This window comes from Coregonus clupeaformis, chromosome 2, assembly GCF_020615455.1.
Source record: "Coregonus clupeaformis isolate EN_2021a chromosome 2, ASM2061545v1, whole genome shotgun sequence".
Lineage (NCBI taxonomy): Eukaryota > Metazoa > Chordata > Actinopteri > Salmoniformes > Salmonidae > Coregonus > Coregonus clupeaformis.
Window position 1 is genome coordinate 40,400,396 of NC_059193.1, and position 65,607 is coordinate 40,466,002.

General features: G+C 42.0%; 2 protein-coding genes across 3 annotated transcripts; both read left to right on the forward strand.

Annotated features, from left to right (window-relative positions):
• Positions 1–8,312: 8,312 nt before the first annotated feature.
• On the forward strand, positions 8,313–35,272 carry xpnpep2 (X-prolyl aminopeptidase (aminopeptidase P) 2, membrane-bound). 2 transcript variants are annotated; one of them, XM_041842043.1, is made up of 21 exons: positions 8,313–8,487; positions 9,087–9,148; positions 9,670–9,780; positions 9,880–9,943; positions 11,443–11,547; positions 15,259–15,345; positions 17,299–17,442; positions 20,030–20,131; positions 20,232–20,313; positions 20,439–20,655; positions 20,837–20,926; positions 22,060–22,169; positions 22,268–22,345; positions 22,450–22,521; positions 22,701–22,761; positions 24,826–24,895; positions 25,333–25,437; positions 25,693–25,752; positions 25,910–25,986; positions 26,601–26,690; positions 33,902–35,272. In XM_041842043.1, the coding sequence occupies exons 1-21, from the start codon at positions 8,439–8,441 to the stop codon at positions 34,100–34,102; spliced, it is 2,037 nt and encodes a 678-aa protein (XP_041697977.1). In that variant the 5' UTR covers positions 8,313–8,438; the 3' UTR covers positions 34,103–35,272. The 2 variants fall into 2 exon arrangements, with proteins under 2 accessions (XP_041697977.1, XP_041697986.1); XM_041842052.1 differs by having other exon boundaries at positions 8,314–8,487; positions 20,439–20,640.
• A 4,009-nt stretch (positions 35,273–39,281) lies between these two features.
• Positions 39,282–54,907, forward strand: sash3 (SAM and SH3 domain containing 3). The gene is made up of 8 exons (XM_041842063.2): positions 39,282–39,471; positions 41,867–41,956; positions 45,845–45,982; positions 47,703–47,841; positions 48,199–48,356; positions 52,308–52,526; positions 52,808–52,952; positions 53,757–54,907. Exons 1-8 carry the CDS (start codon positions 39,415–39,417, stop codon positions 53,999–54,001), a joined length of 1,191 nt encoding a protein of 396 aa, XP_041697997.2. The 5' UTR covers positions 39,282–39,414; the 3' UTR covers positions 54,002–54,907.
• Positions 54,908–65,607: the final 10,700 nt, after the last annotated feature.

The window sequence follows — 65,607 nt, forward strand, 5'->3', positions numbered from 1 at the left end:
ACTGGAACAACCATTTCAGTAACGGGTGCAATAAGTCCAACTAACAGATTAGATTAGTTTAGGAAAAAGTATGTTATTTAGCTTTGTGTAGCATAAGATTAATCAATCAAAACACAAAATAATGAAACAAACAATTCTAAAAATCTAACTGCAATAGAGCATGCTGAGAAATATGATAATGATGGGTACGGGTTTTTCCAGCTAGACCATGCTGGTCAGACCAGCTTGACCAGCTAGACAGGCATGGACCAGCTTGGTCACCAGAATACCAGCATCACCAGCATACCAGCATGAGCTGGTCACCAGCACCACCAGCTTGCCCAGCTAGTCGGCCAACATAACCAGCTAGACCATGCTGGTCAGACCATTTTGACCAGCTAGACCATGCTGGTTGGGCAGAATAGACCAACTTGAAATTGATGCTGGTCTATGCATAAGAGGAGTTGTATTGCCTCTCTCTCTCTCTCTCCCTCTCTCTCTCTCTCTGCATCTGTATTTCTCTCTCTGTATCTGATTATCTTTCACATACTGACACACACACACACACACACACACACACACACACACTCATCACTCTCTCTTTCCCTCTACCCATGTTAAATGCTATATTTCAGAGGTTTACGATGGTCGTTGATTCCTGTAGGTCAGAAAGAGAAGCAGGGGCGCTCCATGGCGTCTACTGTCTGTGACTCTGTCTCTGATTTATATTCCGTTGACAGGACCCAAACAGCCACTGTTGCTTAAAATAAAAAAATTGTCACATTTAAAATATAAATCCCACAGAGATAGAGGAATTTTTACCACAACAACAATTACATCCCAACATCTCTATACCAAGACAGTGTGTATTGGTTAGGACACCCAGGGTGGAGGACTGTGGAGAGACTAAGGTCCAGGCTAAACAACTCAATGTCTGTCCCCTCAGCCTTCCTGCATCCCCTTACAACCCCCATGCCTCCGAAGTCTGGAGTATGTGCAAGTTAGACTGTAGGCCTATCTCCTCGTTATAGCTAGTGTTGAAAGCTACAAGCAAAGATATGGTACCAGCATTGTTGGCGATTACAGATTTATTGCCCTGTTTTGTTTTCAGTGTCTCCTCCATAGACATTTGCCAGTTTCCTTTAGGCTGAGCTGGTTTCAATGGCGTTAGAATGAAACTGAATCCCTGGCATTGCTAGCAAGTGGCCATGCTGGGTCTTACAGTACACTAGGTGCCTGTGGCATCTCAGTCCCTTGCCCTCCCCTGTGCCTGCACTAGCTAGCTATTCCGACTCACCCACTTAACACAGGGAGCCGTTGCCAGGGCTACCATTTATTAATAGCAGGTAGGTAGGTTGATAGGTAGGTTGATAGGTAGCACCCCCTACTGTTTTTAGGTAAAGGCAGGTCATTTCAACCTGTTTCATAGATTATGTGAGTCTAACAACTGAGGCAGAGCTGACCGGTTGACCTTTTTGGAAATGCATTTTGCCCTCATTACCATTAAACTCGTTTGATCCCTTTGCATTAAATACAAATTCATTATAAAAAAATTAAATAAAGCAAGTAGGATGAAACGCGTAATTCTCACTGTGTTTCTTTCTATGTGTGAAACAAGTATGGTGCAAATGTGCCACCCTCTGGTCAGGTAATGGAATGGCTATAAGCATAACACAAATACTGCCATACATGTCCCATTCAATTGTTTATGGCTGATTATCACTGCAGGTAATAACTCTGGGAGAGGGTCAGGTAGAAGGGTTGTCTACATTACCTTGTCTTTGTATGTTTTACCTTTTTGGCTTCTATTATCATGATTAGACAGTCAACCTGGTCTCAGAGCAAAATGTATTGTATTTTACTAAAATCCATGCCACTCCATTTAGTATGATATGTTACTTTACGTTAGGTTCCATTACATTGGCCTACAGTACCACATAGTATCCTAAGTCTTGATTGCATTTGACCCGTTTAGAATGATATATTACATTCAACTGCTTTTGTATGTTATGTTATGTTCGACTGCTTTAGTATGATATGCTACTTTAGGTTAGGGATAGTCTCGCGTCGCCATACCTCAAAAATCACATCGTTGTCACACCTCCCTTGGAGGTCAGGAGAAGTTTTTTATTGCAAAAACCTCCCAGCGGCAAGATTTTGATTGGATGTTACATTTCAAGAACCCTCCCCCGTGTTTGTTATTTGCGTCACTGTTTTCTGTCCTGGTAGTTGTTGCCTATGCTAGTGTCAAGTGCTAGTTTTCAAGTTATCAAGTGGGGCCGACAGTCTGCAAGTGGGGCCGACAGTTTATTGAAATTGAAAGTGAATTAGTCCAACGTCAAACATGTTCTAAACTGCTCTGGTGACAAACACACTTTTTTCCTTGTCTCCATTCATCCACATGGCTGCTGGCTGTGCTTTGTTACCACCGAAAATATTGCCCATTATTTTGTTTTTGTAAGGATCCCAAAAATGGAGTCAATGGGAGAACCTATTCAAGTAAGCGAATTCATTTTTTAAATGTTTTTTAAAAACTATGGCTACAGTAGGCCAATTTGTAGACTAACTCAACTGAGCTGCTAGCTAGCGAGCTAGATAACTTTACACACTGTTTAGCTAAGTTAATTAAATGTAATCAGCTAGCTATCTTGATGTAATCATTGTAAATTATAAACGTGTAGATAACAGCCATGGAAGACGGTGAAATTGCAGCTCCAGCTGTCTGTATATAATATGTTTTATTGTCACATACACCAGATAGGTGCAGTGAAATGTGTTGTTTTACAGGTTCAGCCATAGTAGTACAGTGAAGGGAGCGTGTAGGCTACTGGATAGCCTAGGCAGCCAAGCTAGATCTGCACGATCGGCTGCCTAGGCTATCTACTGGACAGGGCAGGTCATTTTGTGGGAGGTTCTCCAGTTCCAGTCCCTAGATGGGAAAACTTTGAGGACAGATAGATAATCGCAACATAATATTCAGTGCTGTTTAAGTATAATGAAGCCTGTTTCTTTGTGATGTTTTCTGTCCTCAGCTATGGAAAAACTGTGAAAGCCTGTTTGCTGATGAAGAGAGAGGTCCCAATGAATGTCCCTAGAGACTAAGGGTATATCCTATATGCCATGGGTTATATGTGTAGGCCTACCTATGTTAGCAATTGTTGTATACAAAAATACAGCTAAACATCACACACAATGTATAAACCTATTACAATTGGAGCAGACCAACCCTGCTGGAGGTCTGCTGGATGTACAGGGTTCTGTTTCAGCCCGGCAATAACACACCTGATTCAACTTATCAAATCTAATGAGTTGATAATCAAGTGTGCTATTGCTGGGCTGAAATAGAAGTCTGCTCACCCAGTAGATCAGGGATCAGTGGAGCAAGGTTGGCCACCGCTGGTATGGAGGTTTTTTTGTTAATCTGAAATTATGCTTTAGTAATAATAACCTACTTGTTACTACTCAATGATCTATTGTTGTTTAGACTAAGATGTCTAATCTTTACATAGGAGTTAGCTTATTTGTACATTTTGAAGTACTAAAGTGTTGCTTCTTTGAAGTGTTTGAACTTGTTTTAATTGTTCAACTATTATTCAAATTGACTAGTGTCAATGTTGATTAATCACATATCACAATCCTGCCATAAAGATGGGAATTGGTTCTGTCTCTAATGTGTCTGTGTTTCTGTGCTGTATTCTCAAATGAACATTTCCTTTTTGTCTAGTTGTAAAATCTGTTTTATTTGATTGTCACTCTCTCTCTCTCTCTCAGTATATCAGCTATGTGAATCCATTTTGCAGCTTGTCATATGGCATGCATCTCCAATGCAGCCATAGGCCTACAGTATGATGGTATTACTGGCCTTATGGGCATCTGTCATCTGAATCAGAGAATAGTTAAACTCACACATTGTTTACATGTTGAGCTATATGTTCTCATTTTAAAATGATACCAGTAGACAATGTATACGAGGCAAACCATTCTGTACAGTCGTGGTCAAAAGTTTTGAGAATGACACAAATATAAATTTTCACAAAGTCTGCTGCCTCAGTTTTTATGATGGCAATTTGCATATACTCCAGAATGTTATGAAGAGTGATCAGATGAATTGCAATTAATTGCAAAGTCCCTCTTTGCCATGAAAATGAACCTAATCCCCAAAAAACATTTCCACTGCATTTCAGCCCTGCCACAAAAGGACCAGCTGACATCATGTCAGTGATTCTCTCGTTAACACAGGTGAGAGTGTTGACGAGGACAAGGCTGGAGATCACTCTGTCATGCTGATTGAGTTAGAATAACAGTCTGGAAGCTTTAAAAGGAGGGTGGTGCTTGAAATCATTGTTCTTCCTCTGTTAACCATGGTTACCTACAAGGAAACACGTGCCGTCATCATTGCTTTGCACAAAAAGGGCTTCACAGGCAAGGATATTGCTGCTAGTAAGATTTCACCTAAATCAACCATTTATCGGGTCATCAAGAACTTCAAGGAGAGAGGTTCAATTGTTGTGAAGAAGGCTTCAGGGCGCCCAAGAAAGTCCAGCAAGCGACAGGACCGTCTCCTAAAGTTGATTCAGCTGCGGGATCGGGGCACCACCAGTGCAGAGCTTGCTCAGGAATGGCAGCAGGCAGGTGTGAGTGCATCTGCACGCACAGTGAGGCGAAGACTTTTGGAGGATGGCCTGGTGTCAAGAAGGGCAGCAAAGAAGCCACTTCTCTCCGGGAAAAACATCAGGGACAGACTGATATTCTGCAAAAGGTACAGGGATTGGACTGCTGAGGACTGGGGTAAAGTCATTTTCTCTGATGAATCCCCTTTCCGATTGTTTGGGGCATCCGGAAAACACCTTGTCATGTCTCATCCTGAGACCATTCATGTGTGGGGTTGCTTCTCAGTCAAGGGAGTGGGCTCACTCACAATTTTGCCTAAGAACACAGCCATGAATAAAGAATGGTACCAACACATCCTCCGAGAGCAACTTCTCCCAACCATCCAAGAACAGTTTGGTGACGACCAATGCCTTTTCCAGCACGATGGAGCACCTTGCCATAAGGCAAAAGTGATAACTAAGTGGCTCGGGGAACAAAACATCAACATTTTGGGTCCATGGCCAGGAAACTCCCCAGACCTTAATCCCATTGAGAACTTGTGGTCGATCCTCAAGAGGCGGGTGGACAAACAAAAACCCACAAATTCTGACAAACTCCAAGCATTGATTATGCAAGAATGGGCTGCCATCAGTCAGGATGTGGCCCAGAAGTTAATTGACAGCATGCCAGGGCGGATTGCAGAGGTCTTGAAAAAGAAGGGTCAACACTGCAAATATTAACTCTTTGCATAAACTTAATGTAATTGTCAATAAAAGCCTTTGACACTTATGGAATGCTTGTAATTATACTTCAGTATACCATAGTAACATCTGACAAAAATATCTCATAACACTGAAGCAGCGAACTTTGTGAAGACCAATACTTGTGTCATTCTCAAAACCTTTGACCACGACTGTACATGCCTTTTAAGTGCTGACATATAAAATGGTTTAGTGCAAATCCAACCCTTACAATTTAGGTACAGTATGAAAATAAGGAGACTGTTAAGCTACAGGAGATGTGCATTACAGGTAACATTTTATGAGGTTCATTGTATTTCATTAATCTTAAGCAACCTACTGTCCATACCAAACATAACATATCATACTAAATGGAGTGGCATGTAAAATATAATACGTTTTGCTCTGAGACCAGGCTGAGACAGTAAGTAAATAGAGAGACTATAGAATGGTTGGTTGTTTAGCAACAAAAGTGACGCGTGCGCAACTCTGGGGCAAAACAGACAGGGTTGGATTAGACTGTTGAAAACATGTAAACTATATTTTGTCTCCAAATGTTTATTGAAAACATAAATACATTTGCACAATGAACACTTGTTGTCTCTCAAATACATTGTTACCGTTATTGGTTAGCTAGCTAGCGATTTTTAGCCATATTAGCATAGACATGACATCAGTCAAAACACCTCAAAACAAGACATGGTATCAATAACAAGACACAACAAGCTGAAATGAGCCACCTACGATTCCCCACTTGGCAGCTTCTTGTCATACAGAATCATACAACTCCCTCCTTCCGGCCACATCGATGCCTGCGCATTTGTTTCGAATGGCCACGATGGTGACAAACACACACACACACAAACACACACACACACACACACACACACACACACACACACACACACACAGACAGACAGAATCCCTGAGTGTAGTCTGCTCTGTTCAGATGGAAACACAAGGCTCCATATTCCCTCTTTATTTACATTTACATTTGCATCATTTAGCAGACGCTCATTATAGATTAAGAGTCATCCACTGAGTTTTGCTCTTATTAAGCCATAAAGTCTTACATCAGAGACACTGGTGGCTCCAATAGCTCTGTCTGAGAGCATTCAGATCTGATGTGTTATCAGTTCATGGAAACTGCTGGGCACGTCACAACACACATTATAACAAATTACAACACGCATTAAAAGGGCTGTATCGGCATATAGGCTAATCACTGTTATACACTGCAAATAAAGACAACCCAGCCACACATTAGAGAAAAGCATGCCAACATAACATTAAATAGGCTATAAAGTTATATTTATCATAATGTGATGAAGTAACAAGAAAAAACTTTAAGTGATTTAGGTGCTCTGCATGAAACACTTATGGAGCAAATGTGCCCCCTTCTGGTAGCTTAATGGATCACTTGTCTCTCTGTGTTGATACAATTGTCATTAGCTAAATTATTTTATATATATATATATATATATACAGGCATTTATATATATCACATTCAGTTTTCATCAGAAATTGCATGATGCTGTTGTGGGCAGGTTGATGTCTGCCTATGTTATTGTGTGTTTAATTGTTGAGCAATGGTAACACTTCTGTGCTCTCTGTGTGTTTTTATTGGCCAGTAATGATCTTTCCCAGTACACAGCAGATGTTGGCCATTGGCCAAACATTAACAGCTGCATTTCATAACTCCGCCTCCCTGCTCCGATAGAGGCTATTTTGATCAAAGGCTGAAGTGCAGCTGAGCTTCACGAGTTAATCTTTAACTTAACAGCGCTCCATTAGCAACCTCACCCACAGTGTAGACCTAGTCACTCAAAGTGGACCGTAGATATGTGGTTCTCCAGGGTCATGTTCATTAGGCACCGGCTACGGCTACATCAAGGAATACTATCTTAACGTGTCCAATAACAAGAAACTATTGATTACGTCGCAATATGTATTCAGTTGCAAAATGTTGTGTGCTACTGTTTGCTATGGTGTGTACTAATGAATACACCCCTGATTTCCATAACCTTAACAGTAGATCTTCCTTGTGGGCTTTGGAGGTGTCGCTGTTGCTAAGCAGTAATTGGCCGGGGAGCTGAGGAGTCCCCTGAATGGTTCTGTTCAGGCAATGGAATGGAACACAGTCTAATAGAGTCTCCTCTCCCCTATCATCTCCTGTCCTCTCTCCTATGCCCTCTGCTCACATCATAGGCGAGAGAGGTTGTAGAAATCGAACACTGACTAGTAGCCTATGTTTTCCACTGAGACCTAGGAGGAATTACCTGAAGTGGTCTTGTGTCTGTGAATCTGCGCACGTACTGCACACAGACGGACACACACACATACACACTCATTATGTTGTATGCACCTTCATGGCATGTGTTGGCTGTGTACTGGAGCCTATAGGTGCCTCCCATCTCAATGGCAGGAGTGAAAAACAAGATAAAATGGCTGTGTGTGTGAGAGGCATAAATCCAGGAGCCCTGTGCCGGATGACCACAGTGTTGCACTATTAAATGCAGCAAGGCTTGGGTATCTCGTGCAGAACATACCTCTATTGCAAAATAGATTTTCTTTCAAGAGACCACCTGTATTAAATATAATAAATGCCTGTGTTATCAGGTTCTTCTATTAATTCTGTTATTTCTAACCAGGAAATACAATAAAAGGGAAGCCTTTTATATGCCTCGGACTGCTTAGAGAGAAGGGCAACAAGCATTGCAGCTGAGCACCAGCAGCAAAATGACACACTGGTTTTTATGGCATGGAGCAAAGAGATTTTATGGCATGGAGAAAAGAGATCCATACCTCAGCCAAAGATCCACCCTTTAAGCTGATGTGGTTGATCTCTATCAGAAGAGGGGATAGTACATGGTGTATCATAGCGAGAGAGAGAGGGAGGAGAGAGAGAGAGAGAGAGAGAGAGAGAGAGAGAGAGAGAGAGAGAGAGAGAGAGAGAGAGAGAGAGAGAGAGAGAGAGAGAGAGAGAGAGAGACGTGGCAACACACTCACAGACACTGACACACACACCGATACACACACCTGTCTCACATACAGTACATTCACGCAGGAGCACAGGCATAGCCGTCACTCTCTCTGTGGAATCGCTGGTGGCAGACAGTTTGTGCCAAGATGCCCTTTTCTGACTGGCTCCTGGTTGGCACTCTTCTGGCACTTGGAGGTAAAAGTTTAGTTCTAACTTCATGTGATGATTGATGTATCCATATTAATAAGTGCACAGTGCATGATTTCTGTGCGAAAGGCTATGCGAGAGGCTTTTGGTTGGTAAAGGGTACATTAGAATTTGCCATCTGCTGTTTGTGTCATGCCTGTTGTATTATTCATTGGAATATCTTTGCATGGAATTTGCCTGAGAATGAATGTAATGAGAATGACACTCTATCAATGATTATGCATTCTGAAATGTTGTTTAGAAGTCAATCTTTTGATTGCTTCTATTGTCTTGTTTGAGAGTACTATCGTGTTGCACTGTGATTTTATGAAAGTTATTATACACGATTTGGCTGGCTGCTCTCTTCTTTGTCTACTTGCAGAGCTTCTACAATTTGGCATTTTCTCACCATTGCATTTAGTCCTCATTTGCCCCTGGATGAAGTTACATTGATTTTGGGGGACAAATCCCAGCGCTTACTATAATGTCTGATAAAATCAGTGACTGAACAACAACAGTACTCAACATTGATCTAGGAATGTGCTTACACAGCAGTATAATTGTCACTTTCCAAGGTCTCTTCCTCATTTGTTTTTTTCTCATTTCAGGAAGCTGGAATGTCATTCGTGCTGATGTTGGGTCTGAGAGGAACTGCTCTAAAATCCCACCGGTATGATGATCTAGGTCAGATGTAGTGCTGTTACACCATGTGTCTTTGTATACCATGTCCCTTCTGGGGACTCAAATAAATGTGTAGTGAATGAGTGTCAGGTCAGTGAATATATAATCAGGTCAGACACACAGTATGCAACCCTGCTTTTACAACTCTTAGTTTCACTCATTGGCATAATTAGCCTGGGCCCATATTTATAAAGAAACTCAAGAGTAGGCGTTCTGATTTAGAATCAGGTCCTCCCTGTCCATATAATTTGATTAATTATTATTTATTATTTTAAAAAACTAATCGTAGATCAGCACTTCTATTCTGAAACGCTTTATGAATACGGGGTAAGGAATCTACACTAAATATCGCTCAATTTCACTGTTGTTTTACTTTACTCATTCAGTCTGAGAAATCCACTCATCGTGACTCTGACAATCACGTTAATCATGCATTCATGTCAATAGGCGATTCACACAGATTTTATGGTTGGAATTCAGCCCTCTGACCCTGTCTTCTGTTTGTTCCAGTACCTGCCTTCCACCGTGGTCAACACTACCCTACGGCTGCAGGCCTTGAGGGAGGCTATGAGTTCTCTCAATGTCTCTGCCTACATCATCCCTGGGACAGACGCTCACCTGGTAGGAGTGTGTGTGTGTGTACGCATGTGTGTGTGCATGGTGACCAAGTGTGTGTGTATGTGTTGTGTGTGGTGCTGACAACATGTGTATCTCCTACAGAGTGAGTACATTGCCCCACGTGATGCACGGATGGCCTTTATGTCGGGCTTCACAGGCTCTGCAGGTAGGTATCTCTATGTCCTTTCCTCCCTTCTTTTTTCTCCCCTCCTCTCCTACTTCTCCTCCCCTCAGTTCTAAAATACCACACCCCCTTTATCTCCTCTTGTCTCAGTTTTAGTCCTTCCCATTCACCTCACCTCTACTTCTCAGTTCATCTCTCACCCCCCCTCCTCCTCCTCTCCCCTCCTCCTCCTTATCCTCTCCTACCTCCTAGTCCCACAGTCATTCCTCCCCTGTCCTCCACTTCTCCTACCCTCTCTTCCACTCCTCCATCTTCATTGCTTCTCCTTCTCACATCCATCAGCTCCCTGCCCCCTCCCCCACCCTCACAGAACCATTGATGAGTGACAGATGAGCTGTGAATCAGGGAGCTTCCATAGACCGATCAGCCTGGTCTCATAGACTAGAAGTAACATAGTAAACTCAAATCCGGGACACTGAAATTAGTATGATATGTTACATTTGGTATCGTTACATAAGACAAAAGGTTCTTAAGGCAAAAATGAAAGGAGGGTGGTGGGTCGGGGTTGATAGGTGGGTGTATAACGTGAACATCTACCAACATCTACCTAACCCTAACCCTAACCCTAACCCTAACCCAAAGGTTGTGTGTTCGAATCTCATCACGAACAACTTGAGCAAATTAGCAACTACTTACTACTTTTTAGCTACTTTGCAACTACGTAGCATGTTAGCTAACCCTTCCCCTGACCTTAACCCTTTAACCTAACTCCTAACCTTAACCCTAACCTTAACCCCTAGCCTAGCTAACATTAGCAACCTAGCTAACGTTAGCTTTAGCCACCTAGATAACATTAGCGACCTAGCTAACGTTAGCTTTAGAAACCTAGCTAACATTAGCAACAACAACTTGGAATTCGTAACATATCATATGTATTGCAAATTCGTAACATATTGTAAAAATTGCAATTCGTAACATATCATACGAATTGTAATTCGTAAAATATCAAATGAAATGGATGATGGACATCCACAAATTAATAGATACCATACTAAATGGAGGGAGACAGATTTACGTATACTATGTTAAGTCTACCCTTGAGTCCAGGTTGGACAGATTGATGGGGAGATCTATTCCTGGACTATTGCACTGACATAAACGGATGATCAATGCCATTTCTGTGCTAGAGCTCAGGCAGATGAATAGATCATTCCAAGCACAGTTAGAATTTCTCCCCTGAGAATAAGACAAGCAATTTTATAGTATTTTTTTTTTATCTGGCAGATGTTCAGATTAGTCTGAGTCTGGCAGTTTGCGATATATAAATAGAGGTCAACACCACTATTACAAAGCTGTTATGATTGTGTTATGAAAATTCCTTGAATGATTTGGTACATTTTGTGATCATTGGTACTGTTGTACGTCCCTCTGGTACGTACTTGTCATGTAAGTACTCTTAACTCTGAGATGACCACACAGCCATGCATCATTCAAACTGAACACAACTCTCCATGATGTGTAATGTAACCCTCCCTCCCCAGGCACAGCAGTGGTGACCCTGAACAAGGCGGTCCTCTGGACAGACAGTCGCTACTGGGTCCAGGCTGAACGCCAAATGGACTGCAACTGGGAGCTGGAGAGAGATGGTAAGATGATTTGATTTGATTTATTAGGATCTCTATTAGCCGATGTCAATGGCAATAGCTAGTCTTACTGGGGTCCGATATTTAACGGAAAATACATTACAGACAAAATACTTTAGAATTTACATACATTTAAAAACATTAACATGTAGATTGTGTGTGTAGTTTGTGTGCATGATACTTTATTGCAAAAAAGAGACTAGAGCTGCAGGCTGTGTTGACTAGACTAGAGCTGCAGACGGTTGACTAGACTAGAGCTGCAGACTGTGTTGTCTAGACTAGAGCTGCAGACTGTTGACTAGACTAGAGCTGCAGACTGTGTTGTCTAGACTAGAGCTGCAGACTGTTGACTAGACTAGAGCTGCAGACTGTGTTGACTAGACTAGAGCTGCAGGCTGTGTTGACTAGACTAGAGCTGCAGACTGTTGACTAGACTAGAGCTGCAGACTGTGTTGTCTAGACTAGAGCTGCAGACTGTTGACTAGACTAGAGCTGCAGACTGTGTTGTCTAGATTAGAGCTGCAGACTGTGTTGACTAGACTAGAGCTGCAGACTGTGTTGTCTAGACTAGAGCTGCAGACTGTTGACTAGACTAGAGCTGCAGACTGTTGACTAGACTAGAGCTGCAGACTGTGTTGTCTAGACTAGAGCTGCAGACTGTGTTGACTAGACTAGAGCTGCAGACTGTGTTGACTCAACTAGAGCTGCAGACTGTTGACTAGACTAGAGCTGCAGACTGTGTTGTCTAGACTAGAGCTGCAGACTGTGTTGACTAGACTAGAGCTGCAGACTGTGTTGACTCAACTAGAGCTGCAGACTGTTGACTAGACTAGAGCTGCAGACTGTGTTGTCTAGACTAGAGCTGCAGTGTGTTGACTAGACTAGAGCTGCAGACTGTTGACTAGACTAGAGCTGCAGACTGTGTTGACTAGACTAGAGCTGCAGACTGTTGACTAGACTAGAGCTGCAGACTGTGTTGTCTAGACTAGAGCTTAAGACTGTGTTGACTAGACTAGAGCTGCAGACTGTTGACTAGACTAGAGCTGCAGACTGTGTTGACTAGACTAGAGCTGCAGACTGTTGACTAGACTAGAGCTGCAGACTGTGTTGTCTAGACTAGAGCTGCAGACTGTGTTGACTAGAATAGAGCTGCAGACTGTGTTGACTAGACTAGAGCTGCAGACTGTTGACTAGACTAGAGCTGCAGACTGTGTTGTCTAGACTAGAGCTGCAGACTGTGTTGACTAGACTAGAGCTGCAGACTGTATTGACTAGACTAGAGCTGCAGACTGTTGACTAGACTAGAGCTGCAGACTGTGTTGACTAGACTAGAGCTGCAGACTGTTGACTAGACTAGAGCTGCAGACTGTGTTGTCTAGACTAGAGCTGCAGACTGTGTTGACTAGACTAGAGCTGCAGACTGTTGACTAGACTAGAGCTGCAGACTGTTGACTAGACTAGAGCTGCAGACTGTGTTGACTAGACTAGAGCTGCAGACTGTTGACTAGACTAGAGCTGCAGACTGTGTTGTCTAGACTAGAGCTGCAGACTGTTGACTAGACTAGAGCTGCAGACTGTGTTGTCTAGACTAGAGCTGCAGACTGTGTTGACTAGACTAGAGCTGCAGACTGTGTTGACTAGACTAGGGCTGCAGACTGTGTTGTCTAGACTAGAGCTGCAGACTGTTGACTAGACTAGAGCTGCAGACTGTTGACTAGACTAGAGCTGCAGACTGTTGACTAGACTAGAGCTGCAGACTGTTGACTAGACTAGAGCTGCAGACTGTGTTGTCTAGACTAGAGCTGCAGACTGTGTTGACTAGACTAGAGCTGCAGACTGTGTTGACTAGACTAGAGCTGCAGACTGTGTTGTCTAGACTAGAGCTGCAGACTGTTGACTAGACTAGAGCTGCAGACTGTGTTGTCTAGACTAGAGCTGCAGACTGTTGACTAGACTAGAGCTGCAGACTGTGTTGTCTAGACTAGAGCTGCAGACTGTGTTGACTAGACTAGAGCTGCAGACTGTGTTGCTTTCCTGTCTGCCTCCTCCTCTCATTTCAAATCCCCATCTCTATCTGAATGGAACTACGAAAGGAGAAAGGAATTACAATCATAAACACACACACAGAAAGCACACAGTGATAGGCATGCAAGCCATCAATTAATCAATCAAATGTATTTTATAAAGCCCTTTTTACATCATCAGCAGCACAAAGTTCTTTACAGAAACTGTACCCAGTCTACAACCCCAAAGAGCAAGCAATGCAGACGCAGAAGCACAGTGTCTAGGAAAAACTCCCTAGAACGCAGTAACATAGGAAGAAACCTAGAGAGAAACCAGGCTCTTCTGGCTGTACCGGGTGGAGATTTATGAGTACATACTGTATGGCCAATAAAACCAGATTTTTTTTTAAGGCATTCAAACGTTCATAGATGACCAGCTGGGTCAAATAATAACCATGGTGACTGTAGAGGGTACAACAGTTCAACACAATGTCAGTTGGCTTTTCATAAACAAACATTCAAAGTTTCAAAGTGAAAGGTGCAGCAGCAGGTAGGAAGTGAGGGGGTCGAACAGCAGGTCTGGGACAAGGTAGCACACCCGGTGTATTATCAAATATACAGTATACTGAACAAAAACATAAATGCAACATGTAAAGTGCTGGTCCCATGTTTCATGAACTGAAATAAAAGATCCCAGAAATTTTACATGCGCACAAAAAGCTTATTTCTCTAAAATTTTTGCACAAATTTGTTTACATCCCTGTTAGTGAGCATTTTATCCTTTGTCAAAATAATCCATCCACCTGACAGGTGTGGCATATCAAGAAGCTGATTTAACAGTATGGTCATTACACAGGAGCACCTTGTGCTGGGGACAATAAAAGGCCAAAATGTGCAGTTTTGTCACAACACAATGCCACAGATGTTTTGAGGGGGTGTGCAATTGGCATGCTGACTGCAGGAATGTCAACCAGAGCTGTTGCCAGATAACGTTATGTTCATTTCTCTACCATAAGTCACCTCTAACGTCGTTTTAGAGAATTTGGCAGTACGTCCAACTGACCTCACAACCGCAGACCACGTGTAACCACGCCAGCCCAGGGCCTCCACATCCGGCTTCTTCACCCGCGAGATCGTCAGAGGGGGAGGGGGTGTGCTGAGGAGTAGTTCTGTCTGTAATAAAGCCCTTTTGTGGAGAAAAACGATGATTGGCTGGGCCTGGAAAAACTCATTCTGATTGGTTATGCCCGCCCAGGCCCACCCATGGCTGCGCCCCTGCCCAGTCATGTGTAATCCATAGATTAGGGCCTAATGAATTCATTTCAGTTGACTGATTTCCTTATATGAACTGTAACTATATTTGAAATTGTTGCATGTTGTGTTTATTTTTTTGTTCAGTATATTATTATAATAGAGCTATGATAGAGGTAACCTTAAACAAACACATTGTCAATGCACCCAAATGGCCAACATTAATTTATGTAATCTGAACAAATGAAACTGTTCGGCAAGGAAGATGACTGTTGTGACAATGTTTACTCAAACAAATTTCTCCCACCAGGCACAACAACAGATACGTTTTAAATCCGCATAAAACTTTAATACATTTCACGCTAATCTCTTCATTAATTAATCGATCATACTTGATGTTCTGAAATCATTCAAAATGTGGGGAATAAATGTCTGTCCTATTGTTGCTTCTGCTCCACAGTATCCATCAGCAGTATAACTGACTGGCTGATTCGGGAGGTTTCGGACACTGACGACATCGGCTTTGACCCGTTCCTCTTCTCTATCCGTAAGGCAGCCCATAAAGATCCATGTCACACTTGACAGACTATGGCACTTTGGTTTAGCATCAATAAAGACATCAACCCAAACCGTATGGAAAATATTAATAGGCATTTTAATTATTAAGACCAACAAAACCAGTTGTTATACAGTAGTGACCATTCGCCTAATAGCGATAATTTGAAATAAGTATTAATGTACTATCTAATACAGTGCATTCGGAATGTATTCAGACCCCTTGACTTTTTCCGCATTTTGTTATGTTACAGCCTTATTCTAAAATTGATTAAATCGTTTTTTCCCCTCATCAATCTACACACAATACCCCATAATGGCAAAGCAAAAACATGTTTTTATACATTTTTGTACATTTATAAAAAAAAGAAAGAACTGAAATATGACATTTACATAAGTATTCAGACCCTTTACTCAGTACTTTGTTAAAGCACCTTTGGCAGCGATTACAGCTTCAAGTCTTCTTGGGTATGACGCTACAAGCTTGGCACACCTGTATTTGGGGAGTTTCTCCCATTCTTCTCTGCAGACTCTCTCAAGCTTTGTCAGGTTGGATGGGGAGCGTCGCTGCCCAGCTATTTTCAGATCTCTCCAGAGATGATCGATTGGGTTCAAGTCTGGGCTCTGGCTGGGCCACTCAAGAACATTCAGAGACTTGTCCCGAAGCCACTTGCGTTGTCTTGGCTGTGTGCTTAGGATCGTTGTTCTGTTGGAAAGTGAACCTTCGCCCCAGTCCGAGATCCTGAGCGCTCTGGAGCAGGCTTTCATCAAGGATCTCTCTGTACTTTGCTACGTTCATCTTTCCCTTGATCCTGACTAGTCTCCCAGTCCCTGCTGCTGAAAAACATCCCCACAGCATGATGCTGCCACCACCATGCTTCATCGTATGGATGGTGCCAGGTTTCCTCCAGACGTGAAGTTTGGCAATCAGGCCAAAGAGTTAAATCTTGGTTACATCAGACCAGAGTATCTTGTTTCTCATGGTCTGAGAGTCCTTTAGGTGCCTTTTGGCAAACTCCTAGCGAGCTGTCATGTGCCTTTTACTGAGGAGTGGCTTCCGTCTGGCCACTCTACCATAAAGGCCTGATTGGTGGAGTGCTGCAGAGATGGTTGTCCTGGAAGGTTCTCCCATCTCCACAGAGGAACTCTGGAGCTCTGTCAGAGTGACCATTGGGTTCTTGGTCACCTCCCTGACCAAGGCCCTTCTCCCCTGATTGCTCAGTTTGGCCAGGCGGCCAGCTCTAGGAAGAGTCTTGGTGGTTCCAAACTTCTTCCATTTAAGAATGATGGAGGCCACCGTGTTCTTAGGGACCTTCAATGCTGCAGAATTTTTTTTGTTACTCTTCTCCAGATCTGTGCCTTGACACAATCCTGTCTTGGAGCTCCACGGACAATTCGTTCGACCTCATGGCTTGGTTTTTCCTCTGACATGCACTGTCAACTGTGGGACCTTATATAGACAGGTGTGATCCTTTCCAAATCATGTCCAATCAATTGAATTTACCACAGGTGGACCCAATCAAGTTGTAGAAACATCTCAAAGATGATCAATGGAAACAGGATGCACCTGAGCTCAATTTCGAGTCTCATAGCAAAGGGTCTGAATACTTATTTAAATAAGGTATTTCTGTTTTATATTTTTAATACATTTGCAAACATTTCTAACAACCTGTTTTCACTTTGTCATTATGGAGTATTGTGTGTAGATTGATGAGGATTTGTATTTATTTAATCCATTTTAGAATAAGGCTGTAACGTAACAAAATGTGGAAAAAGGGAAAGGGTCTGAATACTTTCCGAATGCACTGTATATGCCACTATATATGCCAGCTAGCAGATGCTTTTATCCAAAATGACTTAAACTACAGTGAGTGCATATATGCTGTGTATGTGATCCCTTCAGGATGTACTACAGTATAATGGTTGTCTTTTCCACCCCCCATAGAAACCTATGAGTCCTACAGCTACAACCTAGTTCCAGCCAAGCTAATGCTGAAGTCCTTACCTGACAACCTGGTGGACAGAGTGTGGACAGACAGACCCCCCATCCCTCCTGATAACCTCATCCGCCTGCCCGACAGAGTCGTAGGTGTGTGTGTGTCAGTGTCTATCCATGTGTGTGAGTGTGTGCGTGTGTTGAGTGTGTGAGTGAGTGAGTAAGTTACTGTGCAGTTCCCTTAGCTCTGGGCTGATGAATAGATAAATACTTGCTAACAGCGCAGAAAGCCATAGGCTCACAAACTGTCATTAACATCCCCTTTAATTGCTTATGGCTGGCTATCACTGCAGGTAATTACTATGTGGAAAGGGGCCAATGAATGGGGTTGTACCATTAGTCTTGTCTCTGTGTGTTTCCCCAGATAATAATCACTGATACTCAGTGCTTGATTTGGGCCGGAGCTGTCCTGAACGCATACTGGCAAATCTAATTTTGGGGGAATTGCGTACCAGCTCCTCTATAAAAACAAAGTAGCCTATGACTGGCCCAGATTCACACACTGAGGCAAAACATTTTTTATCAAACCAGAATGAAGATGGGATCTTCACTGAATAGCAAGGGAGAGTGGGCATTCATTTCCTGTTTCCGCTTTGTTCAAGTTTATTTGCTGCTAGTCTGTGAATCTGTGACAGTAGGCTGTTCGAGATTGCACAGATTGAAAATGAGCCCGCCTGAATGGCATGATGCGCTGTTCCAAATTGTCAAATTATGGTTTGTAAAGTCATGAAAAGTAATGGAAATTAGTTTCATAAATGTTGTTAATGTAATTCATGAAAGCACACTTTTAAATATGATCAATCAATCAGCTGCTCAACAGGACCTCGATAAGCAGACTTGGGTGTTTCAGGGCTGTTTCAAAAACCAAACCTTCACACCCAGGAGCTCTCCAGATGGAGGGTTGACCACATGTTGACAACATGTGACTAACAGTGCAGTTCTATGTGGGGGGCTAAGTGCCTTGATCAAGTGCAACATGGCAGGAAGTGGTAGGTCTACACTGCATCAGACACAGCAGCTTTCCAGTGTCAATAATGCTTACTTTTTCATGTAGGCTATAATAATAGTCATGAAAATGTGGTTAAAAGTCTACGGAGAATTCATGGAAAATGTGTATAAACCATTAACAGTGAATAATCAGAGGTCTCTATAGCATAATGTCATTTGTGTTTTCTCTATGGTTTTACCTTTTTGGTTCCTATTATCATGATTAGACAGCAGTAGCAGTGCGTGGGTAAAATCACTGAGGAAGCCAAGCCAGAAAAAAAATAGCCATATTACAACCTATGTGTTGTGATAATTGCATTGTTTGCTCTATAACCTATTTGTTCAGATGCCTTTCGACTGTCACATACTGTATAGGCCTAAGGCTGAGACATAAAAATTCAACCACACCTTTGTTTCATCACAAAACCGGAGAGCAACCTCTGTCCAATGAAGTCCACAAAGCATATTACATGTAACAAACAATAACATGACCTACAGCATGGTCAAGCAAGTTAATGTTTCCAACATGTTTGGACTACTAAACAACTATTGATTTAGAACCACGGAGAGTAACCGCAAGTCCCAAAGAAAACAGGAGCTGCCTCCACTATTCCAGCACCATTTTAACTTCAACATTTTAACATAATCAAATCACCTGTGCTTAATCTAATGTAGTGACAACTCAAAGATACCAAAAACAATTTAGTCCAATCAACGTAAGCTAAATATGATGTGGCTGTCCATGGTTCTGATTTCTGTGTGTGTGCGTGCGTTCATGCAAGTACAAAAAACATGTTGACTCACCCTACTTGTAGAGAAACGCCAATGCCATCTTTCTCTCTTTATGTTTACGAAATGGTCTATGACTCTGTCATACAGTACACGCTTTTATTTTTATCCAGAGCGACTTACATCTAGCTACATATTGAACTTCCATCCTCTCAGGCCACATTGGCACATTGTAGGAATTTATGGTTGGATCAGAATCGCCGTTATAATCATTGGCCAGTACGGAGAATTAAGTAAAACCACAAGTCCAAATACCTATCTCCATCTATGGCTAATTTAGGAAAGGGCCAATTTTAGCTAGCCACCGGAGGACAACAACACAAAGAGATGCAACAATTCAAGTTGTTTCTGTCAATTACATATTGCTCTTGAAGTGATGTGATTGGAGTGAAGCCAAATCTAAACTGGCTTCACTTTACACTTTTTTTTGGTGCACCAGGACCATTCACAGATGAGCTCGCTCAGTTTAGCTCAATACTGATTGACTATTATTTTATACTTTTTTATCAAGGGAGGCCAAATGCTCGCTGGCTTCCCTTGCATTCAATGCTACAGGTGGCAACAATGTCATACTCTTTTTGACCTGACAGCATCAGATAGATGGCCTACACATACAGAGACAGAGGGGCGCTGTTTCACTCACTTGGATGCTTTCTCCGGTGAGATACATTCAGCCTCTTAAGAATTGAAGGAAAATTATGAAACACCAAGTGATGAAAGATAAATTATTTTAAATCTTGGTCAATTTGTTGGGGAAGCCTGGCTTCCCTTGGCATCCATGAATACACTCCACTGTTAGACCGTAAGTAAATGGAGGGATCATAAAACTAATGGCCATTATGGTGACCCAGAGTCTGTTTGTGTGTGTTTTCTCCTCTGGCGCCGACACACACCCATTTGACAGAGAGGACCTGGCAGATGAAAGTGGAACACATACGGACTCAGATGACAGAAAATCCTTACAAGCCCACAGCGGTCCTGCTCTCTGCTCTTGATGAGACTGCCTGTAAGAACGTCAAACCTGGACACTCCACATTCATATTCATTCACTTAACATTTAATCATTTGAAGTCTTCATTTCAGTCTTCTTATCTGCTCTGTTTCAGGGCTGTTTAATCTGCGTGGTAATGATGTGCCCTTCAACCCCTTCTTCTACTCCTACACACTACTGACCTTAAATGAGATCTGGTGGGTCTGAAGTCCTTTTCATCATGTAAAATATTGCTTTACAACGTTCAAACGTGCCCCTTGTGTACCATAAACGTTGTTCATGAGCCTATTGGTCTGTCGGCCTGTTTGTATCTCCCTCTCAGGTTGTTTGTACACAAGGACAGAGTGACAGAGGACTTGAAGTTATACTTGAACTCCACTTGTTACCTGGCCCACTGTGTGCAGTTGTTAGAATATGACCAAGTGCGGACAATGCTGAAGAACTACATGACCAGACTTGGTGTAAAAGTGTGGATCGGAACAGAGTACACCAACTATGCCCTGTACGAGCTCATCACTCCAGAAGTGAGGACAGGGGTGGTATATAACCTATTATTACACCCCTCAGTGACTGGGAAAGGTTCTTTCAATGTGTGGTATATTTATTTATCACGCCTCCCTACACTTTACTGTAGAAGTAGGTTGTTGTTGTGTCGCATTGCGTGTACATGAGTATGAACGGAGAGTATTAAAACCATATCTCTCTACCCCTCCATTTTAGGAGAAGCTACTGACCAGTGCCTACTCCCCGGTGCTGACCACTAAAGCAGTGAAGGACAAGACAGAGCAGCACATCCTGAGAGACGCTCATGTATGTGACACACACACCTATTTTCCCTAACTCCTAACCCTAACCTTAACCCCAAACCCCAAATCAAACCGTTAAGCCTAAAATAGCATTTTAACTAATTCAGAACTATTCTTATTTTCCTACCTTGTCAGGACATTCTGGTGACTTGTCAGGACATTATGGTCCTGATAAGGTAGGAAAACATGTACACACACACACACACAGCTGAAAACACAAGACTCCCTATTCCCTCTCTTTATTGAGTTGTGCTCTTATTAAGCCATAAAGTCTCACAACAGAGACGCCAGTGGCTCCAATAGCTGTCTGAGAGCATTCAGATCCAATGTGTTATCAGTTCATCTCAACAAGCCATACTTTTCCATATGGGGATTGTTATATTGGAGGCAAGATTGCATAAGTTTGCATTAGTGCTTTCAATACCCTTCATGGGATATCCTGTCTAAGATTTTCTGTCTTCTATCCATTACCATTAAAGTCAGTTTTTATGATTGGCACCAATAAAGCCCTTACATTTATGGTGTTATTATAAATTCCTCTATTCCTGTCGTCATGGCTGTCAGCTAATGGGGATCCGAATAAAGATACAGATCTGAGCTCGGCAGTAAGATATGACAGACTGTTGTCATGGCATTCACATTTCATATGGGCCATAATGACAAGGTGTTTGTATGGATTATGACTCTGGATGGAAGTTGTCCTTTGAATCAGATCTAGTAATCAGCTTACAAACCCTAACCTCAACCATTGCACACCCTAACCTCAAACATTACACACCATAACCTCAAACATTACACACCCTAACCTAAACCCTTACACACCCTAACCTAAACCATTACAAATCCTAACCTCCACCAGTTTGAAAATCTCAACCACTGTGGGGAAAAAACAGAAAGCTGATCTGAGATCAGGGGCCGTATTTATCAACTATCTCAGAATAGGAGTTCTGATTTAGGATCAGTATTATCTTTTAGATTGCAATTAATAAGATTACATGGACCTGATCCTAGATCAGCAGTCCTACTTTGAGACGATTGAAACATACAGCCCCAGGGTTCAGGGGTAACGTTCCTACTCCTTTGTTGCAAAAGGAGAAAACCTTGTGTGGTCTGATTGTCCTCTCTTGCTCTCCGTAGGTGAGGGATGCTGTGGCAGTCATACAGCTACTGATGTGGCTGGAAAAAGTTGTACCAGAGGGGAAAGAGACAGAGATGACAGCAGCATATTATGTCAATGAGTGTCGCAGGTGGGGAGAAGACACACACACACATGCATGTGTGCACGCACACACACTTAAGCAGACACACACACTTAATCGCTAACACTATCTTTGACACTTGACAGCAAGCAGAAGGACAGCAGGGGGCCAAGCTTTGAAACCATATCTGCCAGTGGGCCCAATGCTGCTCTGGCCCACTATAGGTATCTATAACTTTCTTTTCCACCTTGTCTCCTAATGTTTTTGCTTAGTATCTGCCTCACAGTACCACTAACTCTATTGTTTTGTCACAAACGTTGTGTTATAGCCCTTCTAATGCAACCAGCAGAAAGCTTACTGTTGATGAGATGTACCTGGTGGACTCTGGTGGCCAGTATCTGTGAGTAGAGAAGCTTTCTCACTATAGTTGAGAATGTAGTTATCACCATAGAATTACAAATAACACATTAGATTAGCAATTTAATAGGATCTCTATGGTAAACACTTGCAGTATATTTTTCAGTTATTATCCATATTGAATCAAATGTGAGCCATGACTTGTGTTCTTGAAATCCATAGAGATGGGACCACTGACATCACACGAACTGTTCACTGGGGGACCCCCACCGAGATGCAGAAGGTACAGGTGGCCCTATGGGGCTAAGTAGCTTTATACAGTTGAAGTTGGAAGTTTACATAAACTTAGGTTGTTTACAAACTATAGTTTTGGCAAGACGGTTAGGACATCTACTTTGTGCATGACACAAGTTTTCCAACAATTGTTTACAGACAGATTATTTCACTTATAATTCACTGTATCACAATTCCAGTGGGTCAGAAGTTTACATACACTAAGTTGACTGTGCCTTTAAAAAGTTTGGAAAATTCCAGAAAATGATGTCATGGCTTTAGAAGCTTCTGACAGGCTAATTGACATAATTTGAGTCAATTGGAGGTGTACCTGTGGATGTATTGCAAGTCCTACCTTCAAACTCAGAGCCTCTTTGCTTGACATCATGGGAAAATCAAAAGAAATCAGCCAAGACCTCAGAAAGAAAATTGTAGACCTCCACAAGTCCAGTTCATCCTTGGGAGCAATTTCCAAACGCCTGAAAGGAACTACATTAATCTGTACAAACAATAGTACGCAAGTATAAACACCATGGGACCACGCAGCTGTCATACCGCTCAGGAAGGAGACGCGTTCTGTCTCCTAGAGATGAACGTACTTTGGTGCGAAAAGTGCAAATCAATCCCAGAACAACAGCAAAGGACCTTGTGAAGATGCTGGAGGAAACAGGTACAAAAGTATCTATATCCACAGTAAACGAGTCCTATATCGACATAACCTGAAAGGCCGCTCAGCAAGGAAGAAGCCACTGCTCCAAAACCGCCATAAAAAAGCCAGACTACGGTTTGCAACTGCACATGGGGACAAAGATCGTACTTTTTGGAGAAATGTCCTCTGGTCTGGTGAAACAAAAATAGAACTGTTTGGCCATAATGACCATCATTATGTTTGGAGGAAAAAGGGGGTGCCTTGCAAGCTGAAGAACACCATCCCAACCGTGAAGCATAGGGGTGGCAGCATCATGCTGTGGGGGTGCTTTGCTGCAGGAGGGACTGGTGCACTTCACAAAATAGATGGCATCATGAGGAAGGAAAAGTATGTGGATATATTGAAGCAACATCTCAAGACATCAGTCAGGAAGTTAAAGCTTGGTCGCAAATGGTTCTTCCAAATGGACAATGACCCCAAGCATATTTCCAGAATTGTGGCAAAATGGCTTAAGGACAACAAAGTCAAGGTATTGGAGTGGCCATCACAAAGCCCTGACCTCAATCCTATGGAAAATGTGTGGGCAGAACTGAGAAAGCGTGTGAGCAAGGAGGCCTACAAACCTGACTCAGTTACACCAGCTCTGTCAGGAGGAACGGGCCAAAATTCACCCAACTTATTGTGGGAAGCTTGTGGAAGGCTACACGAAACGTTTGACCTAAGTTAAACAATTTAAAGGCAATGCTACCAAATACTAATTGAGTGTATGTAAACTTCTGACCCACTGGGAATGTGATGAAATAAATAAAAGCTGAAATAAATAATTCTCTCTACTATTATTCTGACATTTCACATTCTTAAAATAAAGTGGTGATCCTAACTGACCTAAGACAGGGAATTTTTACTAAGATTAAATGTCAGGAATTGTGAAAAACTGAGTTGAAATGTATTTGGCTAATGTGTATGTAAACTTCTGACTTCAACTGTATATACCAGGGATGGGCAACTTTGATGGGGGTGGGGGCCACAAAAAATCTGAACTCATCATGAGGGGCCGCAGTGGCGTGTGGGTCTGCGTACCCACATCCATACCAACACATGCAGTCAGAGCTGGCCCTAGCCTTTTGGGGGCCCTAAGTGAAATTGTATTACCTCTGTCAAATGAATATGTAGATATATAAATGACCTTTATACCTGATATACAGTGGGGAGAACAAGTATTTAATACACTGCCGATTTTGCAGGTTTTCCTACTTACAAAGCATGTAGAGGTCTGTAATTTTTATCATAGGTTCACTTCAACTGTGAGAGATGGAATCTTGTTCTCCCCATTGTATACCTTTATGTAGCCTATAGTTATTTCATACGTCTATTCTCATAATTTCAAACCAATTCTCTGATCAACACCGTTCTCTCACATCAAAGGAAGCCTTCACTCGTGTGCTCATGGGAAATATTGAGATCTCTCGGACCATCTTCCCCTCAGGGACAAAAGGTGAGTGCAATGCAATTTACAACTTCACCGAAGCAGATGTTCATTCACGTCACACTGTCAGAGGTTACTACTGGTGGATATGTAAAAGCATACGAGTGATATTCTATACAACCACAAGAGGGCCCTCTTTTTTCACTAGTCCCCTAGCAAGGTGATTTTGTGCTTATTTTACAAAAAGTACATTGGGTCTGTCTGAGGCCCTGTTTGTTGAATACTTTGAAAATTCATCTTTCCTTCTTTGAGATCGCTGATCTGACATGACTGTATTTGTGAAAGGTATATGAGGGAACCTTTACTTTCACGGTTGTGTTAAATCAGTGATTACTTCAAGAGAGGAAGTAAAAATACATGTTTTAAAGTATGCCATCAAGAAGTGGTTGTAAAGGCTTGAAGGATGTTTTACACCAGGGCACGTTAACGCTTTTGTTTATCAACAGGTGTTAACATGGAGATGCTGGGGCGCCGGGCATTGTGGGAAGTGGGCCTGAACTACGGCCATGGAACGGGTCACGGCGTGGGAAACTACTTTGGCGTCCATGAGTGTATAATTGCTTTACTCATTGTATCTTTTTAGTCTATCATCTTTAGTATCGTTTTATGATACTGATATTCAGAGTTGTTATGATTTCATTGTAGTCAAGGTGACGTGAAAGAAATGTGCCAATCACACTGTATTATTTTATCTAAATGCAAAATAAAACCCTTGAATAATACACTATTGAAAATAACAGAAGGAAATTAAAGTAGCTCTATGTGACCATAGAGTTTTGGATTTTACAAATCTTATTCCATCACAGGGCCTGTTGGCTTTCAGAGCAATAACATTCCATTCCGGGAAGGCATGTTCACGTCTATAGGTAAGATCTTACCAAATCAAATTTGTGTCCTTATCTTCAATTAACATCTTGAGGTTCATCATAAGGTTCATTTAGATTTTTTAGCTGCCATTTTGACTTGAATGAATAGGAAGAGAATGGAGACCTTTATTTCATGAGCAGGTTGTATCTATTCCAGAACCAGGATATTACAAGGAAAATGACTTTGGGATCCGTATTGAAGATGTTGTCGTCATCGTGCCAGCTCACACAAAGGTAGATAAACTATTTAACTACAGCATTTTTATTAAACATGTGGAAATACCAGATAAGTGTGGGTAAATATTAATAACATTTAACTATGATGGGGATGTATTAAAGCTGTGAAAAGATTCTAGCTATCCATAATATGACGTCAATTGTCAGATGTCAAATGTAGAATGTCTGAAAATTACGTGTTTCCAAATGTGCGATTTTTACCTGTGAAATGTCCGAAAATCATGTGTTTCACGTGTGAAATCGGCTTCATGAGACGTGACTTTTCCATAAGGGATGTCAACGGTTGTGTTCCAGCCCGGCTTCAGGCATTGTATCAACCAATAGTTGTGTGCCACGTCATCGACTGCGCAGTCGACATCAGATTGCTATATTATATGATGTGGTTTGCTGATAAGTTAAACCCATTTGTATTTGTAGTTATTAGGGATTCCCATTAGTTGGTGCCAAGGCAGCAGCTACTCTTCCTGGGGTCCAAACACATTAAGGCACTTACATCACACATACAATGGTTGTGAGATCTGGCATGTGTCTGCAATGTAGTCCGCTAGGAATGTGGCCAAAGACTGTGACAATCATTGACTTTCTACCCTTTGTGTATTTGTCTCCTGCAGTATGGCCATAATTACCTGACCTTTGAGACTGTGTCATTAGTCCCGTATGACAGGAAGCTGATTGACACTGCTCTCATGAGCGCACAACAGGTAAGAAACACATGGTGTTGACACTTAACTTGTACCCTCTGTCATGAGGCCTACTTACTGCAATGACAGCAGATATCACATCATCAGCAGTCATGATAAAACATCCTCACCAGTCATCACAGCTAGTGTCAGCTTAATTAACAACTGAATTAAGACTGACATGATGTCCATCATACAATTACATATTTAATGTAATTTAATATATATTTAAATTTAAATATTTGTTATTTATTATATAGAATCCCACTTTGTAAAATGTGTAATTTGATATGATCTCTGTGATGTACATTAGGTCATTATTATGACTGCATTATAGTTATGACTGAAGGTTCAAAAACATTGAAAGGTTCAATTATCTGTGACATCTAGTATGATAGCATGAGGTAAATACACATTAGAGCTTCAGACTGACAGGTTGAGGTGTATTCATGCTGATAGTGTGGGTTTCCTCTGAAAATCCCCCTCATAGTTTTCAGGCAGCTTTCAAGACCTGCAAGTTTTTTTGGAGAAACCACGTATGAAGTTTATCAGCAGTGATATTACTTTCTATTCGTGGTCTCAGAGAAAACAAAGCCAGCACTTTCATTTTGTACATGTAGCCTGATCCGTAATCTACTCCTTTATGTTCAGCCGTGCTGCCTTGTTTTATTGTAAACAGTGCTCATATATTATGCAATTTGAATAAAGTTAGCTACACCTGTCACTAAAAGTGAATCTCACACTATTTCTGGACACACACATAATATGACTACTGTAAAAGCCATAAAAACTTTAAAATGTCTCTCCTGTGAAGTAGTGATGTGCAACATGCGCATAGCTTCTTGAAATGGGTCACACATGTCCTATTTTAGTACTGCTACTGTTTTGATTTGATTTATTAGGATCCCCATTAGCCGACGCCAATGGCGACAGCTAGTCTTACTGGGGTCTGACGTATAACGAAAAATACATCACAGACAAAATACTTTACAATTGCCATGCATTTAAAAACATTAACATGTAGTGTGTGTGTGTGCATCTATCAGTTACACATATATGTCAATACATACACACAAGTAGGTCACGGGGGAGAGGCATTGTGCCGTGAGGTGTTGCTTTATTTGTTTTTTGAAACCAGGTTTGCTGTTCACTTGAAACCAGGTTTGCTGTTCACTTGCGCTATATAAGATGGTAGGGAGTTCCATGCACTCATGGCTCTGTATAATACTGTACATTTCCTTGAATTTGTTCTGGATCTGGGGACTGTGAAAAGACCTCTAGTGGCATGTCTGGTGGGGTAAGTGTGTGTGTGTCAGTGCTGTGTGTAAGTTGACTATGCAAACAATTAGGAAATACCAACACATTAATGTTTCTTAAAAGAACAAGAAGTGACACAGTCAGTCTTTCCTCAACTCTTAGACAAGAGAGACTGGCATGCATAGTATTAATATTAGCCCTCTGATTACAATGAAGAGCAAGACGTGCCACTCTGTTCTGGACCAGCTGCAGCTTAACTAGGTCTTTCTTTTGCAGCGCTTGACCATACAATAATCAAGATAAGATCAAACTAGAGCCTGCAGGACTTGCTTTGTGGAGTGTGGTGTCAAAAAAGCATAGTATCTCTTTATTACGGACAGACCTCTCCCCATCTTTACAACCATTGAATCTATATGTTTTGACCATGACAGTTTACAATCTAAGGTAACACCAAGAAATTTAGTCTCCTCAACTTGTTCAACAGCCACACCATTCATTACCAGATTCAGCTGAGGGTCTAGAATGATTTGTACCAACTACAATGCTCTTAGTTTTAGAGATGTTCAGAAGCAGTTTATGACTAGCCACATATTACAAAACAGTCTGCAACTCTTTGTTAAGGGCTTCAGTGACTTCATTAGCTGTGGTTGCTGATGTGTATTTGGTTGAATCATCAGCATACATGGACACACATACTTTGTTTAATGACAGTGGCAGGTCTTTGGTAAAAATAGACAAGAGTAGAGGGCCTAGAGAGCTGCCCTGCAGTACATTAGAGACGTTTCCATTAAAGAAAATCCTCTGAGTTTTTTTTTTGATAGATAGCTCTGAATCCACGATATGGCAGAGGTTGAAAAGCCATAACACATACATTTTCTCAACAAGAGGTAATAATATCAAAGGCTGCACTGAAATCTAACAGTACAGCTCCCACAATCTTCTTATTATCAATTTCTTTCAACCAATCATCAGTCATTTGTGTCATTTCAGTACATGTTGAGTGCCCTTCTCTATAAGCATGCTGAAAGTCTGTTGTTAATTTGTTTACAGGGAAGTAGCATTGTATTTGATCAAACAAAAATGTTTCCAACAGTTTGCGAAGAGCTGACAGCAAGCTGATACAGCTGTAGGTCTGCTGTTAGAACCAGTAAAGGCAGCTTTACCACTCTTGGGTAGCGGAATGACTTTGGCTTCCCTCCAGGCCTGAGGACAAAGACTTTCCTTTAAACTCAGATTAAAGATATGACAGATAGGAATGGCTATAGAGTCAGCTACCATCCTCAGTAGCTTTCCATCTAAGTTGTCAATGCCAGGAGGTTTATCATTATTGATCGGTAACAATATTTTTTCCACCTCTCCCACACTAACTTTACACAATTCTAACTTGCAATGCTTTTCTTTCATTATTTGTTTTTTAATACGAGTACGATGGCTCACCGTTCGTTGTTGGCACTTCCTGCCTAAATTTGCCCACTTTGCCAATTAAGTAATCATTAAAATAATTGGCAAATGGTTTTGTGATGAATAAGCCATCTGATTCGATGAAAGGTGGAGTTGAATTTGTCTTTCTGCTCATCATTTCATTTAAAGTACTCCAATGTTTTTTTCCCATCATTCTTTATATCATTGATCTTGACTTCATAATACAGTTTCTACTTCTTTTTGTTGACTTTAGTCACAAAATGTCTCAATTTCCAGTAAGTCAGCCAGTCAGACCTATTATTCACTCGGTTTGCCCCATCTCTTTCAGCCATACAGTTTTTCAATTCCTCATCAATCCATGGAGCCTTAACAGTTCTAACAGACAGTTTCTTAACAGGCGCATGTTTATCAATAATTGGAAGTAACAATTTCATAAATTCATCAAGTGCAGCGTCTGGATGCTCCTTATTAATCACATCAGACCAACAAATATTTTTAACATCATCCACATAAGAGGCATAGCTAAATATTTTGTATGATCTCTTATACACTATTTTAGGTCCAGCTTTTGGAACTTTGGCTTTCCTGGATGTAGCCACTATATTGTGATCACGGCATCCAATGGGTTTCGGATACAGCTTTAGAACAAAGTTCTACAGTATTAGTAAAAATGTGATCAATACATGTGGATGATCTTGTTCCTGTAGTGTTTGTAAACACCCTGGTCGGTTGATTAATAGGGCGGCAGGTAGCTTAGTGGTTAAGAGCGTTGTGCCAGTAACCGAAAGGTCGCTGGTTCTAATCCCCGAGCCGACTAGGTGAAAAATCTGTCGATGTGCCCTTGAGCAAGGCACTTAACCCTAATTGCTCCCCGGGCGCCGAAGACGTGGATGTCGATTAAGGCAGCCCCCCGCACCTCTCTGATTCAGAGGGGTTGGGTTAAATGCGGAAGACACATTTCAGTTGAATGCATTCAGTTGTACAACTGACTAGATATCTCCCTTTCCCTTTCCCTTTCCCTAATAACCTGAACCAGATTACAGGCACTGATTACAGTGAGAAGCTTCCTCTTGAGCGGACAGCTTGATGAAAACCAGTCAATATTCAGGTCCCCATGAAATTAGACCTCTCTGTTTACATCACATTCACTATCAAGCATTTCACACACATTATTTAGATACTGACTGTTAGCAGTTGGTGGCCTATAGCAACACCCCAAAAGGCTTTAGATGTGCCAGGTGACCCTGCAACCACAACACTTGACATAAGATCTTCTCTAAGCATTACAGGGATATGGCTCTGAATATATACAGCAACCCTTCCCCCATAAGCATTCCTGTCTCTTCTATAGATGTTATATCCGTGTATTGCTACTGATGTGGCTAATATATTAATGTTTTCTGATGTTAGCAAGTTATTGATTTCATTAACCTTATTTCTAAGGCTACATATATTAATATGAGCTATGCTCAGCCCTTTCCTGGGTAGCTCATCAGCCATAGACATAATATGGAAAAGAGCAAACAAAGCAAGATAAAAAATATATACATTCACTGTGTGTGTATATGTGACCAACCGCCTTGATTCGGTCTTATGTAGCAAAATTTGAAATGGTGTTTTTTACATTGGATAAAAGCAGAGACACAGAGCTACAAAATGGTATATCGGACACTGCATATGAGGAACAATGGGAAAGTAATTCTGCTTTGAAAGTTGATAAATTTGTAATCTCACTTTTGAGAAAATGGCCTTTGAATGTTTTGGTACCTACTGAAGAGCTCTTCTTTGTCTACACCCATTCAGCATCGTTCACACCCTGTTAAGCTTTAGTCCCACCCATCTCGTTTCACTCTCGGAACGTTCAGAGTGCACACTGGACGCTCTGGCTGAGGAGTAGGGTTGATCCGAGCGTTCTGACCTCACAACGGCAGTGAAGCACCCAAGCTAAGCACCCATTTAATGAGAGAACACCCCACTGACCATTTTACTCACCCTAGCAGAGCTGGTTAGACTGTGTTCATGTTATTCAGAGCGTTGGTGACTGTAACTGTGCTGCTGGCAACAATATAACTACGCTTTTTTGCCAACATTTACTGACACGGCCATATTCAACGGGTGTTGAGCGTTCGTAAATTCATCAGTTATTCTGCGATCTGGCATACTCAGAATGAATTTACGAACGCACCCGAAATGTTTACTTGCATAGTGGAGTCTTTTGTTAAGAAATGTAGCTAGCTAGCTAGGTAAACAATTAACCATAATCCCAAACCATGACGTTACTACCCTGCATGAATCTGCAGGTAGCTAACCAACCAGGTTCAATGTTAGCTAGCTAACATTAGGCTATAACTAGCCAAGCAAATGGCTCTGAGAAATGAATAACAAGATCGTACATGTAACGTTAGCTAGCGAGCCAGCCAGCTAACATTAGCTAGCTAGCTAAACAATTAACAATACCAACTCATGACGTTACTGCCCTGCATGAATCTGCAGGTAGCTAACCAAGTTGCCATAATTACTGTGTAAGTCTATGGAAGGGGGTGAGAGCCATGAGCCTCCTAGGTTTTGTATTGAAGTCAATGTACCCAGAGGATGACGGAAACTAGCTGTACTCCGGCTACACAATGGTGCTACCCTACAAAGTGCTGTTGAGGCTACTGTAGACCTTCATCACAAAACAGTGTGTTGTAATCAATTATTTGGTGATGTGAATATATTTAGCATAGTTTTATCTAAAAATGATCACTTTTTTAAGGTTTCACAGTTTAAAAAATTCATAAATTCACTGAGAAGGATGGTCCTCCCTTTCATCCTCTGAGGAGCCTCCACTGGTGCATGTGGCATGTGTAAATGCATGTACAGTGGGGAAAAAAGTATTTAGTCAGCCACCAATTGTGCAAGTTCTCCCACTTAAAGAGATGAGAGAGGCCTGTAATTTTCATCATAGGTACATGTCAACTATGACAGACAAATTGAGATCCAGAAAATCACATTGTAGGATTTTTAATGAATTTATTTGCAAATTATGGTGGAAAATAAGTATTTGGTCACCTACAAACAAGCAAGATTTCTGGCTCTCACAGACCTGTAACTTCTTCTTTAAGAGGCTCCTCTGTCCTCCACTCGTTACCTGTATTAATGACACCTGTTTGAACTTGTTGTCAGTATAAAAGACACCTGTCCACAACCTCAAACAGTCACACTCCAAACTCCACTATGGCCAAGACCAAAGAGCTGTCAAAGGACACCAGAAACAAAATTGTAGACCTGCACCAGGCTGGGAAGACTGAATCTGCAATAGGTAAGCAGCTTGGTTTGAAGAAATCAACTGTGGGAGCAATTATTAGGAAATGGAAGACATACAAGACCACTGTAATCTCCCTCGATCTGGGGCTCCACGCAAGATCTCACCCCGTGGGGTCAAAATGATCACAAGAACGGTGAGCAAAAATCCCAGAACCACACGGGGGGACCTAGTGAATGACCTGCAGAGAGCTGGGACCAAAGTAACAAAGCCTACCATCAATAACACACTACGCCGCCAGGGACTCAAATCCTGCAGTGCCAGACGTGTCCCCCTGCTTAAGCCAGTACATGTCCAGGCCCGTCTGAAGTTTGCTAGAGTGCATTTGGATGATCCAGAAGAGGATTGGGAGAATGTCATATGGTCAGATGAAACCAAAATAGAACTTTTTTGGTAAAAACTCAACTCGTCGTGTTTGGAGGACAAAGAATGTTGAGTTGCATCCAAAGAACACCATACCTACTGTGAAGCATGGGGGTGGAAACATCATGCTTTGGGGCTGTTTTTCTGCAAAGGGACCAGGACGACTGATCCGTGTAAAGGAAAGAATGAATGGGGCCATGTATCGTGAGATTTTGAGTGAAAACCTCCTTCCATCAGCAAGGGCATTGAAGATGAAACGTGGCTGGGTCTTTCAGCATGACAATGATCCCAAACACACCGCCCGGGCAACGAAGGAGTGGCTTCGTAAGAAGCATTTCAAGGTCCTGGAGTGGCCTAGCCAGTCTCCAGATCTCAACCCCATAGAAAATCTTTGGAGGGAGTTGAAAGTCTGTGTTGCCCAGCGAGAGCCCCAAAACATCACTGCTCTAGAGGAGATCTGCATGGAGGAATGGGCCAAAATACCAGCAACAGTGTGTGAAAACCTTGTGAAGACTTACAGAAAATGTTTGACCTGTGTCATTGCCAACAAAGGGTATATAACAAAGTATTGAGAAACTTTTGTTATTGACCAAATACTTATTTTCCACCATAATCTGCAAATAAATTCATTAAAAATCCTACAATGTGATTTTCAGGATTTATTTTTCTCATTTTGTCTGTCATAGTTGACGTGTACCTATGATGAAAATTACAGGCTTCTCTCATCTTTTTAAGTGGGAGAACGTGCACAATTGGTGGCTGACTAAATACTTTTTTTCCCCACTCTATGTGTGTGCGTGCCAGCTTACTGTGGTGTGTGGCACTGGTTTGCTGCTCATGTGTGTCTGTGTCCCACTGACCCATTCTCCACTGTTATCCCCTTCAGCTGCAGTGGCTGGATAAGTACTACCTGACCATACGTGAGCTAATGGGGGCGGAGCTGGACAGGCAGGGCCTGACAGAGGAGAAGAAGTGGATGCTGAAGCACACAGTGCCTTTCCAGAGTGCCACTGCTTCTGCTGCCGTCTCCTCCCTCAGCCTGACCCTCACCGCCCTAGCCACCGCCCTCCTCCACAACCTCCTCTGAGGAGCCTCCATCCCTCGCTCCACTTCTCCTGCCATCTCTCCCTCCATCTCTCAATCCTTCTCTCCCTTTATCTCATCTCACTCCATCTCTTATGGCTAGTATTATTATGTTAGCTGTCAGCCTATGCAGTGCCTGTGCATAGTAAATGTATTGTTGTCGTTCAATGTTTGATTTCAATGAATGTTTTGATTACTACCTTTTAGTTGATTTCAATTCGTTTTTTCAGTATTTGGTGATATATGTTCAGCTGCTTTGTTTTGTCACTTTTTGATGTGTCCAACCTCTCTGTGTTTCGAATCCGTTTTTTTGTATGTAATTTATTAAAATATGATTATTTTAAAGTTTATGAGTACCATTTGTTAACCGACCTGTTATTCAGTACTTACTTTCCGTGTAGAATGCTTTCAATGTATATCAAGCATACTTTGTCCCTGAAGAAAAAGTTGAACCAAACAAACTCAATATAAAACACTACATTACAAGATGGCCATGATGAAACAATGAATGTTGTATTGTAATCTGTGCCTGTTAGCACTTTGTGAGGGACAGATAATTGGGGTCATCATCACATGCTGAGTGTTAATCAGTGTCTCTAAAAGCAGCCATTGTCACTGTCTGATATGAGTCACACCCCCCCCCAACCATCTGAACAGCTCTTGAGGTTCGTCTAGCTGTGCCACATGTGAAGAACTAGTGCCAGTGAGACAGGGGCTGTTGCTTGGCAACAGACCTGTCAGAGCTGCAGGAAGGTGTGAATGTGGGTTTTACAAAGACGTCCGCCCTGCTGCACGCTTTTGTTTGACTTGCATCCCTCCCACATTCGAAAACAAGTTTTCATAAGAAGAGAAAGATGGCTTTTCTTTGTTATATTTCTTTTGTTGTTGGTTAGATGACACTGTCCATTTAACTCTCTGTGTGTGTTTGAAATGGTTGGGTCTGTGGCTATTGCCACTGGAGAAAGAGGAACAATGCAATGACTAATTGATGTTGAAAATATGAGCTCATTGTCTCTGTGTAAGCAACATTTCCCTACAACCTGAACACAGTTTTAGTAAATGTACTATCTCTTAACTTTCACATTGTCCCTAAATGAAGTGTATACTGTTGTATATACTGTACATCCACTTGGATAGCTACTGTTTGTTCTTTCAATGAAACCAGTATATCTTATGCTGAATATTGTTTATTTATCCTTTTGTCCCTCAAACGTTTGTACAAACACACAAAACCTCAAACTTGCAGCCAACCTTCGATTCGAATGAAGAGGAAACTAAACTAGGGCATCCTCTAGTCATGTCGTTTGTCAACCCTCCAAAATAATACATTTAACATGTAAAATACATTCGGAAAGTATTCAGACCCCTTGACTCTATTCACAAGTTTCAGCCTTATTTTAAAATAGATTAAGAAAACATTTTCCCTCATCAATCAACACACAATACCCCATAATGACAAAGCAAAAACTGGTTTTTAGAAATGTTTGCAAATGTATAAAGGAAAAACGGAAATACACATTTACATAAGTATTCAGACCCTTTACTCAGTACTTTGTTGAAGCACCTTTGGCAGCAATTACAGCCTTGAGTCTTCTTGGGTATGACGCTACAAGCTTGGCACACCTGTATTTTGGGAGTTTCTCCCATTCTTCTCTGCAGATCCTTTCAAGTTCTGTCAGGTTGGATGGGGAGCATCGCTGCACAGCTATTTTCAGGTCTCTCTAGAGATGTTAGATCGGGTTCAAGTCCGGACTCTGGCTGGGCCACTCAAGGACATTCAGAGACTCGTCCCGAAGCCACTCTTGCATTGTCTTGGCTGTGTGCTTAGGGTCGTTGTCCTGTTGGAAGGTGAACCTTCGCCCCAGTCTGAGGTCCTGAGCGCTCTGGAGCAGGTTTTCATCAAGGATCTCTCTGTACTTTGCTACGTTCATCTTTCCCTCGATCCTGACTAGTCTTTCAGTACCTGCCGCTGAAAAACATCCACACAGCATGATGCTGCCACCACCATGCTTCACCGTAGAGATGGTGCCAGGTTTCCTCCAGACGTGACGCTTGGCATTCAGGCCAAAGAGTTCAATCTTGGTTTCATCAGACCAGAGAATCTTGTTTCTCATGATCTGAGAGTCCTTTAAGTGCCTTTTGGCAAACGCCAAGCAGGCTGTCATGTGCCTTTTACTGAGGACTGGCCTCTGTCTGGCCTGATTGATGGAGTGCTACTGAGATGGTTTTCCTTCTGGAAGGTTCTCCGATCTCCACAGAGGAACTCTGGAGCTCTGTCAGACTGACCATTTGGTTCTTGGTCACCTCTCTGACCAAGGCCCTTCTCCCCCGATTGCTCAGTTTGGCCGGGCGGCCAGCTCAGAAATGTTTTGGTACCCTTCCCCAGATCTGTGCCTCGACACAATCCTGTCTCGGAGCTCTACAGACAATTCCTTCGACCTCATGGCTTGGTTTTTGCTCTGACATGCACTGTCAACTGTTGGACCTTTTATATACAGGTGTGTGTGCCTTTCCAAATCATGTCCAATGAATTGAATTTATCACAGGTGGACTCCAATCAAGTTGTAGAAACATCTCAAGGAGGATCAATGGAAACAGGATGCACCTGAGCTCAATTTCGAGTCTCATAGCAAAGGGTCTGAATACTTATGTAAATAAGGTATTTCTGTTTTTTATTTTTAATACATTTGTAGAAAATTCTAAAAACCTGTTTTCGCTTCATCATAATGTGGTATTGTGTGTATATATAATTAATTTAAACCATTTTAGAATAAGGCTGTAATGTAACAAAATGTGGAAAAAGAGAAGGGGTCTGAATACTTTCCGAATGCAATTTATCTACTTCCTTTAATGTCTATTTCTGCATAGGCCTACTAATGATTGTTTTGTCTAACATGTATAATGTATACACATTTCCCTGTGAATTCTATTTCTAGTATTTTCTATATCATCCATCAGTTGTTTTTATTGGTTGTTATTGGCTCAAAGTAAAAGTTGCCCTTGAGTTGCAGGGTCAGGGAGTTGTCCCTAACCACTGAAGCAGGGGTCGATATGTTCTATCCCCCTAATGGTTAAGGTTAGGATTGAGGGGTAGGGTAATCTGGTCCTAAATCAAGGGCAACTTCTACCTTGAGCCAATAACAACCTAGAGAATCCACCGATGGGCAATAAAGAAAATACTAGAAATAGAATCCACAGGGAAATGCGTGACTTGACTGATCACTCTGTATACCTTATCAAGGATCAACATGGTCAAGCAGGCTGTGTGTTTCTCCTGTGGCAAGGATTTCCACCTGCCCAGCAGCTTCAGTTTCTAAATGTGTCATCTCTTGTTGGCTTTCACTTCCAGGGTTCAGGTCTGCTCTGACAGAATTACTTCGGGTGTTTTTGTAAAGCTGACTCAGTGCTGGAATCCTCAACTAGCATCTCTATCATACACAACCTCAACTAGCACCTCTATCAGACAGAAATCACTCTAAAGGTGGAACTCATCTTCTTCTGACCAGCATTTCGTATGACTGGCATGACAAGTAACAGTGCCCTACAACAAGTGAATATTACTTTGAGCACTCTAATAATGAGCACTCATAGCATATAGGATGTGGAAGAGTGAATGCCAAAAGGGATGGCAGCTTTCAAGCCAGGGTGGGGTTTTACTCCCACCCAGTACTGTAGTTTAGTAGGCCCCTACTCTATGTTAGGGTTAAGAGGAAGAAAGCCTCAACTACTCCTTTTACATGCAACAGATGATTCATTTCTCACACTCTGGTAGATCTGCCTAAATATAAACAGCATGAGAGGGATGCATGAACTTGTTCAACCCATTCAGGCCATCATTGTAAATAAGAATTTGTTATTAACTGACTTACTTAAATAAAGGTAAAATAAAATAAAATAAACATTCATAGACGCTGGGGAGTTTTGTTAAGAGCCCCGATGCTCGTTCTGAACGTTAAAAGGCATCACTTCCGGAACGGTTTTGGAAACATAAGGAACGTATCTGAAATTAAAATGGATGCCCCTCCCTTCAGCAAAATATATTTTACCTAAACCCACCCTGAATGCTTGAAAAAAAAAAAAAAGTAACCCTCCCCTATACCCAAAATAATAATTAAAACAAAGTGGATAGCAGAGAACATGTCTACCATTTACCCTTACTTCTTGGACAGACCAGAGTCTTAGATATGCAGTTTTAGAAACTGTTAATGGTCCTGTGTAGTAGGCTACATAGCATTGAAGGAATTTTTATAGTGCGCAGGGCTGTGGGCCAGAAGGTTGTGGGTTCACAGACCACCTTGGACAAGAGTAGGGATGGAACGCTCTCTTTTATAGTAAAAGCATTGCATGAATCTATCTCTCTTTTATAGTAAAAGTATTGCAAGAATCTATCATCGTAATTGCAGGTCGAGAAAAAATTGCCTTTTATAAACATTTCATGCAAGTAATACCAAGAAAATTACCGAAATTACAGGCTAAGAATGGACAGAGAGATAGCCCATCTTATCATATTTCTCCAATGCCAAATCAGTGTTGTTTGATTTGAAACTGTCCCTGTTTGCAAATAATTAAATCTGAGACATCATTAGGAATCTGAGCATTGTACTTTCGAAAGTTAGGCCTACCTTTCCACCCCAGACAGAGTAGGCCTACCGACACAGACAATTGTAATCTTTAACTGCTGGCTGCTCTTGTTCCGTGGCTTAAACCCTATTTTATATTAGCTATCCCCTATTTTAGACAAATTGGATTAGAACCATTACTTTTTTCTGACTATTTGTTGGAGGAGCTATAGGTGGACAGGCTCATTGTCATGGCTGGAATGGAATAAATGGAACGGTATCAAACGGTGTCAAACCACGTTTGATTCCGTTCCAATATTCCATTCCAGCCATTACAATGAGCCTGTCCTCCTATAGTTCCTCTCACCAGCCTCCACTGATATCAACCATTAGTTTTGTGAATTTAGAGATGAATCGTCTCTTTCACCAGCAATGTAGAGCCAAAAAGCCTGGCACACAAGGTTATTAAAATAATTAAAAGGAAGAAAAAATAAATAAAGCATTGTTGAGTTTCTCTGTCAAACCCAAACCAAAGTGCCTACAGAAGTTTGCTTCTCCACTTCCTGTGTGGTCACGTGACTTCCTCTCAGTCTCTGTGCTCCACTCTGCCAAATAAGAAGTCACTCTTTTTGTCTACTATTTTGTCAGAGTTCTCTAGTAGTGACATCAGAGTGACAGGAGCTGCTGAAGTCTGCATTGGTGCCTGTCTCTCCACTCTTTGACCACAAAGAATAGCAGGAGGAACCATAGAGGAACAATGTTACGGCGAAAACCTTCCAACGCCTCAGAGAAGGAGCAGGTGCAGAAGAAGAAGGTAAGGAGGTTTGGGTTGTCTGTGTTTGGATGGGAGGATTGTGTCTGTGAGTAATGACGACACAAAGTGCAATGACGAGGAGAAGCGCTGTCTGAACACTGCAAAAAGGGCTTTGGACTGCAAAAAGTCCTATTTCTTTTTCAAAATGAGCAGGGATCAAGTGAAAGAAGTACACTGTGCAAAAATATTTGCTAGAACATGATAGAGCAACACAACGTGTCCATCTTATTGATGAATGAACACATGATGGACAGTAATTTAGAGTGCTACTTTGTCTGGCTCATCCCATTGTACTAACTCAAACACTGATAATGAGAGGCACGTTAGCCTATTGCCTGTATGTGCTGCCTGTATGTGCAGCAAACACTGACAGGTTTTGCTACACAGACTTAGAAGAAGAAACCATTGTGGTGACCTGAAAAAAACATTCTGAAACTTGGAACTGAAATAGATGGAAGCCTTAGTTGTCAGGCTTAAAAATACTAAGTATTGCTTCTCATGGCACTAAACGTTAGTTCATCTAATATTGCTGTATGATTCATTGCTACTGGCCATGGACGTAGCAGCTAAGTTCAGTTTGAGTCAGACTTAGGCATTTTGTGGCTTCTCGCTCTAAAGCTCTACTGGCTTGGTTGGTTAACAGCTATTCTCCCACGTTTAACACCAGTGCCCTTGTTTTCCATCTGCATGCATCTTCTATGCTTCTATCCAAGTTTCATCATTACACATCTCATTACCTTAACCTCATTGCTCCTCACCACCACGACACACTATAGATGAGAAAGTTCAAAACTGTATGCAAAGATTATTGTTCAGGAGCAGATATACTGTAGAGAAAATGTATCTGAAACATGGGCTTCAGTGGGTTTTGATGCCAGAGAAGGCAAATGATTTGCTCCTCAGCAAGATCACCTAATGGATATTAGATGATACTAATGCCTATCATAAGAAACTACACTAAAACTCTGTCTTCTCTGAGAAGTTGTTCCTTCTAATTCAGTGGTTTGATTAGTGCAACATTCTCAGTAAGAGACGACACAGACCACTATTGCCACCAAGGCTGTCTAGACACCTGCAGCGATTGGCTGCTGACAGTTGCCCAACATGTACCCACTTTCTGTGGGTTTTTAGATAGGGGCAAGAAGGAGAGGTGGATAAGAAAATATGCCATGGTGTCACATGGAAAGCAATGGCTGCTTAGGGGAGAGTGAGGTAAGTTGAGCCAAAGTGGTAAGTTGAACCACCGTTGTTTCTAGGAAACCATACACAAAATGAATCATTTGACCAAATATTTAGGAAAGCGTCATCATTTCAGGGAGTCTGTGAAGGACGAAACCACATGAAATAAGGGGTAAGCAAGTTGGGTCCAAAAAACGGATTTTCATCAAGTCAAATTAATTTATTGTGTTAGAGGTTTCATGATGCTTGTAAGGTGAACCAATGGCCATGGGGTAAGTTAAGCCAATGGCAAGTTGAGCAAATGTAAGTGTTTTCTTCCCAGGCGTAATGCAAGGCATTATCGCTGGGATATGAGGTAACAACAGGGCCTATGTAAAAAGTGTTTTTAAAAAGTACTAAGTGTTTGTTTGGTGTTAAGATTCTTTAAATTATTAAAAGACAAAATGCAGGCTCTCCCGAGTGACGCAGCAGTCTAAGGCACTGCATCGCATGACTGGACCTTCGCCTCCTGAGTCAGTTGGGGAGTTGCAGCGATGAGACAAGATCGAAATTGGGGAGAAAAAGGGGCTACATTTTTTAAAAATTAAAATAAATATGACAAAAAGTGATTGTATTGAATTGTGTTTGAGAAATAAAGATAGACATGGTTTTAAAAAGGTAGTGGTAATATTTAATTCAGTACAGAAATGTGTAGGCGGCTTAACATACCCTGTGCCGTGGCTCAACTTGTTAAGTTCTCATTTTAATAAACCTGATGATTCAGAGTTTGTGTTTTTTACAAAAAATGTAAAATATTTAATGCATTGTCATTACAGTAAGTGCTCAACAGGAGGCCTAAACCAGTACCCAGGCCTAACCCCCCAAAGAGTGGCCACAGTGGCGTTTTGGCTCTTCTTCTCAGCTGTATCTGATCGTTTCCTCCTCCTCAAATCTAACAAATGTTGCCAAATGATGATAAATGCTACCATGTGTTCTCTACTGTATTTTAGATATCATGCCAATGTTCTATCTCCTCCTGGCTCATTGTCTCTATCACAACTGTCTCTGCGTATTTTACTAGAAGAACTCTCTGGGTGCCAAAATATCTTTGATGAAATGTTGTAGGTTTAAGACCACATGACTTGAATGTCGAGATTATCTTTTGTTATGACTCAAATGTGTATTTCTCTGGGTCTCCCCTACATGAATCCTCTGTGTCCTACCTCTGTCTCCACAGCTCACCCTGCAGAGGTCCAGCAGCTTCAAAGACTTCATGAAGCCCAAGTCCCCTGTAGTGGTGGACAAGGAGTTCAACTTGGACTACACAGTAAGTTTACAGTGTGACTGACTGGTTTTGAACCCGGGTCTCCAGTATGCTGTGTTAGCCCTCTGAGCTAAAGCCTAGACATTAGCTTGGGAAGCTAATGTAATTATTCAGGCCTTAGGCAAGGTTACTCATCACATGAGCATAGTTCACCGAACTACCTCTGTTAAAAACAAAAGCCTCTGCTGTCTTCCATTGGAAGCCATATGTATTCACAGAATCCCATCATGTTACAGTTTAATAGCAAAAATGGATTAAAGAAACACAGGGTTTGTTTCAAATTCAATCTATTAGTTTACTGAAATTCTAAAAGTACTTGTTCCTCGACGGAGGACATACTGGTTAACGGTCATGCAACAACTGAGTTTCAACCATACCCACAGTCACACTAAATTGTCTATTGAACACAAAGGGCAAACTGACATCAGTGTTTGAATCTTTAACAATAAAGGAAGTTTGCATTTCATGCTTCCCAAAAATTGCCAAAAACAAAACTGTCGACAATCGATACCAACAATAGCAGAGTTCTGCACTTCCTCAGTTTCACGTTGATGACAATATAATCAAACTTGAATGGATAGCATTTATTTCTCTACTGTATTTTACAAACAGTATAACTGGAAGTTAGAAGACAGAGCTAGAAGTTTAGAAGAGGTTTTCAACAAGGACAGGAAGTTCACAGAGGACGAAGCTTAGAGCTGCGTGTAAACCAAACCACATTGAGAGACAGAAGGACAGAAATACCAGAGCAGGATGTCCTCTGTAAAAGCTAGTCAAGCAGAGAACCACTTGCTGCTTTGTCTTCCAGACAGTCTGCTGCTTCACAGTCAGATCCATTCACTACAGCTAATTACCTCTCCAGAATCAGTGCCATTAACTGTGAGGGATTCTCCACCTCCAGAAATGATTAAATAATGAGATATCTGCCTAAGCAATGTTCCTATGATTTTGTTGGTGTTGATGTATGTGTGTGTGTGTGCTTGCATCGATGCTTTCGTATGGGTTTTTGCATTTCTTTTCTGTATGTATGTGATTTAATCTGCAGTATGTGTTTGCAGCACTTGTGGTCTGTTGTGCTGAAGATGGGGCTGTAGGCTTCCATGTTCACCATACAGCCATACTGACACAGCACTGTAGCCCTGTGGGGAGGAGCTAGTATGACTCACCGCACCATGCTCTGCTCCTCTCTCTCTCTCTCTCTCTCTCTCTGGGCTTTCTGCCGGTGACACACGCAAACTGTCATCACAGCCAAGCTTTACTGGAAGCACTCTCACCGACACAGTGTCCCAATCACTGATTCACGTCACACACTGCAATCTGTGTCTGTGTGTGTGAAGGGTGCGCGCAAACCACTCTAGAGCACATCATAACACAAGTTACATTGATCACTTACATTTATGTGTATAAAATCAGTTCGGTTAGGTGTAGCCTAGGGCTGTTATGGTGACCGTATTACCGCCACACCAGTGGTCACGAGTCATGATCGCAGTCAAATTCCACATGACCATCTAGTCACGGTAGATGGGGCGGCAGGTAGCTTAGTGGTTAAGAGCGTTGTGCCAGTAACCGAAAGGTCGCTGGTTCTAATCCCCTAGCTGACTAGGTGAAAAATCAGTCTATGTGCCCTTGAGCAAGGCACTTAACCCTAATTGCTCCTGTAAGTCGCTCTGGATAAGAGCGTCTGCTAAATAACTAATTTTTTAAAAATAACATTGACAAAATAACGGTAACTAGGCTTCTCCAATGCTATATAGGCCTTTTTTTTGCAACTTTTTCAAATCATAGTCACACACCTCATGTAGCCTAACCCATAGGCCTATATATTTTGATAAGGTTTGTATCACAACTAAAGTGGCCAAATAACTTAACATTAAGCAGAGCCTGGGGCCTCCCGAGTGGCACCGTGGTCTAAGGCACTGCATTGCAGTGCTTGAGGCATCACTACAGACCTGGGTTCGAACCAAGGCTGTGTCACAACTGGCCATGACCGGGAGTCCCATAGGGCGGAACACAATTGGCCCAGCGTCGTCCGGGATGATGGAGGGTTTGGCCGGGGGGGCTTTACTTGGCTCATCACGCTCTAGCGACTCCGGCGGTCCGGGCACCTGCAGGCTGACTTCAGTTGTCAGTTGGGCGGTGTTTCCTCCGACACATTGTTGCAGCTGGCTTCCGGGTTAAGCGGGTGGGTGTTAAGAAGCGCGGTTTGGCAGGACATGTTTCGGAGGACGCAAGACTCGACCTTCGCCTATCCCGAGCGCATTGGGGAGTTGCAGCGATGAGACAAGATCAAAAAGGGGGGTAAAAAAAAAAATCACGGGATTGGCATCAGCTAATTAAGCAACCCCCTCGTACCTTATTGCTTAATTAGCCAATGACCGTCACGTGATCTGGTCCTTCTCACAGGCATCTCAGCTCCGAAGTAGGCTACAAGTGAAGACAGAGACATCTGGGACGCAACTGTGTGTGTCCTTCTTATCGAATTCTGAGACGCATATTGAATATGTTAGAAGAACTGTCCACATTTTACTTTTCGTCAGCCAACAAGATGAGTAGGCCTAACGAACAGCAAAAGCATTAGCCAGCCTATGTCAATCTACTATCCCCCATAGTACAGAAATGTACCTATTCTATTGGTCACCTTGTCTTTCTGTGCGATAAATGAATATTCCAAACATACTCTAGGACAGTTGTGGGATGCAATAGATCCCAATTACTTTGGTTACCAATGTAATTAGAACTGTAAAAATAAATGTTTTGTCATACCCGTGGTATACCACGGCTGTCAGCCAATCAGTATTCAGGGCTCGAACCACCCCGTTTATAATAAGAATTGAGATATCTTAGAGAGCGTGAGAGGTGCTTCGGAGCACAACGATTGGCAGCCAGGAGAAGGGAATTCAAAAATTATTATATTCAGTCCAAAGACACAAAAGGCATGGATTTTTTAGGGGGCATTACGGCCACACAAGGGGGATGCCACCAGGAAATTCGAGGCCTGGTGAGAATATTATCAAGTGCTTGTCAAATTGTGAATGAGAGACTGATGAAGTGTGTGCAGCCTGCACAAGAAACAAAGCAGAGCTCATGTCTTTCATGCAACTTTTTTCAAATCATCATTAGAGTAGCATCATGCAGCCTTAGAATGTATTAAACATCAAAACATATAGCCCATCATTTGTATCACAACTAAAGTTGCATAAATAACTCTAAATTAAGCATATAGGAGGGCCTGTTTCTTTGTTAACCGCTCAACACAGAATAGCCGCCGCATGTGCGCACTCCCTCAGAGATTGTTTGGATATAATATCTATAATATTCTATTTTATTCAGCTATGTGCAATTGTATTCTTCATACTATAAAATCTAAGCAAATCTTGTCTGCTAAATGAACTAGTGTAGTCCACAATATGGCATAGCCAGATCAGGGCCTAACATAAAGAAAACTCAGAGTATGCTATTATGTTCTTCTGAAAGACTACATTTTCTTCATGTCACGTTTCTTTAGACTTGTCTGAAATAAATAATGGATTTATTGTGATGGTGTAGGCTATATTAAAATGATTTATTAGACTTTGTAAAATGTAGGCTAGATGTTCCAAAGGTCTGCATCAGTGGCTTGTAGGCTATGCATGGAAGCCAGGAGATGCTAAACCTGTTTATGTTAATTAACGGTCAATTACCGAGAGACCGGCAGCTATTTGCTTGACAAACACCTGCTGACAAAATTTCATGACCGCCACAGCCCTAGTTAGGTGACCCTGTGCACTTAATTTGTGTCTGAGAAGATGCATTTCTTGTGTTCCACATAGATAAAAACAACGCACAACAACCACATCTTGCAAAGATAGGCTTAAGTAAATGTTGAAATGGTAACCAAAATTAACCTTTTAGGTGCCAGAGGATGTGCCTGTGGAGGATGCAGTGAAGAGTGGCAGTAAGCAGGGGAAGAAGTCGTGGCGTAACGTCATCTCACGCACCATGACCCGCAAAACCTCCAAGACGGTACAGAAGGCCCTGGCAGAGGAGGGGGTAAGTGTAGCGTGATTTACTACAGTGCCCATAATGCTATCTGGTTTGGTCTTAGCAAAGATTGTTCCAAAGCTAACAACGTGATGTCTGTCTCCTTACCAATTAATCATCATAACTGACAGGTTGTCTAATAAAATGGCAATTATATTGTAAACATCTACATAATTTATGATTGTGCAACTAATTTATATTCAAATAATCAAATATAGATTCAAATGTATATATATATATATATTTTGGCATAGATATTTAGTTTAACCTTGAAAATGACAAAGACACTTCATTTGAGTTGTAATGGATATACAGGTAATAAAGGAATCACCAACATAAAGTGTCTTAATAGGGCGTTAGGCCACCACGAGCCAGAACAGCTTCAATGCACCTTGGCATAGATTCTACAAGTGTCTGGAACTATATTGGAGAGATGCAACACCATTCTTCCACAAGAAATTCCATAATTTGGTGTTTTGTTGATGGTGGTGGAAAACGCTGTCTCGGGCGCCGCTACAGAATCTTAATTGGGTTGAGATCTGGTGACTGAGACGGCCATGGCATATGGTTTACATCGTTTTTATACTCATCAAACCATTCAGTGACTACTTGTGCTCTGTGGATGTGGGCATTGTCATCCTATTGGGGCATAGCCATGGTAGCCAAAATGATGGCCTGCCCAGAAGGTTTATACATGACCCTAAGCGTGATGGGATGTTGATTGCTGAATTAACTCAGGAACCACACCTGTGTGGAAGCACCTGCTTTCAATATACATTGTATCCCTCATTTACTCAAATGTTTCCATTATTTTGGCAGTTACCTGTGTTTTAAATACTGTGCTCCTTTGCATGAAAATCTTCAAAAGGTTGATAGTGCCTCCCCCTAGTGGTCACATTAAAAAAAGCATCCAAACAAAGGCTTTCACAGCCTTAACTCATTCTAGCATACAAGGCTCAGTGGTGTAAAGTACTTAATTAAAAATACTTTAAAGTACTACTTAAGTAGTTTTTCTGGGTATCTCCACTTTACTATTTATATTTTTGACAACTTTTACTTTTTACTCCATACCTTTTTCCTGACACCCAAAAGTAATCGTTACATTTTGAATGCTTAGCCGGACAGGAAAATTATCCAATTCACTCACTTTTTAGAAGAGAACACGTGGTCATCCCTACTGCCTCTAATCTGGCGGACTCACTAAACACAAATGCATCTTTTGTAAATGACATCTGAGTGTTGGAGTGTGCCCAGGGCTAATTTTCAAAACAAGAAAATGGTGCCATCTGTTTTTCCTCAAGTATATTTTAGCACTTACATTTTACTTTTGATAGTTAAGTATATTTGGAACCAAATACTTTTAGACTTTTACTCAAGTAGTATTTTACTGGGTGACTTTCACTTTTACTTGAGTCATTTTCTATTAAGGTATCTTTACTTTTACTCAAGTATGACAATTGGGTACTTTTTCCCACCACTGACAAGGCTACACTACAGCACAGTATACTTTGGAGTGACTTTTGTATTGTGAGGTCCCCAGACAGCTGTCTGTAGGTGTACTTTAGCCCCATGCTAGGGCCAAGAGATATAAACAAAATATATGTATATACAACACACTTCACCTATCCATTTTTTTTGTATAATTAATATATGTCTATGGTTAGGGCATATTTTGACCTGAAGGCTCTGTCTGTTGTTGAACACTAAATAATATCCTCTATGTATACAGGGGGAGAGTGGTGAGGAGGGCTCCCTGTCCCCCACCACAGACTGGATGCAAGGTCTGACAGCAGGCAATAGGACCTCCGTGTGCTCCAATGGCTCCGAGGACACCGTCCACAGCCCCGTCTCTCGCCAGCTCTCTGGGTGTAAGTTAAGATATATTTTATTGAACCTATCTAACCAAGCCAAGTACATAAAGGTAACCCTCACTACATTCAAGTCAGAAGCCCATAGTAGATATGCGTTCTTATCATAGAAATGCCCAGGGTTGCTGGGCACTCCCATAACTAATCATGGCACAGCCACAAGGTTGGGAACATTGGAATAGGTATGGATATAAACTTTAAATATGGTTCAGCTCCCTATTGTTACGGAAACCCTTTATGAGACTAAATGGCTATAAGCTGACAATGCCTGTGAATAACTGTGATAGCCAGTGAGTGCCTGTGAATGCCTGTGATTTCCAGTGATTGTCTGACTATGGGTGTTGTGTATTAAAACAGGTGGGGACCGCCAGAGCCTGGACAGTGGCTACAGCCAGAGAAACAGCATGAGGCTGGAGGAGTCCGGTCCTCCCTACGAAGGCCCCTTCTGTGGTCGCGCCCGCGTCCACACAGACTTCATCCCCAGCCCCTATGACATAGAGTCCCTCAAGCTCCAAGTAAGTAACCTGGTTTAACCAGATTGACGGTGCACTTAGCATTCAGACTGGTTTAACCAGGCTACCAAGTAAGGCCCTCCTTAAAGAACTTGTTAATAGATTGTGAAATAAAAGAATGGTTCCTTAGTCATCATCCATGGCTGAATAGGGGCCAATTGTACTGAGCGCTGACCAGATTAGACATGTAACATAATTACAGTAGCTATTATCAGTAGCTCAGTGAAGTATAGAATTACACAGACCCACATATAGTATTTAACTGGAATGCAGATAATGTTTGGATCGAGGTAGTCATCCACTGTTTATCCTGCAGAAAGGTGACAGAACCACTTCACATAATACTACAAAATGTACAGTGCCTTCAGAAAGTATTCATACCCCTTGACTTATTCCACATTTTGTTGTGTTGCAGCCTGAATTCAAAATGGATTAAATATGTTTTGTTCTCACCAATCTACACTCAATACCCTATACTGACAAAGTAAAAACATGTTTTTAGGAATTTCTGCAAATGTATTGAAAATGAAATACATATACAGTGGGGAGAACAAGTATTTGATACACTGCCGATTTTGCAGGTTTTCCTACTTACAAAGCATGTAGAGGTCTGTAATTTTTATCACAGGTACACTTCAACTGTGAGAGACGGAATGTAAAACAAAAATCTGAAAAATCACATTGTATGATTTTTAAGAAAATAATTTGCATTTTATTGCATGACGTAAGTATTTGATACATCAGAAAAGCAGAACTTAATATTTGGTACAGAAACCTTTGTTTGCAATTACAGAGATCATACGTTTCCTGTAGGTCTTGACCAGGTTTGCACACACTGGAGCAGGGATTTTGGCCCACTCCTCCATACAGATCTTCTCCAGATCCTTCAGGTTTCGGGGCTGCCACTGGGCAATACAGACTTTCAGCTCCCTCCAAAGATTTTCTATTGGGTTCAGGTCTGGAGACTGGCTAGGCCACTCCAGGACCTTGAGATTCTTCTTACGGAGCCACTCCTTAGTTACCCTGGCTGTGTGTTTCGGGTCGTTGTCATGCTGGAAGACCCAGCCACGACCCATCTTCAATGCTCTTACTGAGGGAAGGAGGTTGTTGGCCAAGATCTCGCGATACATGGCCCCATCCATCTTCCCCTCAATACGGTGCAGTCATCCTGTCCCCTTAGCAGAAAACCATCCCCAAAGAATGATGTTTCCACCTCCATGCTTCACGGTTGGGATGGTGTTCTTGGGGTTGTACTCATCCTTCTTCTTCCTCCAAACACGGCGAGTTGAGTTTAGACCAAAAAGCTCTATTTTTGTCTCATCAGACCACATGACCTTCTCCCATTCCTCCTCTGGATCATCCAGATGGTCATTGGCAAACTTCAGACGGGCCTGGACATGCGCTGGCTTGAGCAGGGGGACCTTGCGTGCGCTGCAGGATTTGAATCCATGACGGCGTAGTGTGTTACTAATGGTTTTCTTTGAGACTGTGGTCCCAGCTCTCTTCAGGTCATTGACCAGGTCCTGCCGTGTAGTTCTGGGCTGATCCCTCACCTTCCACATGATCATTGATGCCCCACGAGGTGAGATCTTGCATGGAGCCCCAGACCGAGGGTGATTGACCGTCATCTTGAACTTCTTCTATTTTCTAATAATTGCGCCAACAGTTGTTGCCTTCTCACCAAGCTGCTTGCCTATTGTCCTGTAGCCCATCCCAGCCTTGTGCAGGTCTACAATTTGATCCCTGATGTCCTTACACAGCTCTCTGGTCTTGGCCATTGTGGAGAGGTTGGAGTCTGTTTGATTGAATGTGTGGACAGGTGTCTTTTATACAGGTAACGAGTTCAACAGGTGCAGTTAATACAGGTAATGAGTAGAGAACAGGAGGGCTTCTTAAAGAAAAACTAACAGGTCTGTGAGAGCCGGAATTCTTACTGGTTGGTAGGTGATCAAATACTTATGTCATGCAATAAAATGTAAATTAATTACTTAAAAATCATACAATGTGATTTTCTGGATTTTTGTTTTAGATTCCATCTCTCACAGTTGAAGTGTACCTATGATACAAATTACAGACCTCTACATGCTTTGTAAGTAGGAAAACCTGCAAAATCAGCAGTGTATCAAATACTTGTTCTCCCCACTGTATGTCTAATTTATATAAGTATTCACACCCCTGAGTCAATACTTTGTAGAAGCACCTTTGGTGACGATTTCAGCTTTTAGACGTCTTGGGTATGTCTGTGTCAGCTTTGCACATCTGGATTCAGGGATTTTCTCCCATTCTTCCTTGCAGATTTGCTCAAACTCTGTTAAAGGTGCACTATGTAGAAATCACTCCGCCATTTCCTGGTTGCTAAAATGCTAATAGTTCGGCTAATCACATTTACGTAAGTATTCACACCCCTTTGCTATGACACTCCAAATTGAGCTCAGGGGCATCCAATTGCCTTTGATCATCCTTGAGACGTCGCTACAACTTGATTGGAGTCCACTTGTGGCCAATTCAGTTGTTTGGACATGATTTCGAAAGAAACACACCTGTCTATATAAGGTCCCACAGTTGACAGTGCATGTCAGAGCAGAAACTATACCATGAAGTCCAAGAACTGTCCGTAGATCTCCGAGATAGAATTGTGATGAGGCAAATATCTGGGTAAGGGTATAAAACAATTTCTAGAGTGTTGAAAGTTTCCAAGAGCACAGTGGTCTCCATCATTGGGATATTGAAAACAAATATTGAACTACCCAGCCTAGAGCTGGCCGTCCGACCTAACTGAGCTACCGGGCAAGAAGGACCTTGGTCAGGGAGGTGACCAAGAACCCATGACCACTCTGACAGAACTTGGCTGAGATGGGAGAACTTGCCAGAAGGACAACAGTCTCTACACCACTTCACCAATCTGGGCTTTATGGGAGAGTGGCCAGACGGAAGACACCCCTGAGAAAAAGGCACATGACGGCACGTGAACTCTTTGGCCTGAATGTAAAGTGCTATGTCTGAAGAAAACCAGGCACAACCACACCCGTCTAACACCATCCCTACCGTGAAGCATAGTGGTGGCAACATCATGCTATGGGGATGCTTTTCAGTTGCAGGGACTGGGATACTGGTAAGGATATAGGGAACAATGAATGGAGCTAAATACAGGCAAGTCCTTGATGAGAACCTGCTTCCGAGTGCAAATGACCTTAGACTGGGGGCGAAGATTTACGTTCCAACAGGACAATGACCCCAAGTATACTGCCAAAGCAATGCTGGAATGGCTTCAGAACAAGAATGTGAAAGTCCTTGAGTGGCCCAGACAAAGCCCAGACTTGAATCCCATTTGAAATCTATGGAAAGACTTTTGTACACCAGCTTATGGTTATGGAAAATATATTTCACAGCGGTTTAGATGGTACAATGATTCTCTACACTATACTTGCTTGTTATGTCACATAAACTGAAATTAGCCGTACTATTAGCATTTTAGCAACCATGAAATGACGGTGCAATTTCTGCATAGTGCACATTTAACAGAGCTTGAAAAAATCTGCAAGGAAGAATGGGAGAAAATCCCCAAATCCAGATGTGCAAAGCTGATACAGACATACCCAAGACGACTCAAAGCTGTAATCGCCACCAAAGGCGCTTCTACAAAGTATTGACTCAGGGGTGTGAATACTTATGTAAATTAGATGTTTGTATTTCATTTTCAATGAATTTGCAAAATAATCTAAACATATTTTCACTTTGTCATTATGGGATATTGTGTGTAGACGGGTGAGATATAAAAAAAAAAATGTAATCCATTATTTAATTCAGGCTGCAACACAACAAAATGTGGAATAAGTCAAATGGTATGAATACTTTCTCAAGGAACTGTATGTGGTCACATTGTATTATATAACTGGGAAGCAGATTGGATCTAGTTTGAATCGAGGTAGTCATCATCCACTGTTTCTCCTGCAGAAAGGTGACATCATCCATATCATTGAGAAGGACCCGGTCGGCACATGGACAGGGAAGCTCAACAACAAGGTGGGCACCTTCAAGTTCATCTATGTCAACATCTTACCGGACCAGGCCACGCCGCCCATGAGGAAAAGGTGCTCCAACAAGAACCGCTTCTCCAAGGCCAAAAACAAGCCCCAGACCCTGGAGGAAGTTCTGGAGAGGATCGGTCTCACCGTAAGACAATCATATCTTCTTAATCTCATACAGATTCAAATAGACAATTGGCTTCGAGAACGCAATCAAAGAGCAATCATTATTAACTTAGATCAGTTCAGAGTTGGAAAAAGTTTAAACACAGAGTGCTGCATAAAGACAGTGAAATTGGATAAGTATTTGACAATGCATCTCGTATAATTGCATTGCATTCGAAGCTTTCAGAAGTCCCTGTCAAATGATGAACATTTATTTTTGGATTATTGTGCAATGCTAATGTGATGCTTCTCTCTGTTGTTCAGGAGCTGGGCTCTTTGCTGTCTATGCATGGCTTCCAGAGCCTGGAGGACTTTGGCGGGCTGAAGGAGTCCCACCTCAACGAACTTAACATCACAGATGCTGAGCAACGTACCAAGATCCTGACTGCTACTGAGCTGCTGCGTGACTGTAGGTCCACTCTCAATTCCATATAATAACATACTAGATCACACACGAAACACACTATAGGGAGCCCATGATCACATAATAATCATAGAAAAACTAAGCACACAGATGCCATGCTTTACTACAGGTAGATGATGCCATAATGTACCTGTAAGCTATCACCCCATTGTATGTATTCATTTCTCTTTTACATGGGAGCCTCCCTCATAGCCTCCTATGTGGTACTTCAAGATGTAATGTAATGCAGGACATTTTCAGCAAAGCCTATAAGTGTATGCTTTTCTCTATACAGTGCCATCTTCAGCTTTCTCTCCTTTCTTGGAAAGTATCCTTTCCGGGAATATTGTTACCTAATTAGCTTCATTTTATGAGGCAAACTGTACAGTAATGGTACAACATTCCACTCACATGTTCCTGCTGTGCTCATTGGCCTGTAGGAAACCTCATTTGACCCTCAGAAACACTTTGATATGGGAGCTCTCTTCCCTCCAGCCAGATCATTAGCCCTCTTTTAAACACCTGTCCTCTAGCTGTTTCCTCTGTTCTGAACATAACTGCTTGGTTGGCCGTTAGCCTGAGGGGCTAGCAGCTTCAACGTGCTTCCCTGTTTTAATTACATACACTATAACTGGGATTCAAACGAACCACATTGCGCTGACGTCGCACTGCACTTGACTTTAAAGGCAATTTCCCTGACATTAGAGGCACATACACATAATAATGACATTTGTACCAACACTGAAATTGATGGGATCGTTATTTACGCTGTATTGATGCTCATGATTGTTTTGTCTTTGTCCCCGTCAGCGGATGATGAGTCTGAGCCAGAGGAGGAGGGAAGTAGCGCTGAGGAGAAGGGTGACGTACCCAGGGACTCAGGCTGCTTCGAGAGCACAGAGAACATGGAGAACGGGCGCCATGAACCAGAGGGAGAGCCTGGTACGGAGCAGAAGTCTAACCAGGAGCCAGAGCAGCAACAGAGCGAGGAGGAGCAGCTGAGTTCTGTCGAGGAGCAACTGCAGGAGCTTACAGTGGATGAGGAGGTCTCCTGAGCGCTGAAGAGAAGAGAAGCTCTGGAATTGAAGAGAACCTTGGTTGGTTGACTTTACTAACGGACATTTATCAAAAGTCAACGACAATTGGTTGATTTATTCAAACCATCAGAATAGAGCGATAAAGTCAGGATTAAGCCACATATACTGCGAGGGAGTGTCTTTTCATTTGTGGCCCCCACACTTTTGAAACAAAGGGCCATAGGGACTGCAACCATAGCATGCGCTCCACCAGTAACTACTGAAAATGTTTTGGAAGAATGCAAGACCTTTTGAAAGTATCTATTTTTTGTTGAAAGCTGTAAATACAAATTGATTGTGCAAGTGTCGTCCTTTTCCTTGATACCATGTCATTTGAGCAGTTCTGAGTGGATTTTGTATATACTGAGAGCATTCATATCATCTTTCCAGGGTACTGTTAAGACCTTAGTAAGGACATACAAACTTTAATATTCTTCAGTGTGTTTTGGACCTGATATGGTCACGTATTTCCTATTATTTCCATCAATGAACAGGTAAGAAACATGACTTTCCTGTGACTTTTAAATCCTTTATTCTGTCATGTTTCATCTATTATTTTTGAACATTTGAGGTATTTTAATTTTAAATGTTTTGAGTTTTCAATATGTAATGCTTTTGCATGCATGTTTTTTTTCAACCGTTATTTTAGAAATAGACAACCAATTCTTGAATATGACCTATGAATGAATGTTTATATATTATGTGGACTGTATATAACTTTTAGACATTTGACAGCACCAAAGCCATATCTCATGTGTTCAGAGTTTTCATTGTATATTTGTTTTTACCTTTTTGTTGTGTTGATCAAAGTTAACATCTATATGTCTGTCATAGTTGTTAGGTTGACTTTTCTGTATTCAATTTGAAATAAAACACTTTTTTTTATACCGGTGGAGATGATTAAAAGAACTGATCAGATCTTCTTGACCACCTCCGAAAGGAGGAATTGATTGGTTGGATAGGCTATGGCAGTCATGACATTTGTCAGCCGGTCAGGAACAAGGGCAGGGGAAAAAATACATGTCATCTGTATGCACTTGAATAGTGAATGGAGGCCGCTTTACCACTGGTTCGTTTTTTTAAATCATGCCAGGTAGGCTACTCCAGTTAATTCTCTCCACCCATCAACCACTGTTTGAGGAGCATGCAGCCTCTCACTGCGCGACAGATGATATTCCGCCCAAACTCTGTATGCCATCGGCTCTCCAACCCTGTTCCTGTAGCTACCCAGTGTTTCATTTGGGAAACCAAGTGAAATCTGTTCGGGAACATTGATAGTAACAGTTTCACAACAAAACAAATTAAACTGTTGACAGCCCCTCTCCGCACGTTTGAGAAATGAATAGAGAAGATGGAAACGCATGGTGGTGAAATATTCTGTTGCTAAAGGTAATGTCAGCCTATTAATTATGAAAATACAGTATCAAAAATGCCCTACACTGTAAGACTTTCCTGTAATCTCAACAGTAAAAAACACTGTAGAATGCACAGTAAAGATGGCGCCGTACTGGATGGCTGTCGTTTTGCAAGCTCCGACCCAACTGTGCTATTTTGTTGTTTATTTTTACTATATTTTCACAATGTATCCGCTCTTATTTCTTACAACCGACAATAACTTTTGATCATGAGATCAGCATTTACCCCAATTCCGGCTTCTACTTCGACTCATCTACCCTGGGCTCTCTCTGTAATTCCGACCGAATTTCCGGGCTACCCAAGAGGAAACGCCAGCGTTACAGAGGCAAGAGGAGGGAATCCTGGTGAGAATAAGGCGAAGGGAAAACCGGCCACCTCTACCCCGTCCAGTCTACTGGCCAATATACACTCCATAATAAGATGGATGACCTCCGATCGTGGATTTGCTACCAACAGGAATCTCGAAACTGCAATATTATTTGCTTTTCTGAAACATGGCTCTCGAACAAGATACCTCCATGGCTATCCAACTCGACATCAACACCAACTGGTGTGCTAACTCCGGCGCGGTGGAAGTGTCGACCCACTGTTCACCTGTCTTGGAATACCTGACGGTCAAATGCCAACCCTTCTACCTCCCGAGGGAGTTTTCAGCTGTTATCGTGACTGTTGTATACATTCCACCTCAGGATAAGAAAGATGAACTGTACGAGGCTATAAACAAGCCAGAAAATCTACATCCAGAGGCTCCTTTTCTGGTTGCCGGCAATTTTAATTCCGTGTCACTAAGACACGTGATGTCCAACTTCCATCAACATGTCTCCAACACCACTAGGGGCAATAAAGTCCCAGACCACTGTTATTCTACCCACAAGCAAGCATACAAGGCCTTCCCTCATCCGCCATTTGGCAAATCAGATCATGACGCCGTACTCCTGCATCCTGTTTACAAGCAGAAACTCAAACAGGAAGTACCTGTGACTCGCTCCGTTGAGAAATGGTCACCAGAATCAGAGCTTATGCTACTGGACTGCTTTGCAAGCGCTGATTGGAATGTGTTTTGAGATTCCGCCGATAACATTGATGAGCTAACCACCTCCGTCACCAGCTTCATTAGAAAATGTATAGGCGACGTTGTCACCACGGTGAGGGTTCGCTGCTTCCCCAATCAAAAGCCCTGGATTAACACAGAGGTTGCCGCTAAACTAAAGGACAGGGTTACCACACACAGAGCTATCGTAGACAACCCTGAGGCTACGGCCGAGGACAGGAACAAGTACAAGAAGTCCCGCTATGACCTCCACAGAGTCATCAAATGAGCAAAAGGACAATATAGGAATAAGGTGGAATTATACTACACAGGCTCCGATGCCCGCCGCATGTGGCAGGGTCTACAGTCCATTACGGATCACAAAAGAAGACCCAATCATGATCTGCTCAACGATGCCTCTCTACCAGACTAACTCAATGTATTTTATGCATGTTTTGACAACAACAACATCGTGCCGGGTGTGAGGGCCGTCAACGATCCAGAAGATTGGGCGATCTCGCTCTCAGAGGCCGACGTGAGGTCTTTAATCAGGTCAACACCCGCAAAGCCGCGGGGCCCGACAGTATTCCAGGGCAAGTTCTCAGTGCATGACAGAACAGCTGGCAGGCTTAATCACAGTCATTTTCAACCTCTCCTTGTCCCAGTCTGTACTGCCCTCATGTTTTAAGATGACCACCATCATTCCTGTCCCCAAGTACTCTAAGGCTTCATGCCATAATGACTACCGCCCTGTAGCACTCACTTCTGTAATCATGAAGTGCTTTTAAAGGCTGGTTATGGCACACATTAACTCCACCATCCCAGACCCACTCCAATTTGCAGACCACCCCAACGCAATCTCAATTGGTCTCCACACTGCCTCACCCACCTAGATAAGAGGAATACCTATGTTAGAATGCTCTTCATTGACTACAGCTCAGCGTTCAACACCATTGTCCCCTCCAAGCTCGTCACCAAGCTTAGGACTCTTGGTCTGAACACCTCCCTCTGCAACTGGATCCTGGACTTCTTGACGGGCCGACCCCAGGTGGTGAAAGTAGGCAACATCACCTCCGCCACGCTGACCCTCAACACAGGTGCCCCACATGGGTGTGTGCTTAGTCCCCTCCTGTACTCCCTGTTCACCCACGACTGCGTGGCCACGCACGACTCCAACACCATCATCAAGTTTGTTGATGATACGACAATGGTAGGCCTGATCACCGGCCACAATGAGTCAGCCTACAGGGAGGAGGTCAGTGACCTGGTAGTGTGGTGTAAGAACAACAACCTCTCCCTCAACGTCAGTAAGACCAAGGAGCTGATCGTGGACTACAGGAAATGGGGGGGCAAGCACGCCCCTATCCACATCAAAGGGGCTGCAGTGGAGCAGGTCGAGTGCTTCAAGTTTCCAAATCACTAGACTTAAAATGGTCCAAACACACGCGCACAGTTATGAAGAAGGTGCCACAGCGCCTCTTCCCCCCTCAAGAGGTTGAAAAAGTTTGGCATGGGTCCTCAAATCCTCAAATAGTTCTACATTCATCACTGCCCGGTATGGCAATAGCGCTGCCCTCGATTGCATTGCGCTACAGAGGGTGGTGCAGACAGCCCAGCACATCACTGGGGCCGAGCTCCCTGCCATTCAGGACATTTATATTGGTAGGAAGGCCCGTAAAATCGTTAACGACTGCAACCACCCAAGCCGTAGACTATTCTCTCTGGTCCCATGTAGCTCAGTTGGTAGAGCATGGTGCTTGCAATGCCAGGGTTGTGGGTTCGATTCCCACGGGGGGCCAGTATGAAAAAAAAAACATGTATGCACTCACTGTAAGTCGCTCTGGATAAGAGCGTCTGCTAAATGACTAAAATGTAAATGTTTCCCCATAGCAAGCGGTACCGGTATATCAAGTCTGGCACCAACAGGCTCTTGAACAGCTTCTATCCCCAAGCAATAAGACTGATAAATAGCTACACGGACTATCTGTGTAAACCTTGTATCCTTATTGACCTTTTATTTTTGCACTGTCTCTATGCACACTCACAGGGCTCTACACATTCACTCCATCAACTTCTCACTCACACATACACATAAATATATACTGACTCTACACACACGCACACCCTTCACATACAAGCTGCTGCTACTCTGTTTATCTTATATCCTGTTGCCTAGTCACCTTACCCCTATACATACAGTGAGGGAAAAAAGTATTTGATCCCCTGCTGAATTTGTACGTTTGCCCACTGACAAAGAAATGATCAGTCTATAATTTTTATGGTAGGTTTATTTCAACAGTGAGAGACAGAATAACAACAAAAAAATCCAGAAAAACTCATGACAAAAATGTTATAAATTGATTTGCATTTTAATGAGGGAAATAAGTATTTGACCCCCTCTCAATCAAAAAGATTTCTGGCTCCCAGGTGTCTTTTATACAGGTAACAAGCTGAGATTAGGAGCACACTCTTAAAGGGAGTGCTCATAATCTCAGCTTGTTACCTGTATAAAAGACACCTGTCCACAGAAGCAATCAATCAATCAGATTCCAAACTCTCCGCCATGGCCAAGACCAAAGAGCTCTCCAAGGATGTCAGGGACAAGATTGTAGACCTACACAAGGCTGGAATGGGCTACAAGACCATCGCCAAGCAGCTTTGTGAGAAGGTGACAACAGTTGGTGCGATTATTCGCAAATGGAAGAAACACAAAAGACTGACAATCTCCCTCGGCCTGGGGCTCCATGCAAGATCTCACATCGTGGAGTTGCAATGATCGTGGGAACGGTGAATAATCAGCCCAGAACTACACGGGAGGATCTTGTCAATGATCTCAAGGCAGCTGGGACCATAGTCACCAAGAAAACAATTGGTAACACACTACGCCGTGAAGGACTGAAATCCTGCAGCGCCCGCAAGGTCCCCCTGCTCAAGGAAGCACATATACAGGGCCGTCTGAAGTTTGCCAATGAACATCTGAATGATTCAGAGGAGATCTGTGTGAAAGTGTTGTGGTCAGATGAGACCAACATCGAGCTCTTTGGCATCAACTCAACTCGCCGTGTTTGGAGGAGGAGGAATGCTGCCTATGACCCCAAGAACACCATCCCCACCGTCAAACATGGAGGTGGGAACATGCTTTGGGGATGTTTTTCTGCTAAAGGGACAGGACAACTTCACCGCATCAAAGGGATGATGGACGGGGCCATGTACCGTCAAATCTTGGGTGAGAACCTCCTTCAGCCAGGGCATTGAAAATGGGTCGTGGATGGGTATTCCAGCATGACAATGACGCAAAACATATGGCCAAGGCAACAAAGGAGTGGCTCAAGAAGAAGCACATTAAGGTCCTGGAGTGGCCTAGCCAGTCTCCAGACCTTAATCCCATAGAAAATCTGTAGAGGGAGCTGAAGGTTTGAGTTGCCAAACGTCAGCCTCGAAACCTTAATGACTTGGAGAAGATCTGCAAAGAGGAGTGGAACAAAATCCCTCCTGAGATGTGTGCAAACCTGGTGGCCAACTACAAGAAACGTCTGACCTCTGTGATTGCCAACAAGGGTACTAAGTCATGTTTTGCAGAGGGGTCAAATACTTATTTCCCTCATTAAAATGCAAATCAATTCATAACATTTTTGACATGCGTTTTTTCTGGATTTTTTTGTTGTTATTCTGTCTCTCACTGTTCAAATAAACCTACCATTAAAATTATAGACTGATCATTTCTTTGTCAGTGGGCAAACGTACAAAATCAGCAGGGGATCAAATACTTTTTTCCCTCACTGTATCAGGCGACCCCACATGGGGTCGCAACCCCTAGATTGGGAATCGCTGGGTTAGAGGAACAATAGAGCCCTGAGGTCTGATGGGCATTAGCAAGTTGGGTACTACCAAAGAATGTCTAGAGTGCATAAGAGGAGATTACTGTGACTCAACGGTCACATGGAATTTTACTACGGTCATGACTCATGACTGCCGGTGTGGCGGTAACTGCCCTACTCCCTTTCATGTCATCAACAGCCCTACTCTCTTCCATCTCATATAGCGCAAGTGAACAGCAAACCTGGTTTCAAAAGACAAATAAAGCAACGCCTCTCCCACATGTGACCTACTTTTGGTGAGTATGTACTGACGTATGTGTCACTGATAGATGCAAACACACACTACATGTTAATGTTTTTAACTGTATGTCAATTGTAAAGTATTTTGTCTGTAATGTATTTTTCGTTATGTGTCGGACCCCAGTAAGACTTGCTTTCGCTATTGGTTTCGGCTAATGAAAATCTAAATTGAATACTGACCACAACCACTGACCACAACTACTAAACCACAACTACACAACTACTGAACCACACACCTACTTACCAAAACTACCGACCACTACTAACCACAACCACTGACCTCAACTACTAAACCACAATCACACAACTACAGAACCACACACCTACTTACCAAAACTACCGACCACAACTACTGACCCCAACCACATAACTACTGACCACAGACCACAAGTACTGAACCACACACCTACTTACCAAAACTACTAATCACAACTACTGAATCACTGAACTCATGACCACCCTCACATGACTACTGACCATGTCCATACTGTAGGGTCCAAATAACCTGCAACACAACTACTGACCACAACTACTGCTCTGCACTAGCTCTGGTCCTGTGATTAGCTAGCTCTGGTTCGCACTAGCTCTGGCCTGAACTACAAATTGTAACTCCCTATATGTGCATAAATTAGCATATAATACTCACCAACAATAATTGTAACTCTTGAACTGTTCAAGCTAGAGACACCAAACCAACTTTCACGTTTAGGCTACGCTACACTATCAACCAATCAATCTTTTCATCTACCTACTTTTTCAACTATAACCAGTCACCACCATTACTACTGCAGACACTTCCAATACTATAACTTATTTCAAAATCATACATACTTTAAAACATCTAGCAAGCGCACCACATTTCTTCAGGAAATTTACTTTTCAGTGATCACGGTTAGCCTAAATAGTTTATTAATTAGATAGAATTACAACATAAACCTATTCTACATAGTTATTCAACTACCACAAAAATAAACTTAAAGAGGTGTCATCACTAGATGCACCATCATTTCTTACCCCAAATAATAGACCACAACCTTCTAATCATTACATCATCATTCAACTAAAATCAAACTTAATTTACAGTGAACATTTTACCAAAGAAAATTGTTAATCTATTTACTGTATCTGAAACCCACAGCATAAATGATTCAGAGTTGCTTTGCTTTCCTAACAGTGTTGTCCACATGATCCTGCCTTTTTTTCCCATCTTCTGACACAAGATTGCTTTGCCCTGTTTTTCCTCTTTCAGTTTTCACACGCAACAACTGTAGTTTAGAAATGTTTGTGATCTAACTGCCCCACAATTCAAAGTAATAATGTTGATACATTAGTCTATCAAAGTAATCAGACCAATTACTTTACAACATTGAACTTTTACTATATCTAACTGCTTTGCTTAAAATAGTAAAGTAAAACGTTTTTAACTTCTTCCATTAACACAAGAATACTTTACATTACATCCATGCAAATTATTAGGGCATACAATACAAATTCTGAATAATGGCACAGCTAAAGTGCTTCAGAAAGTATTCACACCCATTGACTTTATCCATATTTTGTTGTGTTACAGCCTGAATTTAAAATGGATTAAATTATAATGTCAAAGTGGGAGAAAAAAAAGAATGAAAAGCTGAAATGTTTTGAGTCAATAAGCATTCAACCCCTTTGTTATTACAAACCTAAATAAGTTCAGGAGTAAAACGTTTACTTAAAAAGTCACATAAGTTGAATGGACTCAGTGTGTGTGCAATAATAGTGTTTAACATGATTTGTTTATGTCTACCTCACCTTTCTACCCCACATATACAATTATCTGTAAGGGCCCTCAGTCGAGCAGTGAATTTCAAACACAGATTCAACCACAAAGACCAGGGAGGTTTTCCAATGCCTCACAAAGAAGGGCACCTATTTGTAGATGGGTTAAAAAAAGAAGCAGACATTGAATATCTCTTTGAGCATGGTGAAGTTATTAATTACACTTTGGATGGTCTATCAATACACCCAGTCACTACAAAGATACAGTCGTCCTTCCTAACTCAGTTGCCGGAGTGGAGGGAAACCGCTCAGGGATCTCACCATGAGGCCAATGGTGACTTTAAAACAGTTACAGAGTTTAATGGCTGTGATACCAGGAAACTGAGGATGGATCAAAAACATTGTAGTTACTCCACAATACTAACCTAATAGACAGAGTGAAAAGAAGAAAGTCTGTACAGAACAAAAATACTCCAAAACATGCATCCTGTTTGCAACAAGGCAATTAATACTGCAAAAAAACACATTACTGAGTACCACTTTCCATATTTTCAAGCATAGTGGTGGCTGCATCATGTTATGGGTATGCTTGTAATCGTTAAGAACTGGGGAGTTTTTCAGGATAAAAAAAAGAAACAGAATGGAGCTAAGCACAGGCAAAATCCTAGAGGAAAACCTGGTTCAGCCTGCTTTCCCCAGACATTGGGAGATTAATTCACCTTCAGCAGGACAATAACCTAAAACACATAGCCACATCTACACTGGAGTTGCTTACCAAGAAGAGAGTGAATGTTCTTGAGTGGCCGAGTTACAGTTTTGACTTAAATCTACTTGAAAATCTATGGCAAGACTTGAAAATGATTGTCTATCAATGATCAACAACCAATTTGACAGAGCATGAAGAATTTTGAAAATAATGGGCAAATATTGTACAATCCAGGTGTGAAAAGCTTTTACACTTACCCAGAAAGACTCACATGTGTAATCGTTGCCAAAGGTGATTCTAACATGTATTGACAAAGGGGTGTGAATACTTATAAAAATGAGATATTTCTGTATTTCATTTTCAATACATGTGCACACATTTCTAAAAACATGTTTTCACTTTGTCATTATGGGTTATTGTGTGTAGATGGGTGAGAAAAAACATATATTGAATCCATTTTGAATTCAGGCTGTAACACAACAAAATGTGAAATACATCAAGGGGTATGAATACTTTCTAAAGGAACTGTATTTACAGTATAGCAGTGGAGGCTGGGAGGAGCTATTCATAGGTTGCACCTCCGTCATTCGGTCGCTTCATGCCATTGTTATGAACGTTCTCAAGCCGCCTTCTACCAGCGGCGCAATAGTGGTGCCCTAAAGATGTGATAAGCCCAGTCATTCTGGACAGTGGTTAACGACTGGTTAGTTTAAAGTGCCTGGAAATACAATGACATTGCTAAAGTAGTCAAATGTTTAGCAGGAAACAACTTTGTCAGCATTATTTTGTCATCAAATTTACGTTAGACAGATGGCAATGTTGAAATCAGCTAGCAAAGTTCGCCAAAAATAGTTAGCAATCCTAACATTAGCTAGCTAAAATCTGGTGACCTCCCCTCAATCTTAGCTAATGTTATACTGCATATAAAGTCAAATCTGGTGAATGGCATTGTATTTCCAAGCCACTGTAATTAACTTTTGATGAAATCTTCATCAGTGCTCATTGACGATGCAATATAATATATGCTCAGTTGGGCATCAGTACAAAGCAAACTGTGATGGAACATTTTATGTTTGTGCTTTTCTAATAACCAATGTCTGTGTTCATGCAAGTGACTGATTGAACGAATCCTCACTATCAGTATCTGCTATTTGGCAGTACGCCCAGACCCTTGTTTTGAGAACAAAAGGTATCTCAGTTTCAAGGTCTCAGCTTAGAGAGAAGAAGCCTTGTGAGGTAATGGTCTGTCACATGCATGAACCAGTATTGGTTGGTCACATGAATGAAGCAAACGTTAATATTGAATTCATTATGAATGATGAATAAGCTAAATCATGCAAATATAACTTGTCAGCAGTATATAAGAGAATTAACGGGACTGCCCCAGTAGAGCTCCTGACAGACGTTCACTATGGTGCATCAAGTTTGTTGGAACCTCTCCAATTAACTGTTAATAAAGAATTATTCATTTAAGATTGACTTTGAGTGTCCCATGTATAGAATTTCCACGACAATTTGGCATCAACAAACAGGATGATTGATTCTGCCTGCGGAGCTTTCCAGCGGGGGTCTGCGCGGAAAACCGGTGGCACATTTTATGAAGCGTAAGGGAAATTCCTGTCTGACCAAAAGACGACGTGGACCCGCCCAGACCAGACCCTTACTGTGAGCTGCCCAGGAGGAGACACATCATCTGTGAACAATTGAGGGACGGCAACTGATTTCAGTAAGTCAATTTAAATAAAATGATCAAACCAATAAAAGGCGAGTAATGCATAAAAAGGTACCCATAGTCTTATAGAGAGAAGGCTCTTCACTAGTCTTATGAGAAGACTAGAGCGAGGACGTAACAGTACCATGGAAAGCCCCGCTGACAGCTGTCTGTAGGCATTTTTACAAGAGAAGTGTCTACGTGGTCTGTAGCCACTACTAATAGCACGTGGCGTTATTATATATGTATGTGAAAGATACATATGGTGCATAGATACACATGGGGTAATAAGGGAGATGACCTTGTGTTTGGGAATAGTACTAAGTGAATGTGGATATGAAAGTTGTGTGAGTGTGGACAGGATGTGTTAAACTGATTTAATTTGGATTATTAACTGATTGATTGAAATTTGGATAATAAGAGGAATGAAATGTTACTATTAAGTACTGAGTGAATGAGAGGGGGACTAGCTCATCTGTGAAAGAGGTGAATTAATACCCCAACCAGTTCTGTGTGAGCTGAGTTTTTCGATCTATAACCTTATCTACGGTTATCTAGGGGTTCCGTCCACCACCGCCCATCGTAGTCTGGGACTACTACCACGAGGTGGTATTATATATGTATAGGAAGTAGCGGCAAGATAACTGTTGAAGATACATATGGTGCATAGGATGTAACAATAGAAAGATCTACGTGGTCTGAACCACTGATAATAGCACGAGTGTTATTGTTATTGTAGGCATTAAGAAATCGTTGAAGATGCACATGGGGGGGGGTGGATGTAAATACTTACGTCCACCACCGCCCGTCGGATCTACAGGTAGAGGATACATTTCTCAGGATCTCAAT

Coding starts and splice junctions, on each gene's coding strand:
- xpnpep2 (XM_041842043.1), top strand. CDS start 8,439: ATGCCCTTTTCTGACTGGCTCCTGGTTGGCACTCTTCTGGCACTTGGA. Junction 9,149..9,669: donor ACTGCTCTAAAATCCCACCG/GTATGATGATCT, acceptor TGTTTGTTCCAG/TACCTGCCTTCCACCGTGGT. Junction 25,753..25,909: donor AGGCATGTTCACGTCTATAG/GTAAGATCTTAC, acceptor TATCTATTCCAG/AACCAGGATATTACAAGGAA.
- sash3 (XM_041842063.2), top strand. CDS start 39,415: ATGTTACGGCGAAAACCTTCCAACGCCTCAGAGAAGGAGCAGGTGCAG. Junction 48,357..52,307: donor TAGAGTCCCTCAAGCTCCAA/GTAAGTAACCTG, acceptor TTTCTCCTGCAG/AAAGGTGACATCATCCATAT. Junction 52,953..53,756: donor TACTGAGCTGCTGCGTGACT/GTAGGTCCACTC, acceptor TGTCCCCGTCAG/CGGATGATGAGTCTGAGCCA.